Genomic DNA, 72,089 nt, shown 5'->3' on the forward strand with positions numbered 1-72,089 from the left:
GATCTTCTTCTCTGAATTAGACAGTTTGATTATTTGAATTTAGGAGTTGGGTGTTGGCTACAGTCCTTGCTGGTAAAAGTTTGATGTTTTTCTGTTACGCAAGATATAAACGTTTGATGTCTTGAATGTTAGTATAAATTGAAGATTATAAGTTCCTGCAAGTAATTGAAATGATGAACTAGCTTGGGTTTTGAACCTTCCTTAATTGTTATTGCCATAGTTGGGAGGTGGGAAAGGCGAGCCTTATCGTGGAGTCCGATGTTTAACTGTTGTGCAAGGAATTTGAGATCCTGTTATGGTTGTCTGGGTGTTCTAGTTTATTAAGGTTGGGGTTTGTTTAGCGGTTTCAGCAGGTTATAAGAGTTTGTTGTGTGTATTTGTTAGTTGCTACTGCTGTAATTTTATTATTTCTTGCTAGGTCGAATGTACTCTTTTCGTCTGTTTAGGTCTAAGGAGGTTTTTAACGTGACATTCTTTCATAATGTATAATCAATAAAATCAATTTTTGCTGAAAAAAGGTTCTTATTTCTTATTATTTAGTTTATATTATATATAAAATTTATATTAGATGTTAGAATATTAATTCTATTATATATTTATATATTCTAATATATCTTCTAATTTATTTATATATTTCATGTAGAATAAAATAATTTTATTTAGAATATATTATATTTAATATTATTATTTATTCTTTTTTTCGTCTCGAGTTGTTATAAAAATAATATATGAGAGTTAATGAGTAAATACATGTAAATACAATAATTTATGATTTAAAGAATTGCCAATGAAATCTCTATCAACCATATCGAACTTGAGATCTTAAAGTTGAAATAGAGCTCTTGTTGTTGATTCCAATAAAATATTATTTTAGTTCGTAGTAAAAATCCAAAATTAAAAAAAAGTAAAATTACATTTGAGCAGATCTAATCGCCACATAAACTTGCTAATTAATGTCTTTTTAATTAATTAAATACAATTAGACAAGGCACTGTTTCATGAAATACTACCATATCTTTACATGTTTTTTTTTCACCGACTATACAAAAAGTAAAGGCAAATATATCTTTGCTTAGATGAAATAAACTGTATTGAGAGAAACGCTTAAAGAATTAATAATAATATTAATAATTGATATAAACAAAAACTTGTATTAATTAGTAATTGGGAATTTGATGATGATTTCTTCACAGAGGAGCAATGTGACACAAATCCTTTCATGTGACTATGCATTCGTCTTCCCAATTCCATCAGAAAGCTCCGGCCGGTTCTCCACTGCTTGCACTGTATCACAACCGTGTATGTATATATATATACTTGGCAGCCAAAATCCCCACCGGAAAACATATATACATAGCCGAGATAGAGGCGGTATATATCACGTGGCAACCCCAGATTCTAACACATAACCGAGTCTATCGACTTCGTCCCATACTAATTTCGATGTTATTTCATCATATTCAGGTGCATATTCCTGTAAATATGGAAAACCATATTTAATGTCTCGAAATTGATTTTGATTTTGTTTAATTTTTAAATTCTATTTTCCGTTGAATAGGTTACCTCTAGTTGTCTGACCAATTGTTTGGCAGTTGGAGATGACACGATAATGCAACGTGATGCTGGAGAAATAAAGCCTTCATCGACGGCCTTATCTATGAAAGACAACAATGAGTTGTAATATCCATCAACATTCAATAGACCTACCTGCAACAAGGGATAATGTAAGATTTTATATTCAAAGAGTAAATTTTTAAGAGAAAATTAACTTATAAAATTATAAGAACAAAAATATATTATCAATAAAAAAATATCTAAATTATATAAAAATTTAAAATTTTCATGACGATTAACAAAAGAAACATTTACATTATAGATTATTGTTTCAAATTATAAAAATATTGGTTTGCCTGGTCGACCTAAAGACACCATACCATAACCTTCATTTGACCGACATTTATATAATAAACATTTCTCTCACTCAAATGGAGATCTTCCAATCAATTCATCAAAGCATGAAGCACGAGAATTCATTAGGTTATCAAATCATATGTTATCTTTCCATGTGAGTTCTATTCAAACACCACATGCATTGATTCTTAAGTATTTTTTGGTCCTTCCTAATCTTTGGGGATATATAAGATATTAATTTATGAAACGTACTCAAAGGAACAAGTCAAATCAAAGGACAAAATAAAGCATTTTAGGTTTAAAAGTTCTTTTTTTAATTGTCAAGGAAAGGCATTTCACAACTCCTATTGTGTTCTCAGTAATAAAAGCTATCGGTTAGTAATAAAAGCTATCGGTTAGGTTTAGCCCGTGTTTTTTAATAATTTAATGTGATTATAAAATATTATATATTTAAAATCTTTTTCGACCATCAATATAATTTACAGTTTTAATTGTTTAAACTCAGTTCTTCTAAAAAGAACATTATTTTATTTTACTATTGACATCACTCAGTAAATTTAGACCGTTAAGTGCAAACAATCATTGTCAATGATTACAGAAAAAACCTGAATATAGGGAATATGTTTCTTGCAGGTTTACGATGTATTCTAAGCTGAGCCCTAGTGATAACTTCAAGTAGTTCTTCCAGGGTGCCATATCCACCTGAGATTTGATAACACATTGCGTAAATTTACATGCAACTGTAGAGTAGCGTTTGATTGCGTGAATATACATGCAAATGTGAAGTAGGACAAGGATAGAAGAGGATTTTATGTTAAGGATGAACATGTAAAATTTTTGAAAGAAGAAAACATATTATGAGTAAAAAAATAAAAAAATAAATTTAAAATATATGAAAACTTAAAATTTTCAATACCCGGGAGAGCGATGAAGGCATCGGCCTGTCGTGCCATTTCAGCTTTTCTTTGATACATATCAGAGACAGCTCTGACTTCTCCAACAGTTTTACCAGTGATCTGCCAGTTTTTACACAAACTAATCAGTAACTTTGATTATAAACAAGATGGAGAATTGATTCATAGCTTCTGAATATTTTACCTCTCTAAGCATCAAGGTCTTTGGAATAACACTGCAAAATCCAGCAACCAATCAAACAAAAATCAGTTTCATTAATTCTAGGGACCAATATAAAATTTTTATATTATATAATTTAAAAAGTAAAAAAAATTAAAACATATGAGAATTTAATTTTTTTTAGAAAAACAATCCCCTTTACTCTCCTTTGGTCCATTGCTGTTTGATTTCAACTTGAGCCTTAATAGTTTTTTATTAGTAAAAAATGGTGGGGGACATCAATTCTTCTCTGGACCAGCATTTGATCCCATGATGTCTCTTTGTTGAAAATTTAGCATGGTTCATGAGTAAGTTATTTTAAAAAATATGAAATACTTAAAACCTATTTCAAAGTCCCAAAATAAACACCAAAATCATAATTTATTACCCATTTTTTGAGAAGAAAAAGAGGAGGAAATGATGATTATCGCCTTCTAAAACATGAAGAATAGAGATAGAAAGAGAACAAACCCTAGAACATGGCGCCCACCAACATGAACTGCCTGCGAAACAAGACCCATCAATCCCACGCTTCCACCTCCATACACCAAATCAATCCTTCTGTCCACCTTCAAAAACAACACACAACACAATATTTCATAAAATATATCAGTTCGAGTAATTTTAATTTATAAGACATATGTGTTATCAGTTACTAAAAAAGATTTTAAACAAACATTATATTATAGCCATTTAAATTATATTAAAAAAATTATCGAAAAATAAACCCCTACACGTGTCACAAGGAACAAAAATAAGCATTATATTATACCATTTTAACTCGGTTTGTTTCGAAATAATTACTTATGATGTTTCAAATCATATGTTTCCAATGAAGCCTTTTAGGGCACTCTTTTCTCCTTTATTAGATTAGAAAGGATGTAACACCCCAATTTAGGGGCTAAAATTAAGAAATTATAAAGTGGCGGATTTAATTGATATTTTGAAAGAAACATTGGGGATTAAATTGTAAAGTTTTAAAGTTGATAGACCGTTTTATAAAGTTCAGGAAATTCAGTGGCTAAACCCATGATTTAACCACTTCTTATATATGATGAATTATAAGCTCCTCCCCGTGCGCAGGTTTCATATTTTCCAGATTTCCCTTCTCCAACAACCCAACTTCCAACTCCGATCTACTCGCCGTCCGACCTCCAAACGACGAGCCGAAACCACCATCGTGTTTGTTGTCAATCGAGGAACAAAACCCCTCAAACCTTTCGTCGTTAATCATCGCCGTTCGTCGTGAATTTCAATCGGAGGTATCGTCGGTAATAACTCGGTTTTAGTAGGTTTCTCATCGATTCACGACGATCGGGTCATCTGTTTACGACACCTCCCGCACCATCGTGTTCGTTGCATCGTTCCGAGTTTGCCGGTGTCATCCTTGGTCTCTATCGACGGCGGCGCGTGAGGAGGTGAAGCGGTCAAAGTTTCCGATTTGTTGAAATCGAGCTCTCCGCCGTTCAAAATTGTGAACCGAGCTTTGTAAGTATCTCGAAATCGCTCAAAATAATTTTTAGAAATTTTTCTAGGATTTTAGCACTGTTCACACGCCCCCACGCGCCGCCACTGCGCGTGGGGAAGAAAAAAATGACCGGTTTGATCGGTTTTGGTGCATAGTTGACCGGTTTGACCGGTCACAACCCGACCCGACCCGTTGACCCGACCCGACCTGTTTACCCGACCCGTTGACCAGACCCGACCTGTTGACTCGACCCGGTGACCCGTTGACCTTTGACCCGTTGACCGTCGTTGACCACTGTTGACCAAAACTTTGACTGGCTTTGACCGGCCATTAAACGACCTTTGACTTCGACCGAGTATCCCTATCCTGACATTTTTCGACGTTCCAAATCTGATTCCGCTGTCCATTTTTCGAAATTCAAACCCGAAGGCCTCGAAATTTCCGGTCAAACCCGTTGACTTTGATTTTGACCAAAAATTCCAAATTTCCGAAAAGTCACATTTTATGCTTTCGACGTCCTGAATCTGAATCCGAAGTCCGTTTTGCCAAATTCGAACCTGGTAAGCCATCTTTCACTAATTTATCACCCGATTTGATCCGTTTATCGCAATTAAGCTCCGTTTCTGATATAATTTATGTTGATATGTATCTGAGGAATTATTTGAAGTTGAATTGAAGATCAAAGGCATTCGAATGGAATTTTTATGGTCGATCGGTATTGCACGGAAATCGAGGTAATACTTTACTACCTCTTTATGCTTTATGAAACATGTTGATATTGGTAAATGCATGAATAAGATAATGTTGGTCACTTTTGTGGAGTTGAATAATTTATTCACTCGATATGAATGTGGTAGAAATTCTGTAACTGAATACAGATCGAATGACTAAGATAAGAAATTGATAATTGTTAGAATTACATTACAAGTTTGTGATAGGTGATAAAGAAATCAGCTCTGGATTTGTAACTTATATTTTATATCATCAAGGGTTAAATGTTAAAGATACTTGGATGAAAAATTATGAGAATACTCCGATATGGTAAAATTACGAAATTACCCTTATGTTGGAAAATGATAAGAATTGCCCTGGAAGTTGGTTAATAACTCTGAAAAGACATATTGATCCGATATAACTACTGATGTGCATAAGAAATATTAGTTTTATTTGAAAATTATGTATAACCAGTTTTAATCCTATGAGAGTTTGTGAAGGAATCATTTCAAAATCAAAGAATGTTCGGGAAAGCAATTGATCATAGGATCTCTAAATTATAATTATTTTCATTAAATGCTAATATTGAAATTATCTGGTTAAGAAATTACGAAAATGCCCTTGAGAGATAAAATAGTCTGAATTGACCCTGCATGAGAGAGTACTTTGAGGATTTGTACTTAATTCGATTAAGTATGAATTTAATTGTTAAGATCCTGTCTTTGTACAGAACAATTTATAATATTCCTTTGTAAAATCTGAGAAGACACTTGACCCGAAAATTTTCGAATAAGGAGTAAATACTTGAAGAGTAATTTATCGGAGGTATTCTGCTGACAGAATTGTTCGAAAGGACTAAAGTAAATGATAAGATTGAATCAAATAATAAGACCGGATGGAAGGAAATGATTGAAATATTCTAGAATTATAAAATAACCAAATTACCCCTGGAATGGAAATGACTCAAGAATGTCACCAAGCTCAGGAATGAATGGATATACTCAAGCTTTGAAATGAATAGAAAAAAATGTTAAGCACCAAATGACCAAAATGCCCTTATGACCTAGAATAAGTAAATGTCTTGGATTAATTAAGAAATCCAAATAAACATGGATGTTGTGCAACCAGTAAAAGTTGTGGAACGCAGCTTAAGTGATTAACCAACGTTAGTACTATATCATTACCTGAATGATATAAGTATCACTTGAATGTTTGTTCATCTTCTCAAATTTGGATCGATGATAATTCTGGAAGTACTTGGCGCAGCTCAACTCTAGAGCGCATACAGTACTAATAAGTGGGTAGTCGTTAGTCAAATCAACCACGAATACCAGAATGACTTTATTATATGAATAAATTGAAATGAAATGAAGTACAACGTGTATTTGAAATTTAGAAACGTCTGAATTATTCTGGAAAACTTTAAAGTAATCGGGATAGACTTGCTTACCAAACGAACTAAGTAATATCAATGATTAAGGATTAAATAGGTGATTTGATGAGTTTGGAAACACTTTTGAACTTACATGATGAATTGTCATTATGGGTTATGAGTCATGGATCAAGTACGTCAGTATTTCCTGATATTGTTGAAACGTGGAAATGAAATAAAGACCGTTGGAAGATTTATTCAGTGATGATTATGAGGATGATCTATGGATCTGCACTATGGTATTAAAGAGTGAATACACTGGAAGGATAATGAATTGACTTGTTGACATGCATCAGTTTGAGAGTTGTGTAACTCGAGTTGTTTGATAATATGATCGATAGTCTTAGATTGTAAATGACTTGAATCTTCGATTCTATATTTCATCTAAAATCACTTCGGTCATGTTTGAAAAAAAAAACAAGTAACGCAGATGGAAAAGATTCTGAATATCTCATTTGGTTCAATTGAGCTGAAATCCTATGAATTTAAAGTATATTCCTGAATACCTCTGATTGTTTGGGTAATGGAATCACTCGCAGTAAATCTGAATTTAGAATTATTATGTATAAAGGTTCCTGAACGTTTTCCTAAAGCACACGAAAATATAGTGGGATTCTAATGTATCAACATTAAATGTCTGGCTAGATCGGTTAGTAATAGATTCTCCTCAATAGGACCTTGTTCCAGGAATTCGATCAAATTTCATAAGTTTCATGTTATCCAAAATGATAACTACAATGGCCTCTGGAAATACTTGGATTCTCTAATGTGTTCCCTACTTATTACTGAACTGTTTTATTGGTTTTAATATGTGGTACACCGAATTCATTGGTTATTTTTATGGATGCACCAATTTAATGTGACAATTTATGGAATATGGCTGCTATCTAATTTTTGTTTTGAAATGGTATATGATTACCATGTTTTTGGATTTATGGAATTTATGTCATGGTGCAATTGAATTTTGGAATTGAATTACGATGGAATAGCTCTGATCAAGCTAAATGGGCCTAATGTGACTCTTGAGGGCCCCAAGATGTTTCATTAGGTCGGTTTTCCTTTGTTGTGTGCTTAGGGTAAGCTATGGACTTATTGACTTGGGCTTAAGGATACAAGCTTCATAGCCTATCCTTAAGTCGGCTTTTTTTGCTATGTGCATAAAGTAAGCTATATGGAAAAATTTTGGGAACTATGTACCAGAAAAGGTTTAAACTATAATTTTTCAAAAGTTAAACCTTTTTTACGAAATTGTGAGATTTACTGACTATGATTTGTACCTATTATGATTTTATTATACTGTTGGAACACACTAGACATCCTATTCGATCTTCTGAAAATGTCATACTTTGAAAGGTTTCTTATGAACTGAGATTCATGGCTTCTACTCGATGAACTTCTAAGGGAACCCCAAATTATTCTGCAAGCTGGTATACGTATGATTCAATAAGGAAATTATATGGCTTTCCATTTATCTATATGTCATGTAGCATCATCTGGTAGTTCTGTATTACTGAGCTTTCCAAAGCTCACTCTATTACTCACCTTTTCAGGTTAAAACAATTGTACCAGTGCATCTATCGACTTCAGTAAGGGAGTTCTTCCGGCGTGGTTGCAGAGTATGGTACTTGTGATTAGGGGGCATGTAATTGTATTTTGATTTATATACGAGTTGGAAATATGTTTTATTTTTTAAATAGTGAAAATGATTTATAAGTTACATGTTCTGATAAAAAGTTTTAAAATTTCCGCTATTTTTACAGTGGATCGCTCCGGTGGCCCTAATGTGACTTCCCGAATCAGATCGGGCTACCCGTATCGGTCTGTGGGGGTTACATTTAGTGGTATCAGAGCTATGGTTTAAGTCAAAATTTTTCAAGATAGACCGGCCGGTCAAATGTCAAAATATGTCTGATCAATACATGCCCCTAGACTGCAATCATACCTCTCTGAGCCGGAACTCCAGGGCTGAGTCCCTATCTGTAACGAATAAACTGAAGTTTCTATCCGTTAAGGCTATACTTGTACAAAAAGGAATATCAGTAACATCTGTCTTAACGCAGTAAAGTACCTTAGTCATGTGAGAGTTATTCATTTGAGAAATTCTGACTCGACTCCAGAAATAAAATTGAGATATGTTGCTGCTCTACGAGCCTATTCACGTAACTAAGGCTGAATTGATTTCACAAGGATAAAGTTGTTTGATTACTTACTTGGACTGAGGGAGAATTCTGAAGAGATTGATTACTCGAGAAAATTTTCGTTCAGATTCTTTTATTGAAATGAGGAAGAGTTCTGATAAGAATGTATACTCAACTGGTTAAGGATTAGTGGAGAATCCGTATTTCTATAAAAAGCTACTCGAAGATATGGAAGTTGATGAAAGTTTCATTTCTACAATTATGTGACATGAATGAATTCGAGGACGAATTCTTTAAGGAGGGGAGAATTGTAACACCCCAATTTAGGGGCTAAAATTAAGAAATTATAAAGTGGCGAATTTAATTGATTTTGAAAGAACATTGGGGATTAAATTGTAAAGTTTTAAAGTTGGCAGACCGTTTTATAAAGTGCAGGAAATTCAGTGGCTAAACCCATGATTTAACCATTTCTTATATATGATGAATTATAAGCTCCTCCCCGTGCGCAGGTTTCATATTTTCCAGATTTCCCTTCTCCAACAACCCAACTTCCAACTCCGATCTACTCGCCATCCGACCTCCAAACGACGAGCCGAAACCACCATCGTGTTTGTTGTCAATCGAGGAACAAAACCCCTCAAACCTTTCATCGTGAATCATCGCCGTTCGTCGTGAATTTCAGTCGGAGGTATCGTCGGTAATAACTCGGTTTTAGTAGGTTTTTCATCGATTCACGATGATCGGGTCATCTGTTTACGACACCTCCCGCACCATCGTGTTCGTTGCATCGTTCCGAGTTTGCCGGTGTCATCCTTGGTCTTTGTTGACGGTGGTGCGTTAGGAGGTGAAGCGGTCAAAGTTTCCGATTTGTTGAAATCAAGCTCTCCGCCGTTCAAAATTGTGAACCGAGCTTTGTAAGTATCTCGAAATCGCTCAAAATAATTTTTAGAAATTTTTCCGGGATTTTAGCACTGTTCACGCGCCCCCACGCGCCGCCACTGCGCGTGGGGAAGAAAAAAATGACCGGTTTGACCGGTTTTGGTGCATAGTTGACCGGTCACAACCGGACCCGACCCGTTTACCCGACCCGACCCGTTTACCCGACCCATTTACTCGACCCGTTGACCCGACCCAACCCGTTGACTTGACCCGTTGACCGTTGACCCATTGACCGTCGTTGACCACTGTTGACCAAAACTTTGACTGGCTTTGACCGGGCATTAAACGACCTTTGACTTCGACCGAGTATACCTATCCTGAAATTTTTCGACGTTCCAAATCCGATTCCGCTGTCCGTTTTTTGAAATTTGAACCCGAAGGCCTCGAAATTGCCGGTCAAACCCGTTGACTTTGATTTTGACCGAAAATTCCAAATTTCTGAAAAGTCACATTTTATGCTTTCGACGTCCTGAATCTGAATCCGAAGTCCGTTGTGCCAAATTCTAACCCGGTAAGCCGTCTTTCACTGATTTATCACCCGAATTGATCCGTTTATCGCAATTAAGCTCCGTTTCTGATATAATTTATGTTGATATGTATCTGAGGAATTATTTGAAGTTGAATTGAAGATCAAAGGCATTCGAATGGAATTTTTATAGTCGATCGGTATTGCACGAAAATCGAGGTAATACTTTACTACCTCTTTATGCTTTATGGAACATGTTGATATTGGTAAATGCATGAATAAGATAATGTTGGTCACTTTTATGGAGTTGAATAATTTATTCACTCGATATGAATGTGGTAGAAATTCTGTAACTGAATACGGATCGAATGACTAAGATAAGAGATTGATAATTGTTAGAATTACATTACAAGTTTGTGATAGGTGATAAAGAAATCAGCTCTGGATTTGTAACTTATATTTTATATCAAGGGTTAAATGTTAAAGATACTTGGATGAAAAATTATGAGAATACTCCGATATGGTAAAATTACGAAATTACCCTTATGTTGGAAAATGATAAGAATTGCCCTGGAAGTTGGTTAATAATTCTGAAAAGACATATTGATCCGATATAACTACTGATGTGCATAAGAAATATTAGTTTTATTTGGAAATTATGGATAACCGGTTTTAATCCTATGAGAGTTTGTGAAGGAATCATTTCAAAATCAAAGAATGTTCGGGAAAGCAATTGATCATAGGATCTCTAAATTATAATTATTTTCGTTAAGTGCCAATATTGAAATTATCTGGTTAAGGAATTACGAAAATGCCCTTGAGAGATAAAATAGTCTGAATTGACCCTGCATGAGAGAGTACTTTGAGGATTTGTACTTAATTCGATTAAGTATGAATTTAATTGTTAAGATCCTGTCTTTGTACAGAAAAATTTATAATATTCCGTTTGTAAAATCTGAGAAGACACTTGACCCGAAAATTTTCGAATAAGGAGTAAATACTTGAAGAGTAATTTATCGGAGGCATTCTGCTGACAGAATTGTTCGAAAGGACTGAAGTAAATGATAAGATTGAATCAAATAATAAGACCGGATGGAAGGAAATGATTGAAATATTCTAGAATTATAAAATGACCAAATTACCCCTGGAATGGAAATGACTCAAGAATGTCACCAAGCTCAGGAATGAATGGATATACTCAGCTTTGAAATGAATAGAAAAATGTTAAGCACCAAAATGACCAAAATGCCCTTATGACCTAGAATAAGTAAATGTCTTGGATTAATTAAGAAATCCAAATAAACATGGATGTTGTGCAACCAGTAAAAGTTGTGGAACGCAACTAAAGTGATTAACCAACGTTAGTACTATATCATTACCTGAATGATATAAGTATCACTTGAATGTTTGTTCATCTTCTCAAATTTGGATCGATGATAATTCTGGAAGTACTTGGCACAGCTCAACTCTAGAGCGCATACAGTACTAATAAGTGGGTAGTCGTTAGTCAAATTAACCACGAATACCAGAATGACTTTATTATATGAATAAATTGAAATGAAATGAAGTACAACATGTATTTGAAATTCAGAAACGTCTGAATTATTCTGGAAAACTTTAAAGTAATCGGGATAGACTTGCTTACCAAACGAACTAAGTAACATCAATGACTAAGGATTAAATAGGTGATTTGATGAGTTTGGAAACACTGTTGAACTTACATGGTGAATTGTCATTGAGCCATGAATCAAGTACGTCAGTATTTCCTGATATTGTTGAAACGTGAAAATGAAATAAAGACCGTTGGAATATTTATTCAGTGATGATTATGGGGATGATCTATGGATCTGCACTATGATATTAAAGAGTGAATACACTGGAAGGATAATGAATTGACTTGTTGACATACATCAGTTTGAGAGTTGTGTAACTCGAGTTGTTTGATAATATGATCGATAGTCGTAGATTGTAAATGACTTGAATCTTCGATTCTATATTTCATCTAAAATCACTTCGGTCATGTTTGAAAAAAAAAACAAGTAACGCAGATGGAAAAGATTCTGAATATCTCATTTGGTTTAATTGGGCTGAAATCCTATGAATTTAAAGTATATTCCTGAATACCTCTGATTGTTTGGGTAATGGAATCACTCGCAGTAAATCTGAATTTAGAATTATTATGTATAAAGGTTCCTGAACGTTTTCCTAAAGCACACGAAAATATAGTGGGATTCTAATGTATCAACATTAAATGTCTGGCTAGATCGGTTAGTAATCGATTCTCCTCAATAGGACCTTGTTCCAAGAATTCGATCAAATTTCATAAGTTTCATGTTATCCAAAATGATAACTACATGGCCTCTGGAAATACTTGGATTCTAGTGTGTTCCCTACTTATTACTGAACTGTTTTATTGGTTTTAATATATGGTACACCGAATTCATTGGTTATTGTTTTGGATGCACCAATTTAATGTGACAATTTACGGAATATGGCTGCTATCTAATTTTTGTTTTGAAATGGTATATGATTACCATGTTTTTGGATTTATGGAATTTATGTCATGGTGCAATTGAATTTTGGAATTGAATTACGATGGAATAGCTCTGATCAAGCTAAATGGGCCTAATGGACTCTTGAGGGTCCCAAGATGTTTCATTAGGTCGGCTTTCCTTTGCTGTGCTTAGGGTAAGCTATATGAACTTATTGACTTGGGCTTAAGGATACAGCTTCATAGCCTATCCTTAAGTCGGCTTTCTTTTTGCTATAGCATAAAGTAAGCTATATGGAAATAATTTTGGGAACTACTGATGGTGTACCAGAAAGGGTTTAAACTATGATTTTCAAAAGTTAAACTCTTTACGAAATTGTGAGATTTAATGGACTATGATTTGTACCTATTATGATTTTATTACTGTTGGAACACACTAAACATCCTATTCGATCTCCTGAAAATGTCATACTTTGAAAGGTTTCTTATGAACTGAGATTCATGGGTTCTACTCGATGAACTTCTAAGGGAACCCCAAATTATTCTGCAAGCTGGTATACGTATGATTCAATAAGGAAATTATATGGCTTTCCATTTATCTATATGTCATGTAGCATCATCTGGTAGTTATGTATTACTGAGCTTTCTAAAGCTCACTCTATTACTCACCTTTTCAGGTTAAAACAATTGTACCAGTGCATCTATCGACTTCAGTAAGGGAGTTCTTCCGGCGTGGTTGCAGAGTATGGTACTTGTGATTAGGGGCATGTAATGTATTTTGATTTATATACGAGTTTGGAAATATGTTTTATTTTTTAAATAGTGATAAATGATTTTATAAGTTTACATGTTCTGATAAAAAGTTTTAAAATTTCCGCTATTTTACAGTGGATCGCTCCGGTGGCCCTAATGTGACTTCCCGAATCAGATCGGGCTACCCGCATCGGTCTGTGGGGGTTACAAAGGATTTTTAATAATGCCCAACTTTTCAAAAGAAAAAAAAAAGGTTAAGAAAACAATTATAGGTATGGTTGAGGGAAACAAACAGAGGCTCAAAGCCTGAAAGGGCTCATGACATAGTCTAGCATGTTTGTTTCCCTTGGGGAAAAGCAAGTAATTATAATAATTGCTGTATTAGCATTTCATTTTTGATATAAAACAAAGAGATCATGCAAGAAGGCTGCTCACCTGACAGTAAGGTAACAGCTGTCTCTCTCTCTCTCTCTCTATCATGCTAAACCCTAAACCTTCTCTGCCTGTACAGCTAATCCATCTCTACAAACCATAATCATAAGCGCACGTCGAAGCCTTGATTCTTTCAAGCAACACTCCCATGGCACCATTTAACAAACAGAAAATAATAATAATTCAGAGAAAAATAATAAAGAAATTCATTTCCAGGATGGGATTTTAAACAAAATCAACCATCAAGAAGATAACTGCACCAAGTTGAAACCAATGCGAAATCGAAAACCTAGAGCTGGAGATGTGAAACTTTTAAAAAAGGGTCTGAATTGAAATCGGAAACCTAAAGCAGAATTGAGAAAGTAGAAATGAAACAAAAAGAGAAGAAAAAGGAGTGAATTTTAAATACCAGTTCCTTGCCCAACTCGACGGCAGCTTCTTGATAACTAGCTTTCTTCCCTGAACTGCTTCCACAAAACACAAATCCTCTGAAATCTGGACTTAATCTCTTCCATTTTCTTTTGTTTTTCTCAAACAACAATGATGTTTGTTGCAGCAGCAGAAGGTTGAGAAATGAGAAGAAGGTGAGTAGAACTAGCTGGGGTGCAGGTTTAAATACACAGTGATAGTTTAAGGGAAATGGTTCCACCTGCAAGGGTAGTAACGTGATTGGATTTTTTTTTTATTTTTTCTATTATTCCGAATATTTTGGTTTATATTTTAATGGGAGAGATAGACAAGGCATTGCAATTTGATTAATTAAATGGAACACGGCAACTCCTTTAGACTAGGGTGATGTCCTTTCCGGCATATCTCACTTTCACATTTCCACACACTAGTTTTCTGCCACGTGGATTGACCATATCAGATAATCAGCCTTCCTAGTTTTGTCATTTTTTAGCCTCCTCTTTTAATTGATGGATCAACCTGTATATTAACTTATTTTAGATTTCATCATATAAATAGAAGAAAGTATTTAAAAAATAATTAAATCTAAAGATCACTAAATTCACAACTTAGCCTAATTTTCACGTAGGCAATTGGTTCAACATGATCGCTTTAGTAAAATTGATCATATTGATGTAGAATAAAATTGATCATATTGATGTAGAACTAGTGACTCATTCTAGCCTAATTTTCTTTAACAATTCAATTATACCAAACTTAGAAACATTACCATTTAAATTGAATCAAAGATTAAAAAAATTCACTTTAATACATACATTCTCACATTAAATATTATCTACTATTATTTTAATCTTTGACATGTTAGTAAAAAAATTAGTTAATTGAACTTATAGAAAGAATTAAGTAGTTAAAGAGATTATTGTTCTCTCTATCAGATTTGAGTTGGAACAGTTACACTTACAGGTTACATGTACATTATAGTAGATTTAAAAAATATGAACATATGTTATCTTGTAATCACTTAAAACTATTAAAAAAATAAATGAAAATTAATAAATTTTTGTATCTAAACATGAGTTTGTCAATCAGGGATGGATCGAGGGGGAACGGGTGAAGACAATCATCCCCTCGAAAATTTAAAATTATCATATATTTCATATTTTCTTTATGTATTTTCTCTTGAAAAATTACTTTTCTCCTCGAAATTTTATAAGTTCATCATTTCCTAGAATTTTAGAAGCTTGTTCTCCTAACATAAAATCATGCATCTATCCCTACAATCAATTGTTGTCTATATGAAACAAAAAAAAAGGAGTAGAGAGTAAAAACAATTATATTATTATAATTATATTATTATAATTATATTAGAGTAATTTTTTATTTTTTATTTTTCTCTCTTATATTTACAAGAGAATGGAAGTGGTGTGTGTTAAATACACAACTATTTGATTTTCTTTTGTTATAATTCTTTTGCATAGTTAAATGCAACATTACTTTAAGTTGTGCACGAACTAAACCACATCAGTGGTTAAGAGATTTGTTGTTATTCCTAGAGGTCTCAGGTTTAAACATCGTATGTGTATGAATATGAAAGTATAACACCCTAAACCCGATTGGGCCTAATGTGACACACTGGGCTACCGAGGCAACCCCTGATTTTCAAAACTTGTTCATTTTATTTTCAAACATATTGAATGGTATAATGGTAAAACATAAATAAATGATATAAAAATATTTTACAAAACTGGAGCTCCGTGACACATAATTTAAAACCAAATAATACTTCTTGAAGTTACAACTCAAATACATAAGTAAGGTTCTATGAATACACATGCCCACTAAAGCTACAGTGCAATACTCTGTCGGAGATGTTGGAAGTCATGTTGTGACGGTGCTCCACGAACGACCTAAGCTACTGACTTGTTAACGGAAAATATCCGAGGGCTGAGCTTACAAAACTCAACAATATAATCACTAATCTAGAGCAGAATAAGAATTCATAAACACAAGCATGTTGTAGGCATTGCACTAAGTAGTAGATACATTAATGATCTAGATCAAGTGCTACCTACTTAAGGCTTTACTGTTCTATCACTGAAGTAGGAGTTTCACGCTTCCCTTATTCCTCTGCTAAGGGCCTCGCCATGAGTACGCCTCTAAAGGGTTTTTAACCCTGATTCATGTAACTGTTACGCATTATCTAAATGTGACACTCATATTCCTGTGCATTATCTCAATACATACCTGAACATATTGTACATTATCTGAATGCAAACATGACTAATATCTGGTCTCACATAGCCATCAGACACTAGTTACTGAAGGAACCCAATGTCACATAGCATCGGTGCAATTCCCACTAAACATATTGAATGATCTCATGGTCCTCACATATACATCAGGTAGATCATTGAATGAGAACTCGGTGTCATATAGCATCCGTACAATTCCTGTCTATATTAACCATTGGCTAGGTCTCACATAGCCTTCAAACCAAGCTTTAACATATCTGATGTATTGATTGATGAAACTATACAAAAATGCCTAATGCCCAAAGGCTACAAAACACTGACATCGCTAATCCACTCATCGTGAATGTTCGGGCCTCGCGCCCTAGTTATCTCATGAAGTGCCTCACGCACTGCAATGCACCACTAGGGAAACTAAGGTAACTTGGCTATACCCTAGCACAACTGGACTCACTAAAGTGAGGTTATCCTCTCACTAATTGCTATCTCGCTCGTTCTCTCATCTGGAATGTAATGCAAAGACTGATTAGTCTGTTATTGTTTTTATTTATTAAGTTTCTCTATTCTGGTTGTTCATTAGTTAAGGCGTTTTAGTCATTCTCTACCTCTAGCGAAGTTTCTATGTATATAAGGGTTTTTACAAATATTAATGAGTTTTCTATTCATTAGTTGTACTATTCACTAGCTCGATACCCGAATCGATTTTAACTATGAGTAGCCACACTCTAGTCACTCTTGCTACACTTTACTTTAATTCACCCTCGAGTTAGAGGAACGACTGTACATCCACCACTAATTTTAGCCCCAAGGGCATTTTAGTTATTTTTTTGTACCTGAGATAGATGTCCAATTTTAAACGATATTAAACTCCTCACTCTTGAGTCTATTTGACATCTTGAAGTCACTCGACCACTTTAGGTATTGATAATGAGCCTTCGATATGTATACTCATCTTCGGTGTGGATACTAGTCCATCGGTATGGAGAATAGTTCTTCTGTATGGAGACCATTCTTTCGGTATAGAGACTAGCCAATCTCAAGACCGAGCATCCGATTTCATTAGCCAGCATCCATTATCAATATTACAACCTTCAGTATCGATACCAATTGGTCAATATCGATACTACTTCCCTCAATATCGATACTCCCAACCAATAACCCTAATATTTACCCTAATTTATCCAGTATAGATGTTATTCATCCCAATATCAAGACTTAAACTGTGAAATGGATATTTTAATTTTGAAAAACATCCACAATCACCTTAAAGTCCATATTTTGATTCTAAATCATGAACTGAAATTTTTAGGAGTTAACTAAGGTCTCTATGTGTCATAAAACACATTAATAACACCTAAAACGTCTTTTAATCTTGAAATCAAAATTAAACCTTAATATGTTCAACTACACAAATCTTAGTAAATACTTGAATTTATGAAAACATGATACTCCAAATGATTAGAAATACACTAGCTTGATGTTTGAATCTCAAAATTGAGCTCATTGCTTAGCCACACTCATTTCCTTGAAGATTTGGATGAAAACCCCCAATTTTCTTTAGCTAGGATTAAACCAAGACTTTGATATTTTAAAAAGATGTTGCAAGGGGAATTTAGAATGAAAATGAAACAAGAAAAAGGTTCAAGACCTTACCTTGAAGTTATGGATACTTAGAGAGGATGAAGGAAAAATATATGAAAAAGAAAAAATGAAGAAAAGATATGGGAAATAAAACCCCATGTCCTAAAACATATAAATCCCCAAATTTTAGCTTCAAAATCCAACAACGATCTAATTGCTCTTTTGGTCCCTCACATATTCACTAAAAATTAAAAATACCCTTTTATGGCTAATTAGGCCCAAAACCAACCCTATTACACCCAACAACTTAAATCATAAAATCAACGAGGTCCACTTACCTCTCGGGTAAACCTTAAACTACTAGCCTAGACTTTAGGATGACTCTCCCCTCCTTGAAAGAAATTTTGTCCTCAGAATTTACTCGGTCCAAACGATATTATCCTTAAGTCAAACACTTATGAACCTTGAAGTACCTAAAATTATATAAAAATGATTCTGAATGAACAAGTCCTAACAAACTGACATGTAGCTCAAAATTTGTAAAATCGATCTACAATTTTCTAAGGGTGCTACCAATGCCAAACTTCAAGTGAAAACCTTCGAGAAGTACAAAACTAAAAAAATCACGTTCTTACTATCTGACATTGTTCGCTCGGAACGTTCCACAAGGATGACGCTGCCATAAGATTCACTGCTATCGCTAAATCTGTTTTCTAGTTAACTTTACTCAATCAAGTTAACTTAGTGCATAACCCAGTAACCACTTTTACTTGTTGAACATAGTAAACTCATCATACCACACCATGAGATCTTACGACACTTGTTAACACTGTCTCTATACCGACTACTGAGGAGGTTACGATAATTCTTGACCATCGTCGATCTATATACTTTGCTGTATAACTTTAATTCAATGCTTATCCACAGAACTTGATTGTTTCTCATATAACTTATAACCTACATTCTCTATGCTCACCTGATCGAGCATCTAAGTGGGCCACAATTTAAAATCTATCACTTAACTAGCGAAACCAGCAACATTTGGCTTTCTTGGAGAGTGCACTACATAATGTTGTTATTTTCACAGTCGAACTCTGACTTAGAGATTCTTGGACTTTACATCTTGCGCTAGCAAACGCTTACCATCATTGAGCTAGTCGATGAGAGCTATCACTAGTCATACAACACTTAACAAACTTTATTTCATTTAATATGAAGCAGCCAAAGTCTACGATATTATACATAATATTATGTGTTGTATATATATTACACTCATGTACCAACACAAAGACATAACTAATGAGACTTGGCTCATTTAGTTGATTCACTTATTGATCGTGCACGAATACAAATTGACAAAATCCTAGAGGTATCTACACCTAGAGATGGGCAACTCACTACCTGACTTATGGTACCCTTAAAACTTAGGGTGGGAGATCTAGAACAGTTGCATCGGAATATGCACCCTACTTACTTACTCCTCGAGAGTACTTAGGGAATTTGTACCCACTTAGCAACTGAAGTGCCTTGGCACTAACTTAGATATTCCTAATCTTTCTAACAACATGGTGATCGACACACTAAAGAGAGAGACTTTGGTGTTCTTAACACTCTCATAGAGATTATTATCTTCAACCCTAAACTTAGGGTTTTAAAATTTTTCTGTAGGTTGATCAAACGAACACTCGAAGAATATCTAAAAAAACCGCGCTTACTCTGATAGGGATGACCTACTCAAGACTTGGGTCTCCACACTAAGATCAACTGCACAAATCCTTTTCTTACCTAATGCCCTGAACACCATAAGGAATTCATGCACTCATGCTTATTGAAGTAACATAAAACACTGAAACATTTGAAAACATACCTGATATCTCATCAGCGTCATCAACGTGCTGACCCTGCTTCTCTACGATCTGACAAGCAAAACCACACATTGTCAAACTAGAAATAGGTGGATCCACTCCTCTACTCTCCTGCCTGAGCATAAAACCAATACAATCTGAACTAGGGCAATCCCTTACCATATTTACCAAAGATTCACATCTATAACACTTCCTACAAAGCTTGAAGCAACATTCTCGATGATTCTTCCCATAATGTTCGCACACTGGATACCTAAAAAATCTATAAGAGCCTTTAGAGCTCACCAAAGACGGTGAAGCTGGAAGTCTCCTATGAGACCCTATATCTGACCTCTGACTCGACAAAATATAACAAAGCTGACGTCAATCTCCTCTGCTCTCATGGACCTTTGGTCCTCTCTACCACTGACTGGGATCAATCTACTGGTACATAAGTCTTCATACTTAGGCTACCTGATTCGTCCAAAAAACCATTCCTGATAGCTTGCACCCTCTCCACGGCCTTAGCCTGTCTTGTCAACTCTGAAAATACCTTAGGTGGGTCTACCGCCAACTGCTCATGCCCTCAAGGAACCTATTGCACCTCAAGGACTCAGTCACAACTAACTCTAGAGCGTAACGACTTAATTAGAGAAAATCTCTCTCATACTCGAACACTGAACGGTCTCCTTGAACTAGCTGAGAGAAATGCATCCTTAAACCATCTATGTATGCCTTGCTGATATACTTTCCTCTGAACTCCTCTAAGAATCGATCCAACGTAGGCACCTCTAGCTGTAGAGTCATCTCTACAGTATCCCACCAATCGATAGCATTACCTTCGAGCAAAGAAGTGACACACTCTAACTTACCATCTGGGATAAGATAGAGTCTTCATGGTTTTTTTCAACCACTGATAAACTGAAATCGGTTCATCATCGTCTAAACCATAAAAGTCGATTGTCTTATACCTCTTCAGTCTCTTTACTAAGGTCAATGACGGCACTAACACACTCTAGGTGGCTGGTTGAACAAGCACTACAACAAAATTGTTCTACAGCGGCGTTTTTAGTGACGTTTTGGGAGTAAACGCCACTAATTTTAAACATATTGCGGCATTTACATAGTAAATGCCACAAAATGATAACTTTAGCGGCATTTTTATAAAAACGCCGTGATAGAGTAGTACTTTAACGACGTTTTTAAATAAAAACCGTAATAGGTTCATCCAGACTCGTACTTTAGTGGTGTTTTTATATAAACGCCACTAAAGACTAGTACTTTAATGGCGTTTTTATACAAACAATGCAAAAGACTCTTACTTTAGCGGCATTTTTAAATAAACGCCGCTAAAAACTTGTACTTTATTGGCGTTTTTTCAATAAATACTGCTAAAGACTCGTACTTTAGTGGCTTTTTTATACAAACGTCGCTAAAGACCCGTATTTTAGTGGCATTTTTTAACAAACGCCGCTAAATAATTATACTTTAGTGGCGTTTTTATACAAACACCACCGTTTTCCCATTTTTAGTGGCGTTTATATTTCCAAACGTCGAAAATTTTAAAATCTCGCAGATCCCCTTTTCCATTTTTAGGTTTCTGTCGCTCATTTTTTAAGTTAACTTTTTCTAAAAAGTAGAGAAGCTCTCTCTCACTTTAAAGTTCTGCTAAAACCAAAAATGGCTCCTCATTTCATTCCCCCCCAAATCTACAAGCCCTAGAGAAGGTCGAAGAAAAAGAAGATTACCAAGACAATCGTCTTTTTGTTCAGAACACTATCGATGTGTCTAAGCTTTGTGCTTCAGAACTTGAAGTATTTGTCAAACGTTCTAGTTTCTTCTTATATATATTTCATGATTTTTTTTAGTTTTAGAATTGTGTAATTTGGGTTTCATTTTTGTTAAATTAGATTAGATTTAGCAGCTTCAAGAAAATTATGGAAAATTGAGGTTGCTTCGGTTCGTTTGTTTTTGCGTTGCCTTGTTTCACAGGTGTTAAAGATGCTGTGAAAACATGTATGGGTCACCGATCTAAGTTGCTAGCTTCAGCGGTCCCCTTCACCTTCCTTTAACAATTTATTCCCAACCATCGCATTGTCTTAGTGAATAAAGATGCAATTTTTTTTGCTGTTATGATTATGTTTGTGAGTCTCTCTAACTGTTAGTTAAGTGATTTTCCAATGAAGGGCTTCTGGCGGCCCTTTGCTGAAAGATTAAAGGCCTTTGTGCTTCACTGGTTTCACTAATAAAACCTTCTTTTCTTGTTGAGAAAATGACTCTTGTATTTAGGTTGATTCAAAAATTGAGTTTTTTTTCCTTTGGGCACAGGCTTGGGGGTGTTAGGAACTATTCAGTGTTAAGAAATGATCAGCTGATAATTAAAGGGGTTAACGATGTGATTGATGTTACCTCTGGTAAAGGTGGTGTTGGCAAGTCTACCACTATTGGTAATCTATTCTTTTTTCATGTTCATGGGTTAGGAATACCATTTTTCCAGGGATTTGTTTCACTCATGTTGGTTTATTTGCAATATTTGTAGTTAATTTGGTGGTTTCATTAGCTAACAGGTATGGATTGAAGGTTGGAGTGCTTGATGCATATGTGTATGGACCATCTGTTCCAACCATGATGAACATCCACCAAAAGCCAGAAGTTAATAAAGGTAATATTTCTATCTTCCAGGAGATGATCTTTCTTCAGTCAATGGAAAAAACAAAAAATCTTTCCAATTAAAGCAGGACTAACTTTTTCAAATGCCTAGTAACTCTTATAAACAATAAAATATTGTTAGAGATAGAATTTATGTAGAGAAGTATAATGCTTGATATTACTTGAGAACTGTCTGGGCTAATATTGGATTTGGTGGTTGATTTTAGATGTTATAATGTTGTTGCTTTTTTGTCAATGCAATCATGCATTATGGATCGAAATATATTTTAAACAAATATTGTACAAATATAGTGGGTACACATGCATAAGAAATTGATTATAAGATTACAAACCATACTTTAGCATTTCTAATATGCTTTGGCATATTCCTTTGAGAGCTTTTACGAATGGATGAGGGTTAAGAAATGAACAAAATATTTTAATGGTAGATAGATAATGGAGTCAACTTCGATCAACATTGTTTTCTTCAGCTTGTGTATGATAACTTGTCAACGGGTCACTATTGTGGGATGAGAGAGAGCTACTCTCATTGTCTTAAATTCCTTAAATATCAAAAAGTATCATTTTATAATATGATTTGTTATGACTATGTTAGTTCTGATGGTGCAAGTCAAAAGTTAACAATATTCACCTAAGAAATACTTTGATTTTGTGTCCCATTTGTTACTGTGCCGCAACTACATTAAGTTGTAAGATTTCAGATAGTAATTTCAACTAATGTTATGATTGAACAAGGTTCTCTATGTATTTGTCATGGACTGATCCATTCCATAAATGAAGCACCAACCATTCCTTGATCTTGTACTTGGATTGATATTTTGGCTCATTTTTTGTTTTTTAATTTTATTTATCATTTTGCAGTATGTACATTATCTTCAACGCAAGCATTCTTTTGGATCTTTTGATTTATTGGGACATACTGCTCCGGTACAAGCTGCAAGCCTGCTGCTTTCTGGTCCTTTTGTGGACTACTGGTTAATAGAGAAAAAGGTTTATGCCTATAACTACACTGCCATAACTATGGTACGATTCTTATAAGAGTTTACTAGAATATAGTTGGTTATGATACATCATTTTAACTTAAATTATTTTGGTATTTTATCAGAAATACTTCGTCTGTAAAGAGCTTACTGAGAACTTACTTCCATCCTTGCATTTGGTCATATAACTAGGATTAATGATTAAGAAAACATGGAAAATTTAACCATTATACTTACTTTTAATCTTGTCCTCTTCTGTTTTTGTAACTGGAGAACCATGAACATGAACTCTACATTCTGAAGTTCATGTTCTAGTGCAACTTGACATGGATTATAAATATATTTTGCATGCAGCTAATTATGACTGCTGTAAATAATATGTGATGCTCTCTTATTGCAGTTTTTCATAATCTTGTCTTGCACCATTACCATGGGGACCAACCTCAGCCAATTTATCTGCATCGGCAGGTTTACGGTCGTATTGTCCAAGTGCTTGGCCATATGAAGACTATTCTCGCCCTGATTTTAGGTTTTATTTTCTTTGGTAAAGAAGGTCTCAATCTACATGTAATTCTGGGTATGGCTGGAAGTGGAGTGTCATTTTTTAATTTCCTTGGCCTTTATTAAAAATGTCTTATTGGATTATTGCAATGAAGAACAATGTCAAACTACATTATATTTAATTTTAATGTTTATAAAATTTAATTTATTTTGTTGTTAAGTATTTTTTTGCATAACTTGTGCTTAATGAAAATGTATGGTTGTTGTTAATTAGATAAATATACATGATATTAAATTTAAGTGATGTAAATCAGAAATGAAATATGCAAAATCAATTAATCTTAGCTAAAGAGGTAATTAGCGGCGTTTGTATCCCAAAACGTTGTTATAGATCTGACCTTTTGCGGTGTTTTTAGATACAAACACCGCTATAGATCTAACCTTTTACGGTGTTTGTTAAAAAAACGCCGCTATATATCTCGAGATTTTGCGGCGTTTGTTCCAAAAACGCCACTATAGTTCTTGACCTATGGCGGCGTTTGTTCAAAAAACGCCGCTATATATCTCGACATTTTATGGCATTTGTTCCAAAAATGCCGCTATAGATCTTGACATATGGCGGCATTTTTGGTTCAAAAACGCCGCTAACTTTAGCGACGCTTCTTGCGGCGTTTTTCCTATCGTCGCAAGTGCTTTTAGGGACGCTTAAAAACGCCGCTATATGACTAAAAAAATGCTGCTAAAACTCTATTTTGCTGTAGTGAAATATGCGCTTTAAAAATGGCGTCCACTATCTCCCTAAGAGTAGAAATTAAACATCTAGAGAAGGTTGCCTCTGCGAGTCTTACGCATAACAAAATCCATCATCCTCAGCCCTAGACAGGAACTCCTTATTGACATTGTATGTATGAGAGGCTCTATTCTCTATCATATCCTTAAAACCATACTCAGAACTATCGACCATAGCAACACTCTACAACACATATTAAGAAATGATAGACCATCGGGATTCTAGACTTATACAAGTACTCTAAGTACCTAGGAGCATGTATTCAATGACACTTTATGAAAACTGACCACTAGGTCCTAAGACCGATTCAACATGATGCTCTGATACCACTAAATGTAATACCTTAAACTCGATTAGGCCTAAAGTGCCACACTAGGCTACCGAGGTAGCACCCTGATTTTTTAAACCTATTCATTTTTTTCAAACATACTAAACAATATCATGGAAAAACATAAATAAATGATATAAAACATTTTACAAAATCGGAGCTCCAAGACACATAATTTAAAACAAAATAATACATCTTGAAGTTACAACTCAAATACATAAGTAAGGTTCTATGAATACACATACCCACTAAAGCTATATTATAATACACCGTCGGAGATGCTGGAAGTCCTACTGCAACGGTGATCCACGAACTGCCCAAGCTATTGACCTTCCATCGAAAAACATCTGAAGGCTGAGCTTACAAAGCCCAGCATTATAATCACTAATCTAGAGCAGCATAAGAATTCATAAACACAATCATGATAAAGACATGGTAGTAATAAGTAGATATATGCATGATCTAGATCAATTGCTACATACTTAAAGCTTTATTGTTCTATCACTGAAGTAAGAGTCCCACAATTCCCTTAGTCCTCTACTAAGAGCCTCGTCGTGAGTACTCTTTTAAAGGGGTTCTAACCCTAATGTCTGTAACTGCTACGCATTATCTAAATACAACACCGACATTCTTATGCATTATCTGAATGCAGATATGAACATATTGTGCATTATCTAAATGTTAACCTGACTAGTATCTAGTCTCACATAGCCATCAGACACTAGGTACTGTGGGAACCCATTGTCACATATCATCGGTGCAATTTCCACTAAACATACTGAATAATCTCTTGGTCCTCATATATCTATCATGTAGATCATTGAAGGAGAACATGAAGTCACATAGCATCAGTACAATTCTCGTTTATCTGAACCACTGGCTCGGTCTCACATAACCTTGATGTACTAACTGATGCAACTATACAAACATGTCTAAGGCGCAAAGGTCACACAATACTGAGATCGCTATCCCACTCCTTGTAAGTATTTGGGCCTTGCACCCTAGTTAGCTCTTGAAGTGCCTCATGCACTGACAATGCCCCACTAGGGCAACTAAGGTAACTTGGCTATACCCTAGCATAGTTGGACTCACTAAAATAAGGTTATCCTCTCACTAAATGTTATATCAATCATTCTCTCTTATCTAGAACATTATGTGAAGGCTTATTAGTCTACTGTTGTTTTTGTTATTTATTAAGTTGCACTATTTTAGTCGTTCATTACTTGTGGGTGTTTTAGTCATTCTACGCCCTTGGCAAAGTTTTTATGCATTTTAGGGTTTTTACGACAATTACAGAGTTTGTTACTCATTAATTGTACTATTCAGTATACTGATACTCGACTCGGGTTCAACTCTGAGTAGTTACACTCTAGTCGATGTTGCTACATTTTCCTTTAGTTCACCCTCGAGCTAGAGGAACAGTTATACGTCCATCATTCACTGAAATTCTTGTAGTACACGATTCTTATATTTCATAATATAATTAATTTGTCATATCACTTCTGGGTATGTCCTCTGTAATGGTCCTTTATTCTTAGTTAATCGTTCTAAGGCCTATAAGGTAAATTGGTAATTTTAGCCCTCAAGGGCATTTTAGTCATTTTTTATACCTGAAATAAATGTCTGATCTTAAAAGATATTAAACTCTTCACTATTAAGTCTAGTTGACATCATGGAGTCACTCAACCACTTTGGGTATTGATATAGAGCATTCGGTATGGATACTTAATCTTTGGTATGTACACTGGTCCTTCGGTATGGAGACCAACTCTTTGGTATAGAGACCAGTCATGTGGTATGGAGACCAACTGGTCTCGATACCGAGTATCTGGTATCAATACTATAATCATTAGGATCGATACGAAGGGTCAATCTCGATTTTACTTTCCTAAGTATCGATACTCCCTGCCATAAACCTTAATTTTTACCCCAGTTCATCCAATATCGATATTGTTCATCCTATTATCTATACTTAAACTCTGACATGGATATTTTGGGTTTAGAAAACACTTAAAAATACCCTAAAGTCCATAGTTTGATTATAAATCATGAACTGAAGTTTTTAGGAGTTAATTAAGGTCCCTAGGTGTCATAAAACACATTAATGACACCTAAAATATATCTTTCAATCTTGAAATCAAAATTAAAACCTAATCTGATCAATTACACAAATATTAGAAAATACTAGAAATTTGGAAAACTTGATACTGCAAAAGATTATAAATACAATACCTTGATGTTTGAATCCCAAAATTGAGTTCCTTACTTAGCCACACTATTTTCTTTAGAGATTTGGATGAAAACCCACACTTTTCGTTAGCTAAGATTAAACCAAGACTAAAATGATGTTGCAATGCGAATTTGATAATGAAAATGAAACAAGAAAAAGACTCAAGACCTTACCTTGGAGCTATGACTACTTAGAGAAAATAAAAGAAGAAGATATAAAGAAAAAGAAAAAGAAATGAAGAGAAAAGATGAGAAATGAAGTCCCACATCCCAAAACATATAAAACTCTCAAATTTTAGCTTCAAAGTCCAACAATGGTCAAATTGTTCTTTTGGTCCCTCACATCTTGAATACTAATTAAAAAATCCCTTTTGATGGCTAATTGGACCCAAAACCAACCTAATTACAGCCAACAACTTAAATCATAAAATCCACAAGGTCCACTTACCTTTCAGGTAAACCTGAAACTACTGCCTAAAATTTGGGGTGTTATAGAACATTTGTTGTCAAGTGATTAAAAAGCCTTTAAATAGATACCATCTTTTATCTACTATATTTATTGTTTTAGAAAAATATTTTAAGTTGTGTATTTGTAACTTGTTTATTGAAGATAAGTGGTGAAGATGATGTGCCCCACTTTTTTTAGTTATGTGAGGGATTTTTGTATGCAAAGTCTATTTCCCCCCTATTCTTCAATGTTTGAGAGGATTAAAAGTTTTATGGTAATGTGCTATGTAAGTAAAATATATTATTGAAAATTTTAAATCATGTTAAAAAACTATAACTTTAAAAATTAAAATTTTATGTATATTACTTTTAACCATTTTTTATAAAAAAATGTTACTTTTTAAGAAAACGAGCCTCATTAAAAACCCTTTCTAAGACTTATAAAGGGAAAATAGTGTCCTCAGACCTTGTATTACCATAAGAAGTATTATTGGATATAAAAGACGTAATAATATCGATACAAAAGTGAGTCAAAATACATGGCATTTTCAAAACAGAGAGCCCACTTAGCCAAATTAGATGCCACAATATTACAAACTCTAAAAACAAAACACACTTTGAATTTAAATTATCATTCAAAATTCTACGAGTTTCCCAAAGATGATAACCCAACGTGGACAAGTCCTGCTTCAGTCGAGACATCTTGTTGACTACAAGCATTGAGTTTGATTCAAATATTACATGCGTCCACTGATGCCCACTCACCAAAGAAAGTGCTATATTTAGAGCATAAATCTCTAAAAGCCCAGATTCGACACAACCTGGTGACGATGCAGCCATGCTACCAGCACCTGGCTAACAAAACCTTAGACAATAACCCCTACAGTTGTTATACGCCCAGTAGACTCAAAGGAAACATCAAGATTAATCTTCACATAACCTGGAGGGGACGTAATTTCCACGTAACATGATTAACACATGAAGATGCACTTGGAGAAGACCACAATGTAATTCCCCAAATCTTGGTGTAAGATTTTGGGCTAACCCGAGAGGGCCTTGGATGAATCATTTAGCTTGTAGGAAGCTTTGAATCAATTATGAGTGAATTGGGCTTGGCTTGAGCCCAATTGGCTTTAAAAAGGACATTTTTTGAATTGTGACAAAAACTTGAAGGACTGAGAAAATAATTATACCAATTTTAGTTTCAAAGGCTAAATAACTATTAAGAATGATGATCTCACATCTGCATCATCCTCATATCTCTTTTTATTCATCCATGTCTTCTTCTTCCATTCAAACTCTCATTTGGCTTCCATTGTGTTTCAAGAAAGGTAACAATTTGGAGGCCTATCAAGTTTGGTCTGAGATTTTAAAGGTAAGAATCATAATCTCCACTTCTAGAGCTTTAATTAAAACCCTCAATTCCATCATGGTTTTAAATGTGGATTTTAGTTGGGGTCTAGAAACACATAATAAATTGGCTCATTTTTTATGAACCCAAGCCTTAGGAAGTGTTTTTAACTCATTTATAGGCTCCCAAACACGTTAGTAATAGACGTGTTTGACTATTGCATAGTGAGATAAGTTGGACAAAACTCTAAAGCAAAGGGAAAGGAAAAACTCACATCTGGTTAAACTTTATGTGTTTCCAGCAACTCAGAATCCAAGGTAACACACTTTTAACTCAACTCTACCACATGCAGATCATTATGATCCCTCTTAATATTGATAAACATATACAATGTTTGGAACCCTCAGAAAGACTATTGGGTGAAATGGGGAGTCATTTTAGTGCCCAAAAAGGGGTATTTTAGGCTTGAGTATTGGTACTAGAAGAACATACCGATATTATTCATCACTGGTTCAAACAGGGGGTTTTAGGCTAGAAGTATTGATACTGGGGGTTAGGTATCAAACTCTCGGTAGGAGTTTCTATCCAGGTATACTAAACAAATTTTAGTAGCCAATTTTGGTATCGGTACTCATAGGAGTACGATACTAGGGGTAGAGTATTTATACTCCTAGTAGGGGTATCAATAATGAGACATTTTTCAAAACATATAAGCTTAATTTGGTATCAATGCTCAGGACAATATCGATACCCTAGTACAAAAGTATCGATACTCGGTTCAGGAATATCGATATTAGTCTTCTTTCTCAATTCATAATAGTCAGTTAGTATAGATACCTAGGGGTTAGTATCGATATCCACATGACAATACTGATACTGAGGGGCTTAATATTAGTACCCATGAACAATTTTAGATAAGAATTCCATTTGGTTAAGGGTTAGATTTGAGGGCTCAACATTACTATATCACAAAGGAATAAACTACGAGTGATAACTGTAATTAAATGATGTACAACTAGAAACAATAATTGCTAGGATAACATAAAACTAGTCCTATTTAATGCTAGAGAAACATCTAGGACACCCTAGTTTCTTTAGAAGAATACGATCGTCTCAGTTGAATATATTCTAATTAGTACCTAGGCTCGACGGAGTAAGTTGGCTAGGTGTATGTTTCTGATGCATTTTTGGATCACACCCTAGATACCTGAGGGTATTTTAGGAAGGCTATAGGTGTGTGTACTCGGAGATGTAGAACCCTCATCCATACCATGATGTCTACCTCAATATTCATGTCAGCATTCCTATATCTTCATACCTATGCCACTAGCATTCTCATGTAGTGAATAAATGTAGTACATTACAATTATTAGTGTGACACTAAGCTCGTAAGCTCAGAATTCAGAATGTGTTTTCCTAGGAGACCAATCGAGGAGCATTATCGTCGCCATTAATTCCAGATCAACCAAGGCATCAGAGTACATCTTGAGTTATTTTTAGAGGGTATGTACTATTTATATATCCATTTGTATTCATTCATAACTCTTTATTGTTAAACTTTGTACTATTATTATTTTGGATATTTTGGGAGCTTCCCTGTATTTAAACTTGATTATTACATTTTTATTTTATATCTTTTTGGATGGTTTTAAAAGGATGCTTTTTAGTTGTTTAAAAAGGAAATTTTTTTTAACCACTTTGGTTGTCTCGTGTGACATTTTAATCTTTTGATCTTTGGGTAGGACTGGATTAGTGTGTTACACGCAAAGTCTTCCCTCTCCCTGACTCCTTCTTCCTAGCAAATAGGTAGTCATGCTCAATAGAGGCAACATTGGCGGCCAGTATCCATGGAGGTTGAATTTGTTATCATGCACCTTTGAATTCCTCCCATTCCAAAGCAATACATGAAAGCAAGCAAGGCAGTTGGATCCAAATTAGTAATCACCAAGTCTAATCAATCCAATGGAGAAATAAGCTGACTAGACAAGAATGTACCCAACATACCTATGCAAATTAAAGGTTCTTGGGCATAAGAGCAATCCCATAAAATATGAACTATCGTCTCTTATTCCAAGCCGCACATTGGACTAAGGCCATCACTTAAGCCAGCTTCACATAATCACTTACCAACCGGTAACCCACCATGTTGCACTTTTCAAGCAAAGATCTTAATCTTAGGGAGGATCTATAGCTTAGAAACTATTTTCCAAATTCTGAAAACAGACGTCGGAGATTGATTGGGTCGTTGAAGCCATCGATAATCTGAACGAACATAGTATAGACCAGAATCATGATTATCCCATATGATCACATCCCTTTAGATTAGAGCAATGGAGGTCAACAAAATTAAGTTAGAGTAAATGGCGTTAAAAAATGTGGTGTACCATGGACTCGTTCCAACTAGACATTTCACCGTACATGAAATTTCATTCATGTAACTACTGCGTGGAAATAGATGAATCTTCTGTAAGGGAAACTAACTTCTACCTACCCTATTTATACTTAGTCATGTGGACGTAGCTATCTCGTCTAACTCTCCTATACAATGCACCAGAAAAAGCCTAAATGGTTTTGTGAATACCTTTCCACGTATTAAATAATAATTTCAGTTATAATTAAAAGGTTAAATGAGATATTAACCATTGATCTATTGTTTCACGTCATTCTCTTGACCGCAAATAATGATGAACAGATTAAAATGTAATTTCCTTTTAAATGATTATTTTATATTTTTTAAAAGTTTAATGAATGAAATTATGCAAAACTCATAGTTTAGAGACTAGTAATATAATTGACCCAAATATTCATAAAGATAATGATTATTTTTCTCCCGGTTCCAAGACTTCGTCATGACTAATCTGGACCCACCCGCATCACACACCTGATGTTGGTGGGTGAGTCTCTGACGGGAATTTTTTTTTTTTGCATATATAAAGACTCAAACTTAAGATCTATTTAAGTGATATCAAATTGCTTACCACTTGAATCGACATGTTGGTATTGATATTTTTTGTATAAGAACTTGTACTTTCATTTACTATTTCTAAAATAATTATTTTTCACTTACGTATAAACTAACCACAATCAAGACCGCTTAAAGGGTAAATTTTAGTTTGATTATCATTTTTTCAAATTTTATCAATGAGGATTATTTTACATATAACTATGTCATAAAGTTACTTATCATAATATAAAATGAAAAAGTTGACATGGTAGCTAATAAAATTAGTATAACTTCATATTTAATTTTTATTACTTGTACATTTTATCACATGTATTATTAGTAACATGTGACATGATAAATATCACCCCTGAATGTACAGAAAAATAAACAGAAGAAGATTTGAGGTCGAAGGGGATCAAATTTAAGTACCTAGGGAAAGAGGTTATATATATAAACAAAACAAATTGATCAAATGAGAATTCAAACATAAACGTAAATCAATTAAAGAGTATGAGTATCTAAATACTGAAACAAATATAACCCTTTAATTTTAACTAAATATAATTTATATAAAATTTAGAATGTGGTTAACACAATATTTAATGTAAAATAAGTTTAATCTAAATTTAATACTTTTTATTTATTTTTATAATTTCATATATAATTATTAAATTAAGTTTCTTTACTTAATTGATAATGTAATTTTTTATTAAAAATAAAATGATTATTTTAATTATTTGTTATTGGATTATGTAGTTCAAAATGTGTAATTAAAGTTATAATATTAACATGATTAAAATAGTGGTAGTGAATATGAAATAAATATCAAAGAACCAAAAAATATTTAAGATTAGAATTACAAATTTATCTTGTGATTTGAGTTGTGCTGGTGAGTTTAGGGTTAATTAAATGAATATAAATTTTAATTTTTTACTATAATTTCATATATTTAATCATGAGTTATAAAATATATAAATACTAAATTAATTTAAAATATAAAAGTTTAAACTTACTTTTTTTATAGAAGCAACTAATTTTATTCTAAATAAGAAATATCTCAAATTACAATAAATATTTACAATCACAATCGTAAAATAAGTACATCACTAAGAAAATTTCATATAATTATTGAAACAAAACTAGAAACTTAGGATAATAAAGATCATATAAGGAAAGATTAAAAATCTAACCAAGAAACTCGAACAAAGAGATACAACATATATGATCGCATCAGAAAATGAACCCCAAAAAGGGTCAATCTATTGAAAGACCACCGACAAACCACAAATCAGACTTGAGCGACATGAAAAGTAGGGGTGATCATTTTTTGGTTTTATCCGAATTTACCGATCATACCGAATTAGTTCGGTTAATTCGATCGGTTACCGAATTAATTCGATTGGGGAACGATTAAGATTTTTTTAATATTCTATTAATAGATAATTTAGTTCAAAATCAGTTAATTAACTGAATTAACCAAAATTATTAAATATTAAATATATTATATATATTAATACTATTTAAAGATCAAACCCATTAAGAATTAAGATCCAATTATTTTTTGACCACACTAGACTCCTTAAATTATTAATACCTAATTAAATTTTAACCCAAATAAAAAAATACTTCTATTATATTAAAATTAATCTAATTTAAAAAATTATAAAAAAATCAGCTAATCTCCTGAAATAGTCGAACTTTGTTCGGTTCGGTTAATATTTTCATAAAAAAGTTCAGTTCAGTTAACGGTTAAAGAAAAAAGTTTAGTTAAATCGATTAATGGAAGTTCGGTTCATTTGATGGCTGAATTAATCGTTTGAACACCCTTAGTGAAAAGTTATCGACGAACGCAAATCGAGTATCCAAATCCAATCAAAGTTTCCAAAGTAGGGAAGACCAACAAGGTATCAGTTAAGTACCATCTTGATTAATCATGACGATGTCAAATCAACCTTTAGAAAAAAAATAAATGAAAAACAGGCTAAACGACTGAAAAACATGCCAAAAGACAAAAGAAAACATGTCATAAAAGCAAATGAAAATGTGTCATAAACCTATTAAAAGTTTTAAAAAAAGAAAATAAAGATATAATATAAGAAAAGAAAAAGAAAATAAATAATACCGATGGTTAACAACCAACACTAAAGTTGGTGCTACTGTTGATCAACAAAGACATAAAAAAGATAAATGGCACACCAATAAGAGAAAACTATGTTTCTTTTTCCACACTTGTTTATTTATTTTAAACTTACTTTTATTTTAAATCTTGCATTTTAAGATATATAAAATATATTTATAATAAATAATGTATTATATTTATTTTTATAGTTTAGGTGCTTCGATAATTTCTAATTGACCTAAGTTTGAGTTCTTATACTGCAAGATAACATTTATCTTATCATCCCTTTAAACATGTGACATGTGTTATACCATCGCTATTGGACACCAAATATAACTCCCTAGACTCGGCCTAGACGATAGATCTAAATCCAGGAAGTCACATGTCGTATACAGAGATCATTTTCAAATTCAAAATGCACTTAAAATCCATTTTAGTAAATAAAATAAAAATTATGGTAGAATATGAAAATACATAATGGTAAATATATATATACATATCACCAGAAGTTCATATAGAAGCATGGTCAGGACAAAATATTGGTATACATATATACAAAGACGATAGTAAAACACGTGTCACCAAAATACAACAGAGATGGCTAGAGAATATACAATGGTACAAAAATGGAGAATGGTCGAATCTCCTGATAGCAACTCTGCTAGCATACTGTAGGGTAATATTTCAAAAGTTAAAAATTAAATAATAAACTAAAAATTCCAGTGTGCTTCTTGCAGTGTATAAAATATTTCGGTAAAATTATTTTATAAGAACATGCTCTTTAAAACATGATCACTACCCCCATCCAAACACCATAATATGTAGGTTTGCCTGAACCATACACCCACTTGTACGCCCGGTATGGATGTTATGCTAATAGCATAAGGGTCTGCCTTAAGGTCTTAGCATGTGCACAAAGCAGAGGTGCCACGATAAGGTCTTATAAGTTAGAGACTAGGCCTGAAATATTTCTTCCAATCATACCCCTAATGATAGTAAATATGTATGAATTCAGTAAATTACTTTAATAAAAAATAAAACATGTCATTTTTCATAATCAGATACAGAAATATGGTAATCATAGATCATGCCATAATATACGGTAAATCAAATATTGAAAGTCAGAGTATCTGGTAAAACAGATCTCATGCAACCAAAATATTGAAATTTTAAAAATAGTTCAAACATATTATTTAAAATAGTAATGTAACACCAATAAGAACACACATGTACTGATTTGAGAAGTCTGGTATGGCAAGCTACTCTCGGGTCTGCCTATCACGATTGATGACAGTACTAGACTGTTTGCTAGTTGTGAGTATTATAAATGAGTGCGGATATATGTGCAAGTATACACAATCGAACAAGTAATACAGTGATAAGTTGAGTATCGTCTCCACAGGGAATTGGGGAAATCAAATGGGTTTGTCAAGGCACTTTACTTTTTCACCTAAGTAAAGTTAGTGATGGTATGTACAAATGAAAATGTCGTGGCAAAATGGAATGACTAATGTCAAAATGGAATGGTGGTAGTGTGGTCGCAATTGAATATGCCGTGGCAAGTTGGATGAAATGTCGTGGCAATTTCAATTATGATAAGTACAAAAAAATGGAAATGTCAAGGCAAGATAAAATGTAAATACTAGATTTAAAATATAGAACTTCAGTTTTCTCATACATCAAGCAGCTATGGGAATGAGTGATAGGATTCACTAGGAAAATCTAAGTCTATTTCTCTAAATGGTCTTCCTTCTATGCCTAGTCTGCCCGACAGAGTCTTGTGATATGCCCTATGCTATCTCTAGTATGGGACTCAACAGATTAAAGATGCCCTGGTAAAACCAATTGGCGTAAACCCCTGCACTGGTCCAGATAACATGATATGTCTCAGCAATACCTTTTTGCGGCAACATTAACATCTAAGCTATCATTCTTACACAACTTCTTTTAGTCGAATGAAATCCTAACCTTATCTCTAAGGTGGATTAGGCCTAGTTACTACCTAGAAACCCTTGTTTTTGTAGTTCCTCCCCAGTTTATCTCAAATACTAAGGATATGTTGCCAAGGCATTCTCTCGAACTCTCAAGACCTCCTAAGGAAAGGCTACTCTCGTTGCTCCTAATACCTTAAGGCATTAAGTGTCATAAACAAAATAGATTGAAACATATATAACCAACCATTCATTGAAATAAAACTTAAACATCCAAGTGAACTCCCACAAAATAGGTTTAGTTCATGGTGGGGTTCGAAATAAATAGGCACAAACCAAGTTTCATTCGTTCCTTACAACCCAATAACAAAATATGGAAGCAAAGAACTAAGGGTAGGAGAGAAAGCCTTCGACGTGCACTGCCCAATGCTTTCCTCAGCCACCAAAAATTGCTCCCAGCAAACTGGCTCCTCTCGGACGTTCAGGACGCCACTCCCTCAGGCTTGTCAAGGAGAAATGCCACGACAAGTAGGATTGGCGGAGAAAGATGAGACATTATCTCTCTAACTTTTTAAGCTCAAATCAAGGTGGAACCAAAGTCCTTAAAAATATGGATTCATACTCTATTTATAGGGGAAAAATAATCCTAGGACTTGGTATTGACTTTCTTAGCAAACCCTAAAACCATGGTTAAGTTACTTAAGAGTCAAGCAGAACAGGCTATAATCTAGCCTGGGTAGCTGGCTGAGTGACCGGTATAATCCCGTTGCAGACCTGCAGGGTCAGGCGGCGTCATCAGCAGGACAGACGGTTGCAGTGTCGATCCCTCTAGGCGGATTTTCGAGGTGGATTCCTCGGGCAGAGCTCTCAGAAAGTCAGATACATCTAGTTTCAAAAATATCTTCTCGTACTTTAAGCACTATCGAAATGCCAGTTGAACTTGGGAATTTCATTTTGCTCAACAATCTCTTTATGTCATGACATTTTCTTTCCTCTTCTCCTTGCTTTCAATTCTTGCACATCGTCAAACAAGCACCTTTCCCAAAAGGTAGCACTACTTTAAAAATAAAATGTCGCGGCAAACTGAATTCCACTACATGCAACTAAATGCTTCTAAATACATCTATATGGTCCTAAATGAGCTATTAGACACTCAATAACTTAAGTAAAAAGGTCCCAAAATATAACCTTTTTACGGAGTTATCACAACCCCAAACTTAAGCTATTGCTTGTCCTCAAGCAATGGATAATATTAAGCAAAACAAAAATACCATGACAAGTTTAGAAGCAAAATAGTTTATGCGATAAAATTTAAGCCCTCATCATATATGGCTTCAACATGCTAGACTAGGTCGAGAAATCTAATACTGTCCCCTAGGGCAAGATTCTTTGTGTGGGTGCGTGCGTGTTTGTATCCAATCCATGCTTAACAAACTTAAAAATTTTCTAAGCAAGCTTTCTTAATTTTCCATGTCATTTAGAAATTTTTACTCCCAACTTACTTTCTTTTCTTTACTTCTGCTACGAGGGGAGTCATCCTATTACTATACCATCCCACACTCTAGGTGAAAGGGAGCATACCTTCCACCCCGAGCTAGTCAGGTAGAGTCACCCCGTGACTACTTTCATTCACTCATATGCCCTGGCATAGCGGAGTGTCCCTCTACAGATATGTCGAGGCATTTATCCACAACTTTATCATCATTTTCCAAACATTTTTTTAAGCAGGAGTTTTCATCATTCAAAGTTTTATGCCACGACATTTAAGAATTCTCTTATAAAAAATTTCTAAGTTTCTCAAGCATGGAAAACATACAATCGTGTTTTCAAAGATTTCAAAGAAGCAAGTCCTAGAGTTGGTTCTATCATCCTCAACAGTCACGTATATTCTATCCTAGCCATCAAGAATTCATCATCATCGGTCATCCTTAACTAATTCCAGAAAACTATTCAAACCTTTACTAATGTCATGGCATATTTATTTTACTACTACTATCATGCAATAATGCGAGAACCCTACTTCCCCCAAACTTGAGAGAAGCATTATCCCCAATGCTTGCTAAGACTAAGGAAAATAAACTACATGCTATGAATGCAATGCAAAGTACCTTGGCTTAAATGGGTGGTGGTACAGTGGTCGCGCGGTGAGTGCGTTTTCTCAGTTTGGCAGGGTTGGAGTGTTCGGAATCAGAAGCGGGTGCGACCGGAGGAGTACTGGGACCTTCTGGGACAGTTGAGAGCTGGGCTCCTCACGCTTAGATGCCTTCTTCAGGCTACGTTGGCTCCTATGCAATGGAGCTTGTTTTGGCATCTCGGATTGGGACTCCTCGGTTAACTCGGTCGGTTACGTTACTTCGGGGTTCTCTTCTTCCATTTGTGCTTCAGGTTGCAGCATATCAGGATGTTTCGCCTCCAGGGGTTCAACAAATTGTAGGGATTCTGGGCAATGAGCGAGTTAGAGGTTGGATTCTCGATCCATATTGGGTGACACAGTATGGACGGGATCAGGGTCTGCGGGATCTTCGGCTTCAGCGAGCTCATCTGCTTCAGTGGGCTGGGGATTTTCTGCACTGTGCGATTGATGAGCATCGGTAGTGGCATGACAAGGTACTTTTGCAGATGCCTCAGCATCCTCATTTGGTGGCACTAGTGTTGCAGGGAAGTCTGGAACAGTAAAGTTTGTATGCGGGAGAAACTCTAAGAAGGCATTGGTGAAAAATTCATCTCGACTCTTAGCGTAGGAAAAATATTTCATCAGTTTGTCGGACAGCTGCCTGATGTGCTCTTGAGTGCGCTGGATTGCCTGCTCCAGGGCATCTGAGTTTGCCCTGGCATATGGAGATGGTGAAACACGAGATATGGTCACCTCATTTTCCTTTCTTTTTGCGTCCTTCAGCCCCAACAACAAAGGGATTTTTGCCGTGGTCTTTTCAGCAATACCTGGTAAAGTCTCGTCAAACTGTTCCTCAGGTACCTTCTTTTTATGACATAAAGCAGTGATGCGATTCAGAAATACCAGGGCACTTGCAGATCGCTTCAGGCATAAATGGGCTTGTTCTACAATGATTTTCCCTACATCAATGGGGCGCCCGAATATGATGGAGTGCAGTAAAAGCATCCGCTAGCAAGACACGGTGGTGTTGTGGGAAGTAGGAAAAAGCTTATGCTTCATAAAATGGTTCCACAACTTCACTTGAGGGAGAAGTTTCCCCCGGTCCACGGTCCTGCGACTCAACTGTTGGCCGTTCTATTGGATTTCGGGAAGACAGAGGTCTTCCTGAATGCCTTGGTATGTTCGTTTTCTGCGTCTTGTGTGAAGATGGTATGGCGGTTTTCCAGAACCTGCAATTTAAAATATCGAGTAAAAGAAATCGAATAGAAATGCCGTGAACCATTACAACGTGCTAGTTTGGCTCGGAGATGTTTGAGTAAACCTCATTCACTATCGATGCGTTGACAGTGGCGGGATTCTTGGTAAATTTATGCCACTTGTGTTTGTTAACCACGTCTAGTACTTCACTTCCAAAGGCAGCGTCCTCCTTCTCGGAGAAGATAACCCCCAACTTGAAGAAGACTCATCTATTTTTAATGGTTTGGAACTAGTCTTCGACTGTATCATCCATAAATTGTGGTGGTGCAGAAGAAGATGGTCGGGCACGCACCATCGTTACAAGAGAAAGCAAGGACAAAATGAGAAAGCTTGAAGCTTTGGGCAGTTATGGCAGTTTTGGTCGATGAGGGAAGAAGAAAATGAAAGAGAATAGAGTAAAAAGTTAATGTGAAAAAAGAAGAATATGATAAGAAAAAAAGATAGATTTTCTTGTGGGGGATAATAAATGAAATGGTGGGGTATAGGCTGGAAGAAAACAAAAGAAAGGGTAAAAAATTGAAACCCTAAAGTAAATGTAACTTTAAAAAACTTTGAAAAGTTCCCCCTTTTACTATTCACATTTCCGCCCAAAGTGCACAAGCTTCCACCATACACCTCACGTGCTAGTCATGTGGGGTATCCCTTGCAATAAAAATAAAATAAAAATAATTAATTAACAAGAAGAAATACTAAAATAATGGCAAAGTAAAAAATTATTTATGCACAGGAGTAAAATTAAAATGTCATGGCATCCTTAAGATGCCGGGCCAGTATCAACGTCATGCAAGAGAAGCGCAGACTTGTCACGCAATGGTGGGACTCCCTGGTAGGCCTTCAGGAGCTGGTCAATGACTTTAAAGATGAACCCATCATCTATGTTCTTGATATCAACAACGCCGTACGGGTAAACATGGTGGACTTCAAATGGTCTCGACCACCGTAACTTTAATTTGACTGGGAAGAGTTTGAGCCTAGAGCTAAACAGCAGTACTTTCTGGCCCACATGAAAATGCCATGGCAAAAGCATTTTGTCATGTCACTTCTTATTCTTTTCCTTGTAGAGCTTGGCATTTTCATATGCTTGTTCTCTAAACTCCTCCATTTCGTTCAGATCGAGCAACCGTTTTCCCCAGCAAGTTGTGCGTCGAAGTTTAGTTTCTTTATTGCCCAGTATGCCTTGTGTTCTAGCTCAACTGGGAGGTGGTAGGCTTTTCCATATACCATCTTGAAGGGAGATATTCCCAGAGGTGTTTTGAATGCAGTCCTGTAGGCTCAGAGTGCTTCATCAAGTTTTGGGGACCAGTCTTTCCTTCGAGGGTTTACTACCTTCTCAAGGATTTTCTTGACTTCTCGGTTAGACACTTCATCTTGCCCATTTGTTTACGAGTGATATGCCATGGAAATCTTATGTCGCACTCCATATTTCTGCAATGCCTTGGCAATTAGCTTGTTATCAAAGTGGGTGACTTCATCACTTATAATGGCCCTTGGTACTCCAAATCGAGTGACAATGTTTTTGTGAAGAAACTTGAGCACCGTCTTTGAGTCATTCCTCGGTGTGGCAATTGCTTCAACCCACTTAGACACATAGTCTACCGCGAGCAAGATGTATAAATCTCCAAAGGAAGATGGGAATCGTCCCAAGAAATCAATGCCCTAAACGTCGAATAGCTCTATCTCTAAAATATTTTGCAGCGGCATTTCATGTCGTCTGGAAATGTTTCCAGTGCGCTGGCATCTTTCACGTGCTTTGCAAAATTTGTGGGCATCCTTAAATAGTGATGGGCAATAGAAGCCTTATTGGAGGACCGTTGTAGCAGTCCTCTCACCTCCAAAATGCCCTCCACAGGGTGCTATGTGGCAATGGTGTAAGATATCGCTTTGCAGTAGTCCTCTTTTTCCCCTGGCTGTTCAGCTCATAAGGAAAAACACCACTAACAAGAAAATTAACAAGATCAACGTACCACAGAATTGTCGTGGCATATAAAATTTTCTCGTCAGGGAATTCTTCTTTAATATCAAAGATGTCATGGCATTCTGTAATGTTCTCTAGCCTAGATATATGGTCTGCAACCTAGTTTTCAGTATCTTTCCTATCAATAACCTCTAAGTCGAACTCTTACAGCAGTAATATCCACCTAATAAGTCTAGGCTTGACATCTTTCTTGTTCACTAAGCATTTTATAGAAGAATGGTCAGTGTGAACTATGACTTTGGTGTCTATCAAGTATGGCATAAACTTGTCAAATGTAAATACCACGACTAGAAATTCTTTCTTAGTGGTAGTGTAGTTTAATTGTGCCTCATTCAAGGTACGACTAGCATAATATATAACATGAAAGATTTTACCTTTATGCTGCCCAAGCATAGATCCTACGACAAAATCACTTGCATCACACATTAATTCAAATGGTGCCGTCCAATCTGGGGGAACTACGATCGGTGCAGAGATAACTCTCTTCTTCAGCTCATCGAATGCGCCATGGAATTTCTGATCGAACACGAAGGGTTAGTTTTGTTGCAGCAAGGTGGACAAGAGCTTGGATATTGTGGGGAAGTCCTTGATGAATCGTCTATAAAATCCAGCATGTCCAAGGAAACTTCGAATGCCCTTGACAAAAGTTGGTGGTGGTAGCTTCTCGATCACCTCGATCTTGGCCTTGTCTACCTCAATGCCCTTTGCAGAAATGTTTTGGCTTAGAACAATGCCCTTGGTCACCATGAAGTGGCATTTTTCCCAGTTCAGCACAATATCAGCTCCTTTTAGTCGAATGAAATCCTAACCTTATCTCTAAGGTGGATTAGGCTAGGTACTACCTAGAACCCTTTGTTTATGTAGTTCCTCCCTAGTTTCTCTCGAATACTAAGGATATGTTGCCAAGGTATTCTCTCGAACCCTCAAGACTTCCTAAGAAAAGGCTACTCTCGTAGCTCCTACAACCTTAAGGCATTAAGTCTAAAAAATAAAACAGATTGAAACATAGATAACCAACCATTCATTGAAATAAAACTTAAACATCCAAGTGAACTCCCACCAAATAGGTTTAGTTCATGGTGGGGGGAAATAAACAAGCACAAAGCAAGTTTCATCCATTCATTACAACCCAATAACAAATTATGAAAGCAAAGAACTAAGGGGAGGAGAGAAAGCCTTCGACGTGCACTACCCAATGCTTTCCTCAGCCACCAAGAACTATTCCCAGCGAACTGGCTCCTCTCGAACGCTCAGGACACCACTCCCTCAGGCTTGTCAAGGAGAAATGCCACGACAAGTAGGATTGGCGGAGAAAGATGAGACATTCTCTCTTTATCTTTGTAAGCTCAAATCTGGGTGGAACCAAAGTCCTCAACAATGTGGCTTCATTCTCTATTTATAACGAAAAACTAATCCTAGAACTTGGTGTTGACTATCCTAGAAAACCCCAAAATCATGGTTAAGTTACTTGGGAGTCAGGCAGAATAAGCTATGATACAGCCTGAGTAGCTGGCTGAGTGACCGACATAATCCCGTTGTAGGTACCCAATGAGAAACAGGATCTGCAAGATCAGGCGGTGTCATCAGCAGGACTGGCGGTTGCAGTGTCGATCCCTCCAGGCGGATCTTCGAGGTGGATTCCTTGGGAAGAGCTCTTGGAAGGTCGGAGACAACTGGCTTTAAAAATATCTTATCGTACTTTATGCCCTATCGAAATGCCAGTCGAACTTGGCAATTTCATTTTGCTCAGCAATCTACTTATGTCACAGTATTTTCTTTCCTCTTCTCCTTGTTTTCAATTCCTACACATCATCAAACAAGCACCTTTCCCATAAGGCAGCACTGCTTTAACAATAAAATGTCGCGGCAAACTTAATTCCACCACATGCAACTAAATGCTTCTAAATGCATCTACATGGTCCTAAATGAGCTATTAGACACTCAATAACTTAAGTGAAAAGGTCCCAAAATGTGAACCTTTTACGGAGTTATCATAAACCCTACAAATCAAAAAAAAAAACTATCTCAAAATCCTAACATAAGATAAATAATAAACTTTAATTAAACAATTTGTTAATCTACCGTACATTAAGTATCGGATTTGGTCAACCCTCGGTCAGGTGAATCATGGGTACCTTCACAAAAATATGATATCAGATTATTTCCTTAATTAGATCCCAAATAAATAAACAAAAATGCTAAAAATATTATGCATTTTTTATTAACAAACTCAATTTGGGGTTTTTGGGTTAGAATTTATCAAAACATACCACAAAATCCTACTCAAAACATCAAGAGGTAGGTTTTCAGAAAAAGTCAACGCTGGTTAACGGTCAAAAGGTGGTCAAACAATACTGTCAGTGGCGCTACATGGTGCGGTCAGTGATATGGTGCAACGTAGTGTAGTGCATATTAGCTTGACTCAGTACGATTAGATCGGTTCGGTTCAACTCAAATCGTCTAGACCGATTCAATTGGGTCGGATCAGATTTGGGTTTGAGCGAACGGGACACGATTTGAGTCAGATTAGACGGTTCGAGTAGGTGGATCAAATTGGGTAGATAGGTCAAGGGGTCAGGTAGTTGGGTCGAATTGGGTTAATGGTGAGGTCAGTGGGTCGATTTGACCCGCTTCTATAAACCCACCAAGCGGTGGCCCTTCCCCACGTATAGTGGGGATGCAGATGGGCTTATGTGCGGTCGAACAAATTGTAAAATTATTTAGAAGCATTTTAAGGCACTTACTAACCTCAGTTCACACTTATGAACAACGGAGAGCCCAACTATGCTTCATCGGGAACTTGTTATTGTTCACCCCTCCTCACGTTGGTGACAACGGAAATAAAGAGACCATTGTTGGACTCGGGATGACACAATGACTTCAATGGTATAGCCGGTGTCAACAACGGAGCTTCAGTCAGAAGTAAAACAACGTTAAGTATCTTTGTCTTATGTTTTCCAAAAGTGGAAGGTTGAAGAGAAAGTAGATTGGTTTTCCAGAAATGGAAATTTGGCAATTTAGGGAAGGTTTTATACCCATCAAAATAAAATGGTATAATTATTTCATAAGTCATTGGCTTTTGAAACTTTCTGATTTGGGTATGAATTTAGCTAAAGTTTCATTTTGGTCTCCAAATTTTGCCAAAATTTTAATTTAGTCCTTAGAATAAAGTAAGAAAAAATAACCCCAAAAATTGGGTGTGACAACTCTCCCCTTTAAAACAAATTTCGTATTCAAAATTTACCTAGTCTGAATAGATAAGGAAACTGAGTCTTCATCGACTCCAACGTTTCCCAGGTAGCGTCTGCGAAACTGTGGTTGCTCCATTAAACTTTAACCATTGGAATCCACTTGTTCCAAAGAACTCTCTCATTCCAATATAAAATATGAACATATTCCTCCTCATAAGAAAAATTAGTCTCAAGTTCACCTCCTTAATTTGATTGACATGACTTGGGTCCATACGGTATCGCCTTAGCATATAAACATGAAAAACATCATGGATACAATTAAGCTAGTGAGGCAAATCAAGCTGATAAGCAATAAATCTGACTCTTTTCAGGGTACGATAGACCTAATGAATCTCAGAATCAACTTACCCTTACGTCCAAATATTAGTACATTCATCCACTGAGAAACCTTTAGAAAAGCATGATCCCTGACCTCAAACTCGATATCCTTCCTCATCTGATCAACTTATGACTTTTGTATATCAAAGGCCTCTCTCATGTGTTCATAGATTAATCTGGCAGTATCTTTAGTCTCCTGGACCAACTATTGTCCCAAAATCGTCCTATCATGCAACTCAGTCCAACATATAGGAGCACGACATTTACATCCTCATAGAGCCTCATACGGTGCCATGCAAATGCTAGCCTAATAGTTGTTATTGTAAGCAAACTCTACTAGAGGTATAAAGTCCTCCCAACTACCATAAAAATTAATCACACAACCCCGTAACATGTCTTCTAGAACATGTATTACCCTCTCAGACTGACCATTAGTCTGTGGATGAAGCGTTATACAAAAGTTTAGACGAGTAACCAGAGCCTCATACAGAGCCTCCTGGAATCTAGAAGTAAACATTGGATCTCAATAAAAAATAATAGACAACAATACACCGTGATTTCTGATAATCTCGGAGATATACAACTTAGCCAGCTTATTCAGAGGATAATTAACTCACACCATAATAAAATGAGTTAACTTAGTAAGTCTATCGACAATCACCCAAACTGAATCCCATTTGGAATGAGTCAGAGGTAATTCATTCATGAAATCCATCGAAATTCGCTCTAATTTCCACTCTGGAATTTTGATAGGCTGGAATAGACCAGACAAATTTTGATGTTCTGCCTTGACCTGCTGATAAGTCAGACACCTCACCACAAAAGTAGAAATATTATTCTGCATACAAACCCAAAAGTAACGCTTATTAAGGTTCTTGAACATCTTGCCTCCACTATGGTGTATAGCATAAGGGTTACTATCGGCTTCCTGAAGAATAGTATGTCTTAACTCATCTTCCCTAGGAATATAGTAATGACCATGGAAACACAAAATACCATCTTGGTCAAGAGTATAATCCAAACTAGAACCCTGCTCAACATGCTTGATAAAAAAAACAATAAGCTATCCATAAGTTACTTAGCCTTAATCACAATGGCTATGGTCAGTTTAACTTGTAACTCTACCAACAAACTGCCACCATCATATAAACTCAACCTGGAAAATAGTACTCTCAGATCAGACACCGCCTTACATCTCAAGGCATTAGCCACCACATTGGGCTTACCGGGGTGATACTCTTTTTCACAATCATAATCCTTCAGAAGCTCCAATCAGTGAAGCTGCCTCAGATTCAGCTCCTTCTGTGTAAGAATATACTTCAAGCTCTTGTGATCAGTATAAATATAACACTTCTCTCCATAAAGATAATGTCTCTAAATCTTCAAAGCAAAGACCATTGCAGCTAAGTCCATATCATGAGTGGGGTAGTTGTGCTCATGCGGCTTTAACTGATGAGACGCGTACGATAAAATTTTTCCCTCCTGCATTAGAACACATCCCAGCCAAGAATGAGAAGTATCGTTGTATACTAAAAAATCCTTCCCAAACTCGGGCTGAATCAACACTTGGGACTCACCCACAACAATCTTCAGCTTTTCAAAGCTAGCTTGTTGATCCTTAAACTAGAAAAATAGAACGTCCTTTCTTAACAACTTTGTCAGAGGAGCTGCAATGATAGAGAAACCTTCCATAAAGCAGCGGTAATAACCAAGTAAACTCAAGAAACTGCAGATCTCTGATACATTTTTGGGTTGTTTCTAGTTCAGAATCGCCTCCACTTTCCTCATGTCTAATTGAATACCCTCAACAGATACGATATGTCCAAGAAAAGCTACCTCACTAAGCCAGAACTCTCACTTACTCAACTTGGCATATAACTTATGCCCATTCAAATTCTGCATAACGATCCTCAAATGCTCGTCGTGCTCTGTTTTAGTTCAAGAATATACCAATATGTCATCATTGAACACGACAACAAATTAGTTTATATAGGATCAGAACAACTTATTCACCATATCCATAAAGGCAACAGGGGCATTAGTTAACCCAAATGGCATCACGAGGAACTCATAATGCCCATATCGAGTACATAAAGTAATCTTTGGGACGTTAGAATCTTTAACCTTGAGTTGGTAATAACCAGACCTCAAGTATATCTTCAAAATGATGTTATCCCCTTAAAATTGGTCAAACATGTTATCAAACCTAGGCAGGGGATATTTTTTTTTTACTGTGAGCTTGTTCAACTTTTGGTAGTCAATATAGAGTCTCAACGTCCCATCTTTTCTCTTAACAAAAAGAACGGGAGCTCCCTACGGTGAAACACTAGAATGAATGAATCCCTTGTCTAACAACTTCTGATGTTGAACTTTCAGTTCTTTATGCTCCTTAGGGGTCATACGGTAAGGAGCCATGGAAAATGACATCAATCTAAAATATACTTCAATCTTAAACTCAACGTCCCTATCTAATGCTAAACCATGTAACTACGCGAAAAAAACATCAAGATATTCTTTAACATTTCATATCCCCTTTATGCTAGATCGAGAACCCCTAGTATCCAAAATATAAGTAAGAAATGCCTTAGAACCCTTCTTAAACATCATTTCAGCCACCAAAGCATATACAACATTTGTTAGGAATCCACGACATTCCTCAGTCATCACTATCTTTCGACCATCTGGAGTCTTCAAACTAACTCTCTTTGTCTCACAATTGAGATTACCTCGATGCTTGTCCAACCAATCCATTCTGAGTATCATGTTGAACTCATCTAATATTAACTCCATCAGGTCGGCAGAGAAGCTCTCCCCACAAATCTCTATAGATCAACCTCTATAAATTTTATCCAAGTCTATAGACTGACCTATATGACTCTGAACTGTCACAAAACTCCCAATATTCTCAACTGGGATACTAAGACCCCCAGATACAGTGCGATATATATAGGAATAGGTAGAACGAGAATTAAATAAAGCAATGTATGGAACTGAACAAATAATGAAGGTACTTGTAATTAGATCAGGGTCATCGTGATCCTGACGTAGTTTGGTTGTATATACCAATCTAAGATGTCTGGCCACAGTCTGATCTGTACCCATACTTTGAGAAGGTCAACCCCTACTAACAGACCCAGATGCTCTCTACTGACTATAAACCCCAACTGGAGTATAAATTATACTTTGAGTACGAGCAAGTGTTTAGATTGATGTCTGAGCATTAGGAGCTGGCTCTGGAAAATCCCTCAAGAAATAATCTCCAGATCCAAATCTAAAACATGTACCCTTTTTCTTATTGCACTCTCCAAAGTAACGTCTCCCATAATGCTCACAAATGGACAGAGGCAGTGCTCTAGAAGAACTACCCTAACTAGAAACTAGAATTGTCAGAGTGGCTGACACTACAGGCCTAAAACTCCTACCACCTCTCTGAGAAGACTCGCCCCTACCTCTCTTGTTGAAACGTGCAGAAACATTACTAGAAGGTCTCCTGAATGGGTCTCTATCTCTATCTCGATTTCTGTCCCTCATACGCTCCATATCCACTCGCTCCAACTCCTCTGTAGTCTTGGCTATCTCTACCAAGGTATCAAAGTCCCTCACCTTGTGGGTAGTAATCAGATCCCTGATCTCATACCTCAATCTATTTTTAAACCTCAAGCACCGATCCACCTTACCCTCCACTAACCCCAGAGCATAACGACTCAGTCTAATAAGCTCAATCTCATAGTCCATAACTGACATATCACGATGCTCTAAGCTCTTAAACTCATGACGTCACTCCTATAAGTATCTCTCTCTAATATAGAGACTCTGAAAATGACCCTTAAAAAGGTACCAAGTTAATAGATCCCTCAGAATACTTCTAGAAATTGAATTCCATAATCTCACCATTTCAATCCTAAGCAAAGCTAGTGCTCCCTTCAACTTCTTCTCATACTTCAGCTCCATCTCATCCATAATCCTCTCGATATCCTCCAACCAGTACTCGACATCTATCGGAGGTCCCTAAGTCATGCCCTCAAATAGAACCACTTTAGCAGCCACTAGAGATATAGATATATCCATAACAGAAATATTAGTGAGAGCTTTAGCTTCCCTCTTAAACATGCGATAAACAGCTTTGTCGATGGCACCCTAATCCATCTCAGTATATTCATCCTCAATAATGGGAGGGTATTTCACCGGTGTAACTAGATCCTCTACAGAAGTGAAGGGATGGACATGCGGAGCAGGAGGGTCACTAGCTGGCATTGTATCCTCAAAAGAAACAGAAGGTTAAGTCGCTCGCCCACGACCACAAACACGGTCACGACCATGGCCTAGCCTATGACCTCAATAACTCATCGAATTAGATCTAATAGGCTATACAAAAAAAATTTAAACCTAAGTTAGAATGGCATCGAAAATCTCAAATCCATTTAAAACTCGTAAAGTAATGTGACACAGTATTTCTAAATATTAGAAAATATCTTTTAAAAAGTACTGTATATGGACTCATCCACAGTTTGAGTGTTTAAAATTGAAAGCTCTGATACCACCAAATGTAACCCCTAGACTCGACCTAGACAATAGACTCAAATCCATGTGGTCGCATGTCGTATACAAAGATCATTTTCATATTCAAAACGTAATTAAAATTCATTTCACTAAATAAAATAAAAATAATGGAAAAATATAAAATATACATAACGATAAACATATATATATATATATATATATATATGCACACACACACGCATATTACCAGAAGTCCATATGGAAGCATGATGAGAACAAAATACTAGAATACATATATACACAGACGACAATAAAACACCTGTCACCAAAATATAACAGAGATGGCATAGAGAATATACAGTGATACAAAAATGGAGAATGGTCGAACCTCTTGATGCCAAGTCAGCTGGCCTACTGTCAAGTTATATCTAAAAAGTTAAAAATTAAATAATGATCTAAAAAGCCCAGTGTTCTCCTTTCGGTGTATAAAATATTTCAGTAAAATTATTTTATAACATCATGCTCATTAAAACATGAACGCTACCCCCATCCAAACACCAGAATATGTAGGTTCCCTTAAACCATACACCCACTTGTACCCAGTAAGGACCTTATGCTAATAGCATAAGGGCCTGCGGTAAGGTCTTAGCCTGTGTACAAAGAAGAGGTGCATGTGGTAAGGTCTCACAAGTTAAAGACTAGGCCTGAAATACTTCCTCCAATCATACCCCTAATGATAGTAAATATGCATGAATTTAGTAAGTTAATTTAATAAAACATCAAAACATTCCATTTTTTAGGATCAGATACGGAAATACACTAACAAGAGATCATGTCTGAATATACGGTAAATCATATATCGAAAGTCAGAGTATCTGGTAAAATAGATTTCATGCAGTTAAAATATTTAAATTTTTAAAACATTTCACACAGGTGATTTAAAACAGTACTATAACACCAATAAGAACACACTTGTACCAATCTGAGAAGTCTAGGATGGTAGCCTATTCTCAGGTCTGTCTATCATGATCAGCGATAACACTAGACCCTATAAATCAAAAAAACTATCTCAAAATCCTAACATAAGATAAATAATAAGCAGACCCTCGGTCAGGTGAATCATGGGCACCTTTACGAAAATATGATCTCAGATTAATTCCATAAATAGATCCCAAATAAATAAATTGAAATGCTAAAAATATTAAGTATTTTTTATTAACATACTCGATTTAGGGATTTTGAGCCAAAATTTGACAAAACAGACTGCAAAATCGGACTCAGTACGTCGAAAAACGTCAAAAGGGAGATTTTTGGAAAAAGTCAACTCTAGTCAATAGTCAACGGTCAAACGAAACGATCAGCGGTGACATGTTGTGTGGTCGGTGGTGCGATACTGTGTAGCATAGCTCAGCTTGGATCAATATGGCTTGGCTAGATCAATTCGGGTTGTGTCGGTTCAGTTGGGTTGGATTAGATTTGGGTTTGGGCTAACGGTGCATGAGTGGGATAGGTTGATCAGATCGGGCAGACAGACTAACGGGTCAGTCGGTTCGGTCAGATCAGGTTAGCGGGTCAGTTTGACCGGCTTCTAGAAACCCACCAAGTGCTGGCCCTTCCCCACGCGTAGCGGCATTGCGTGGGGGAGTGTGCGGGCTTATCCGCGGTCAAAAAATACGAAACAAATTCTAAAAATTATTTAGAAGTGTGTTAAGGCACTTACCAACCACAGTTCACATTTGTGAACGACGGAGAGCCGAATTACACTTCATCGGAAACTTGTTATCGTTCAACTAACGATTCCATTCAACCATAAGTCATTTTGTAACAAAATAAAATGTTTGAAGTATTCTAAAAATAGAATAAGAATTAAAATAACTATTCAATCAAACGTTAGATATATTTTTTTAAGTGTTATTCCAAAATATAATATGATTTATCTTTGAGCACTAACGACTTCAGTGGTTAAAGAGATAATTCATGATTGTTATCTCTAGAAATCTCAAGTTTAATCGCCAGATTTATTGTCAAATATTGAGACTATTAACAACATATAATATCACTAGATTAATAAAAATAAATAAATTTAATTAATTATTTTAATGTTGCTCCTAAAACGCGTTTAATTAGAAAAACATACAGCTCACGTGTAAACCCCAAAATTATGGGTGCCTTTGCCAACTTCAAAAAGAAGCTTCCAGAAAAGAATTCCTGACTATTTAAGTTAATTAATTTGGTCAACTTTTATGAACATCAAATTAAATGTCAATAAATATAATTATTAGTGTCAATGAAGGTGTGATTCCTTATTCAAAACTACACATTTACAGCTTCAGGGAACGACAGAAATAGACCTTTAAATTTGGAGGTTTCCAACTTATATTAAAAATTTTAGAGATTATAATTCATTTTTAGTAAATGAATTACGTATAAAACAAAAAGGATACAACACCCAAGTGGCTCAACAAAGAAAATCTAGGAGATCTCATTGAGTAAACTTTTCATTTTAATTCAAAAATAAATTCTAAACTAGGTTTTTATAAGGTTCATGAGATTAGAAAACAATGTTTAGGTGGATACACAATCGTGAGCAAAGCTGGATTAATTGCTTGCAAATGTTCTACTTGCAATGCATTTATTTGTTTCCTTTTATATGCTATAAAATCAATCCCATGCTTCTTATGTCAATTTTAATAACATTAAGTTTGATTTATCAAACTTACAAAGTTGATGAAAATAAAACAACAACAACAACAAAACCCTATTCTCATATGCAATAGAGTAAGGGGGAGGTAGGATAGTAGGCTGCCCCCAACGCCAGGTTGAGAGCAGCTTCCGTGGAAGACCTCCGGCAGTAAGAAAATTAAAAATAAAGATAAAATACAATTCATATATAAATAAATAAATACATAGTAGAACAGTCTTCATAATGCAGTCTTCATATGCGCGTCTGTACTGGGAAGTAATCCCTGCAAATAAATTCCTGCGTAAAAATCTAGTTCTATGAACCGAGTATAAGATGTTGATGGTACCATGTGTGTTATATTGTGTAAGGGTAGTTCATCTCTTCTGATTTGGACGAAGAGTATGTTAGAACTAAACCATAATAAATATGAAATCAAACCAGGATCTAATCATGTCAAATCATCAAGAATAAAATGCTAGTAACGAGGAGATAAAATTCTCTTACTATAAACTTTCTAATGAGGATAAGAGAAAAGATGATAGGATTTTTTTGGGGATAAACCAAAATAAACTTTATTGATACATAAAATAACCTTAAATTAAAAAATATATATCCTTAAACTGAAGTAACTAAAATGATATTTAAAACAAACGAGCATTTTTTAAAGTTACAAACTCTCACTAAATTTGAATATCCTTAAGTGATATTACACCTACATGAGTAGTGTGCTCATGAAAGACCTACGGTAGCAATTCATGTGATAAAACTTTGTATATATGTTCCAATAAGTCGGAATCCATAAACCAGATGATCTCTTACTTGCTAGACCTCCTGTATGTGAACATGTAACATTATTGTTCTTAAATGTATCATATGAATCAATTTGGTTGCTATCCAACGATCCATATCCAAATTACTTAAATAACTACATACATCCTAAAATCATGATAACTCTGAATGCTTATAAACCTGAGTATACATTAAACTCCTCGTTTATTTTTGAAGAACAAGGAACCTTTAATATTTCTTTAGTTTCAAAACTATTCTGAGGGCACTAATCAAGATTAAACTTGTTTCCTTTAGTAATAAGGGGTGACATTTGGTTTACTTATGTTGAACGTATAATTTATACAATTGTCAACCAAATTCATCTCAAAACATAACGAGATAAACACTTGATGAAATTTGTTATACAATTAACGAGAGTCATACTTAAACTCATAAATGGTTTTCCTAATTTGTATATCATTAATTTTATATCACTAGACACAATTTTCTAATTACACCTTATAAAATATCTTATCAATATTACAATTTCAAAATCCAACTTATGTAACTCAATATTAAATATGAACAACTAGTATCATGATTATCCTGAAAGAGTCTTTCAATGAATCCGAAGAAGAAGTCTCTATAAAATTAATACCTTCTTTCTGAGTATATCCTTTAGATACAAGACATACCCTATACTTGTCAATATCACCATTTGCATCCATCTTTTTTTAAATATCCATTTTTAATCAATCAACTTTGTACCTTCGGGTAATGATACAAGTTCTCAAACTTTATTATCTTGCATAGAACTTATACTCTTCTTACATGACATTAATCCATTTTTGAAAGTTAGAACATCTATGACATGGTGAAAGATGTTTAGAATATTCTTTATCATTCCAGTAACATCCTTATTTCTTGGAGAAATACAACAAAATAATTTAAATATAATTTCTCTCATCTCATGGATCTTCTTAATGACACTTGTTCTTTTAGGTTGTTGAGTTTGTTCTGTTGTTATCTTAAATGGGAGTTGTTCAATATTAACTTGTTGAGGTTCTAAATTCACTTATTGATTAACGACATGTATAAATATATTAATATCATTAAAAATGATAAAAGAAATTGAGTTATAATTTTGTTTCCCATAAAAAATAATTCTTTAAACCTCATTTCTCCCTCCAAACTCAACATTCTCAAAAGTAATGTTATAGATCTCATCTTAAAAATATTTCTAATTATAATATCATAAAACTTATAACCCCTGGATCGCTTAGAATAACCAAAGTAGTTGGTTAATGTTTTAGAATTCAATTTCTCATTATATATCCATCTCAAAAGAGAATAACCATTTGTAATATGTTATTGTATATTTTGAGTTGGACCCCTAACAACTACATTCTGATTTTATTTTTTGGCCCTTATCTTTATATGCACTATTCAAATGAGTACTTTTAATCTCCTTATTCTTCAATCTTTCTTCCTCTTGCACATAACGATAAATGAGCTCATTTAAAGTTTATTTCTCCCTTTGAGTTGATTAAACTCTATAGGAAGCGATACTGAAATCACAAGAACAAGTAATTCTTCAAAAAAAAACTTGATCTTAAGTGCCTTAAGTATTGAAGAAATATGAAACATATCTATAATGTACTCCCTCACATTTCCTTGGCTCCTATACTTTATAAACATCAAATAAGTAAGATGATGTCATTTAAAACTTATTGTTTTTAGAAAAATATTTCTCAATTTCGTCAAGAAAACCATTGGCCTAAGTAATCTTTTCAGATTATGTGCCCCTAAAGGCTTCTAAAATGTTGAGCTTTATGATCACTAGACTCATGAAATTTGAACAAATTTCACCTCTCAAACTCCCTTATACCAATTAAGTATATTATCCCCCCATTAGAGATGGAAATTGTTCTTTCCTTCGTGCAAAGTCTATGTTCATACAACCAAAACCTTATGTAAGTGCATTTTTTCATTCCTTGAGATTCGTTTTGCTAAGCATGAATATATAATATATATAAGCATATATTTTGGGAGCAATAACTAAATAAATGAGCTAAATATAGAAAAAATATAAATAAAACCAAGCTCCCATTAAAATTCACAAGTAGACAAAAAAATAATAATGGCTAATTCTCATCACAAGAAACCAAACACTACATAAATATCAAGTCTTTGGACAATAATATTAACAGTAAACGATACTCTTCTTGCAGTAATCAAACATTGACAATAAGCTTTGTCAAACAGTAGACTGATCTTTGGACTAATTTAATGCTCACATAAATTACCTTACAATTGTCACATATTATTACCACATGTGTCGCTTAAAACCCGACCAAATATTAACTTTCATTTAGGTCAATTAATAAACGCATGAATTACAAGAAAAACATAATTATCTTGATATTTCAAACAAATCAGTCTACACAAAAGAGTTCGCTTTGGCAGTATTTTGTTTCAACTAATCTATCAAAAATATTAGACCTAGCTAAAACATAGATTAATTTGTTTCAATATCAATATATATATATATATATATATATATATATATATATATATATATATATATATATATATATCCTGATAACCAACAATCAAAAAAAAAATTTTGATCAAACCAGATTGAATATATACATATATTGTATTAACACTATAAATAATAAAACCATATAAATATTATTAGTCAATCAATTTCTCTTAACTTTATCTTTCAATTAAATTAAAGGATATTAAAATAATAATAAATTTGAATATACTTGAACATTATTTCAAGATATCAGATGCTCCATTAATATTTTATCTTTAGACAAAATATTCACCTTAAGTTATATCTGATATAGTAACCAAACACTGATAATAAGAACATGTCAAGCAAAAATCTTCCTTTGGGTCAATTTATTACTCACACATCAAACCGAATAATTATCGCATGCTTATTAACAAAGTTTTACATGTGATTATTTCAATTATTAATCTTCTTTCGGGCCGATCAATACTAACATATCCTAAGTTACATGTACATAACATTTATAAAGTATTTTCCATAATTGATGTCACTTTAATGACTTATTACTTTGATTAAGTTGTCTCAAAATAAATATCAGTATTCAAATTTAATATTTCATTAATAATCAAAGGTTAAAACTGAAAATTGCTGATTGCACTACAGTGTATGAAAGAACCCAGAATAAGGTTACATAAATTGTGCTATCAAAAGTCGAAAACTCAAGTCTTTTATTATTTCTAAAGAATTCCTTAAACATGAAATTAATTCATGGCTTCATAAAATACCAAATTAAAACTAAATTCGAAACAATCAACATTTAAACAAAAATTAAAGTCAATCCAAATAGAATATAAATTATATTCCAAATATATATTCTCTAATTCATAACATTAGCAACATACATATTTATATTTGATAACATTAGCAACAAAAACCATAGTCTGTATGGATCGACCCTGCTTCTCCATACTACCTTTTCCTTTCTACTTAAGAAGCCGAAATTATTTTGATAGCAAAAACGACGGTTATCAGAGGTGTATCTCTAAACTGGTATCTTTTGAGCTATAAAATATATAGAGTCCTCTTACTCTGAAGGGTTTGATTATTAGAGGTATTATGAAGGTAGTCTAGATGAGGTATTACATATGTCTCATATTGATTGATGAATTATTATGAAGTAACTTGACTTGAGAAGAATGTGTAGTTATGTTTACGATTTTTAATGAGCATTTGTTGGAAATCGTCATTATAATTTCTTTCTAGTTTTTATGTGTCCATGCACATGTTATTCCATGATTGACACAATTTAGCATATTTTTTATTACTTGTTATAAGATGTTTTGATTAAATGTAATCATCCTTATGATTTCTTGATTTCTTTTCTTATAAGATTTTTGCTTAGTATCTTAAAATAAAAAAATATATGGAAACATCTAAATACTTTCGAGATGGAGATATCTAAGCAATTTGTGAGTAATAATAGAGAGACTCCTATTATCAGAATGGAGACATCTCAACTCTTTTGACTAATGTTAGAGAGAGATTGTAAGAGTCTCTTTAGTTAGAGAGAAGAGAAAATGTATCTCCACGATTTTGGCCACTAGAGGAGGTAACTCAACCTTAGAGGCAATGTAGAAGAAGAATAGACATCTCCATACTTCTAGAGGAATACTACTAGTTAAGCTAAGGCATTTTCATCTTGTTATAAGTGATGAGGGAATCCCTATCCCTAGGGAAAAAGTATCTTAACACTCATTAAAACACAACGAAGGAACTCCTATTGCTAAAGTAGAGGCAACTTAACCCATGGACAAATTCCATAAGTCGTAAGCTTGGGGTGGAGGCAACTCTACTATCTTATAGAAAGACTGTTGGATTAAATAATACATCTTGATGCATATACAGGATAGACTAAGTAATCTCGGTGTTACTTACCTATAACAGATACATCTTAACTCTTTTGGTTGAATAATAAAGAAATACTAAATTGGAAACCCTTTCAATTAGAGTATAGTAGAGGTGACTCTACAAATGAGTCATCTTAGCTCTAATGCATATTGAAAGAAGAGCAGAGTCATCTTTACGTTATTGGATGAATATTAAAGGTTTTATTGAGCCATCTCAATGCTATGGTTACATAGTTGAGGATATAAATCTTCTTGGAGAGATAAGATGAGATAAATGCCCTTGGAAAATATAGTTCATAAGAAGAGGATATATGATTTTCATACTTGCATGTATTAGAGGTACTTTAACATTACCCAATATTTTAAAAGGTGATTTTCATTAAACCTATGTGAGGATATGTCTAGAGAACCATCAAGGGATTAATTCCTATTGTTGAAGACTATATTCCAATTATTAGAATTACTTAGTGAGATATATTCTATATAAGCCTTCAATACCATTGTAGGTTAGATGTTGATTACCAAGGTAAGATCCCTTGTATAACTTATAAATTTCCTTCTTGGAGTCTATGATGAGCTTTGTTAGGACTACCTTTAGTTCTATGGTAACATCGTATAGTGATGAAAATTTATGACAATAATATTCATTAGAACTGATTTGCTCTAATAATGTATTTTCACCAGATGTTAAACATCGCATGTCAATTGATGATTCTCTATACAAGTCTGTCATCACACACTACATAAACCTTATTTCATTGCTCACTCCTTCGTAAAAATTGGTCCAACACCTTTTTGTTGACTACCTCATTGACTGCCCTTGAGGTACACACACTGCTTGATCTCCTTCCTTTTCTTCTTATGATCACCATAATAGTGTGTGGTATTCAGTTGAGAGTCATTATTCAAAGAGGAAAATGGATTTAAAATTTTAGATTCTCCCACATGATAAAGGAACTTAGATAATTAAATACTAAGGGGTGTATAGTTGTGTATACACTAAATGATCCCCTATATTGTCGATTAACCATGTGAACTTGCTAATGGTGATATGATCGATCATGTTATCTCTCTACAAGCTCAAGAAAGGGGAGTTTCCATCACCTTTGTTCACCCTTAAATAGTCTCATGCAATTTTCAGGAACAAATATTTGTATAGATTGTTCACTACCATTTGTAGAGTGGTCAAGATAACTTACACCTTAGCTCATTAGATGCCTTCATGATTTCCATGAAGTTTTTATATTGAGAAAATTGCTAGGTAATTTTCTTGGGCAAGTTGAAGTGTGGGAGGTAGAAAAATCGTAATACATGAGGCATGAGAAGACTCTATTGTTCTATAGCCCAATCCATTTCGGAGTTGTCTACAACTTAGAGATCACTTATCTTCCTTTACATGATCACTAATGATCCATTGGTGCTATATGATATAACCTCTAATGCTCTATTGGCTCCACATGTTGTGGTATATATTCATTGTTTCCCCATCTATTGTCAGGCTCTAGGGTTGGGAGCTTTGTATCTAATATTTTTTATGAGCAGCGACATGTCCTTACTAACTTCTCTCTTGGCATTAGAGACTCCTTCTTCCTCCTCTCTTCGACACTTACTCCATTGACATTGAGAAATTAATAACTCTTAGAGAGTTTCTTGGATCAACTCTTATTACTATTGGTTTTGTTATTATAACTACAACCGGATCACCTGAGAGGCTTGAGATTGTGTGTAGAAGTTTCACAATTTATTTTGTTAGTTGTGAAATTCCAAGAGGTCGATCCAGTGAGTACGCAAATTGTTGATATAATTATTGGGGTACTATTTACTAATACAATCATAGACACCTTAGTAAGTTTGGTCGTATGCAGATTATTATTGTGGCCAAAAAATTTGGGACATAATAGGGATTTTAGAAAGATGATTGTGAGATAGGTTGGTTTCTTCACTCTTAGGGGTTCATTTTGAAAGATTCTTTTGGTCATGAGGTGCTTAATGCTCACTTCACTAATTATTGATGGTAAAATATAGGTTGATATGGTTGTAGATGGTCCACCTTTTCTTATTTGAGTACAGAGGTGTAGTCAATGGTTTTATTTAAAGTGCAGAGAGATGATTAGTTGAAGAAGAATATGAAGAGTCGAGAAGGTTTTGTTTCCTTTTCCAGTCTTACATATGGGTTTATATATTAAGCAATTGTGTTGGTATTAGGCTAAGGCTATGATGACTATTAATAAGCTGATAGAGCAAGTACATTAATTTAACATTTTATCAATAGGTTTGCTCCGGATAGATCTCTTAAACAAAAGTCAGATATGTAACATCCCAATATCAGGGCTAGTGACTAAAATGAAAGTTTTAAAATTTTAAGGTATGATTTTGAAAAATTAAAAAGTTCAGGGACTTAATTAGGAATATTTTGTGAAGGATTGCTTAGTAGATATTTAATTAAGTAAGGGTAAATTAGTCATTTCAAAGGAAGGATTTTTATTATTCCTTTATAAGGACATGAAATACGTGTAAATAGGATAAAAATGAAAGAAAAGTCTGGAGACTTGGTTCTCTTATTCTCCCTTATTGCCGTGAGCTCTATTTCGAAGGCGAGTCTTGGTAAACTGATTATTTCTTAAGTTTTAAGCTTAGTTTTGATTCCTAGAGTGTTAAGAAAGCTTAATAAGAAATTAAAGTATGTTGAAACTCCAAGATAGATAAGTTATGAAGGATTAAATATGAAGAGTTTTTAAGTGAATTGATGAGGAAGAAGTTATAAATGGATTTTTAAGTCAAATTTGACTTGTCAATGATCTAATTGAGAAATTAGAAGTAATAGAAGTGAATTAAAACATGTTGAATAATTTGCAAGATTTTTAAATTCAAGGGTTCTAATGAGATATTGGATAATTTGATAAGTTAAAGTTCTATAAGATGGTTTGAGTAGGTATAATTGAGTTTAATTAATCAAAAGAAGTTAGTAGAGTGGAAGTTAGACAAGTTATGGAAAATTTTCGGGTGAAACAAGTGAGTTCTAGGCCTAGGGTATCAGTATTGTTTATCCAGTATTAATACTTCAAAGCTAAAAAGAGTATAAATTGAGCTTAGGGTATTGATACTGAAGGAACAATATAGATACCATATGATATAATTGGATGAAATCTTTTAAGAAGTATCGATACCTAAAGGGGTGGTATCAGTACTGGTTGAAGGGGTATCGGTACCATTCTTGATTAACAGAATCGAAAATGGGTATCAATACCGTGGAAGGGTATCGATACTACAAGCTTGAGGGTATCGGTACTGTAACAGTAGTACCGATACTACTTAAGTTAGGATTAAGAAAGTAATGTTTTGGTTAGCTTATATTCGTAAGAATATTCTCAAGTAATTTGAATATCGATAATTATTGGATTGTTTATTCGTGTAGATATCGATCGAGAGTAAAGTCCGGACGAGTCGACCAGGTAGTAGTCATCAAGAAAGAGATAAAAGATCGATATTGACTAGTGAGGGCCAGGTGAGTGCATCTTATTTTGATATAATATTATATGGAAATTAGACTTGAGATAAGTCTATTTCCTATAATCATAGTGCATGAAGTCCTGAATATAGATGTGTGAATAACATGATTTGTATGTATGCATGATTATATGTGTTGATATGTTCTTGTATGTGCTATATGATTTATGAAAATATACGTTTATTAGAAGACATAAGAAAATAAAATATAAACCATATGATAACGAATTATGAGACTCTATGAGAATAATATATATACATTAGGGGACATGAACATAAATGTTGATACTAATCTATAAGATAAGTGATATGGGGAATATTTATACTTAAAGGAAATTATGATATAGGAGTTATAGAGTAAAGAACTATAAAGCTCTATGAGAAGGTTATAGGAGTCATGTGAACTTGAATTAAATAAATAGATTAACTTAGTATATAAATAATGTGAGATAAGTGATATAATTTATATGTTATTGTATAGGTTACATGACATGTTAGTGTAATAAACCACATGAACTGGTATAAATGATTTATGTAAGTAAATGGAAAAGTGAGACAAGATAAGTAGTATTTACATGTAGTATAAGCTCTATGAAAAAAACTTAGGTGTAATTATTATGTGATATAAGTATATGGTATTACTATGTGAATTATATGAAAGAGTATACATGAGTCCATGTGTAAGCTTATATGGTATTGATAAGACATATGAGATGATATGTCTATGTGATAGCATGAGAAAGTGAAATAAGTACAATGACATTGAACTATGTGAAAATAATTATATATGATATGCAATATATGACAAGGAGCTATGAGAATATACAAGAATGATATATGATCTATGTGATAAGAAGTTAAGAGACTACATGTGTATATGGTGATAAAAGTAAATGATAATGCCCATGTTATGTGATGTGAGAGTTATAGGTATAGTTGGTATGCCAAGAGTCGAGGGTTGCATAGGTCCTTCAGGACATATACATAGGTCATTCGGGACATACATGAGGTCCTTCGGGACAAATTTCACATGCCACTCAGTGGACCCTTATACGAGCTATGGTGATAGCATATGTTCACAACCTCAAAGTACTCACATACCTTAAGTTCTCAGATATATACATGAGCTAATAAAGAGATAATATAAATAAACTTGGTATGGTGTTATGTGTTTCCTTATGAAATGATATGTTTATTATATGATGTATATGTTGTTATGATATAAAAGGTATTATGTGAATAATGTGAAATTATGTCTATTGTTTGATTAAATGAATAATATGATAGTTAAGAATGTTAAGTACAAGAATATATGACTAAGAAATATGAATGAATATAATAATGATAACAAAATGAGGTTAATCATGATACTGACAAGATATGTAGATGTATACAATTGATTATATGTAAATGTGAGATTATTTTGTGATATATCATTGATATGAAATTATCATGCATTGTTAATTAGTTAGAGTTTCATTATATATTTTATTATGCCTCATTAAGTCAATGAGTTAGTGTGTGAGTGCTTCACACGTAGATTCCGAGATGATGAAAAGTGATCGAAGACAGGCAAGACATGTTAGCTTCTCTTTTCCAAGAATCATATCATAAAAGAATTGAATCATATGTATTTTATCATATTGATTGTAGTTGGCATGTAAATAAAGATTTATTAGATTACGCTCTGATCAGTTTTGTAAAACTATATGATGATATTCAATATAAAAAATTCAATTTTTAATGGCAATTTGAATTATCAATTATTTAGAAAAAGAAAACGTTTTGAAAAGTCAATACGACACTTCGAAGACGTATCTGCGTCAGGTACGGGTTGAGGGTGTTACATTTAATGGTTTCAGAGCTAAGGTTTAACCGATTCTAGGCTTAAACCGAAGTCAAATGAGTTTTAAAATGTGTACATACCAACATGAAGTGAAAATTTTCTGATCTGATAGTGTAAGGAGTATGTTGTTTTGCTAATAGGATTAAATAGTTATGTTATATTAGATGTTTGAACTTGAGAATTTTTGAAGTAAAGTGAGAGGAGATATACCTGAAGGTAGTAGCAATTCCCCTGCCATGGCCAGGCAGGGTGAAGAGTGAATACCTTAGGAAGTGTGCATGTAAAAATAGAAAATGGATTAGAAACACTCGAATTCAAAATTGAAATTAAGGAATGTCCTATTGTTACAGATCTTTAGTTAAATTATGTGAAGGTATTGTTGGTAAGTCTCCACTTTTTTGAAGTGGAGAAGTTATATGAAGAAGTTCAGTTACTAGGTGGACATGTTAAAGTATAGTGAACAAATGTTATTATGAGAATGATAGAAGATTTAGTGATGTGGTTGTTATTTTTATAAAAGTTCAAGAATAAGTATCTTGGTGACAAGTTTATAAGTTATATTAATTCAGAGTTTACGAGTTTGAAATAAGGGAATAGTAAAGTGTATGGATAAGATTACAGTTTTATAAGTTGAGTGAATTGTTGTTAAGTTAATTTAAATGAAAATGATGTATGCAAGTGGTTTCTGGATGACTTGTACTTAGATTAAAAGAGTGTTATTGGTGTTGAAATTTTTTCCCTTTTCAAGAAGTGGTTTGTAGAGGACTTAGCGTGTGAGTGTTCCACACGTAGGTTCCGAGAGGATGAAAAGTGATCGAAGACAGGCAAGACATGTTAGCTTCTCCTTTCCAAGAATCAGATCAGAAAAAAATTGAATCATATGTATTTTATCATATTAATTGTAGTTGGCATGTAAATAAAGATTTATTAGATTACGCTCTGATCAGTTTTGTAAAACTATATGATGATATTCAATATAAAGTATTCAGTTTTTAATGGCAATTTGAATTATCAATTATTTAGAAAAAGAAAACGTTTTGAAAAGTCAATGTGATACTTCGGACTCGTATCCGGGTCAGGTATAGGCTGGGGGTGTTACAAGATGTCACCTCAAGATTCGTGACACCTAAAAGAGATAAAGTTGTAGAGGCCTCAAGGAACTTAAGAGGATAAGGATATCAGAAGGCTTTGAGGTATTCTATAGGACTCAATGCCTGATTAGGCATATAAATGGCAGCGAGGATGCGACTTTCGAAAATGATTTGTAGGAGGTATAATAGCAGAGGTGACATATTAAATTTAATAAGTTAAGAAAAAATAAAATATATTTAATAAGTTAAGACAAAAATAAAATATATTTTTAAATTTTAAGATATATAAAATATTATTAATTTTGAGTAAAGCATTTACATACTAAGATACAAGATATATATCATTTGTTGCCCAATATATACCAAATGGATAGCTTGGTTTAATGGTTTGGCTCTTATTATTTCATCCAAGTGATTTTGGGTTCGAATTCGCCCTGTCACCTCTATTTTGGTTTTATTTATTTTCTTTCAAGAGGGTGACACGTGTCACCCTTTTATTGGAGAAAAATAAATCTATTAAATTAAAAATAATTTAATATAAATTTAGTCTACCAATCGAATGATGACACGTGTCATGACATGGCACCTCATGATTTGAGGATTAAATTTTTAATTTATAAAATTAAGACCCAATTGAAAGAATATATAAATAACAAGGACCAACTGTGTAATTCTACCAGAATATTTTAACTATCACATCAACTCCTCCGTTAAATGTTAATTACAATTGGCTTGATTGAAGCATTTAAATAATTAGTGGGCTAATTGATCAAATCAAAACATAGGTAGTCAAAATGATATTGACCATAATTGAGTTGTCAGTTATGTAGTTTACCCTTAAATATATTAAAATAATTATATATTTTTTTATTAATTTAAAATGGATATAAAATAATATATATTTAAAATTAATTTAATTAATTTATGCGAACGTTGTGTTCAAATATAAGATATCTTAACTAAAGGTATCGATTGATTTATATAATCATAAAAACCAATAATTAAATATTTAAGTATGAAATAAAAGAGGATGTGACGGTTGATCGTAAAAGCAGCCAATGATCAGCAAGTTTTGTTGCCAGCAAACAAACAAAAATTTAAAACAGTCGGCATTGCTAATTCTTTGTCATGAAAGGTGCTCTTCCGAGTTATTTTTCTTATTCTTCCTTCTTGAATTCGTTTTGCTGACAAATGTCAACTGCAGGCGATGAATGACACCCTAAGATTGGATTGGGAAAGGACTACGATCGTGGAATGAGTATCATTAACGAAGCCAAGAGAAAGCAAAAGCATCTTAGCTGAGTCATCATCCAAGTTATGGAAGAGAAAAGACAGGTGGTGTTGATGTAAGAGCAGAGGGCCCACGATGAGACACACGTGTCGGACAAACCACCTGTAAAATAACTGACGACCGAGGAAATTGGATGGAAGGAGCATGGGACGGGGTCTTTGCTGTCGAAAGTGGCCAAATTGGGCGAATATGGTACCCGGGAAAATAATTTGGGGTATAGGACACCCAAACATTTAATTTAAGATCCACAATAAATTGAACAGTTCTTATGGAACTCGTCACGTTATGGGATATAATTTTTTAATAGATCGTGTCAGGTGGATCTCATAGTGGTCAGAGTGACGAGTCCTAATAAAAAATTAATTTTTTATATCAAAATATTTTAAAAGAAAATTAAAAAAATTATATTTTAATGGTCATGGAACTCATCACACCGGAGTGACGAGTTCCAACAGGTATAAATTTAAATTTTTTGATCGTTTGATTGACCGTTGTTCAACGATCGATGTTTTTTTTTAATTTTAAGGGAACTCGTCACGCCGGTGTGACAAGTTCCAACGATTATTTTCAGTTTGAAAAAACTATTATTTAGGTAGAGTAGTATAAATAGAGGTTTGGGTTGAATTGATTTTTCACTTATAATCAAACATTCTACTAAGATAAAAAACTTTTTTGTTGAAATGACCTCAAGAAAAAAAATGTTACGTCTTGATGAAGTTCATATTTCGTCAATCCAGTTGACAACGGTAAGTTTGATTTGTTTTATTTCATTTTAGTTTTGACAAAAGTATAGTATTAATAATATTTATTTATGTAATTGTATTAAATAATTTAATTTCAAATTGTAGCGAGAAGAATGAACCATTCGTCATCGAGGAATGATGAATGAAGAGCCACATGAGCGGATGGTGATATATCTTTCACAATCTGAATTATATGGAGCGACGTTTCTTCGCGGATTAAAGGTGATGTCGGCACTGATGTCGACGTTGATTAAGCATTGGAGATCCGAAACGCATACGTTTCATTTACCTTGTGGTAAAGTGACGATAACTTTAGAAGATGTCGCGTATCAACTTGGCGTTTCGATTAATGATATGCCATTAGTGCTTCGCAACACTTATAGTAGATGTACAATCAACGAAGCAAGAGGTGATATATGCAGCTCGAGCATATCTTTTGATGTTGATTGGAGGGATCTTGCTACCGGATAAATCGGGTAATTTAGTGCACACCCAATATCTTCCGATAATGGAGGATTTTATTGTATGTCGTTAATATAGTTGGGGTTCTGCAATTTTGGCGTTTTGTATCGTGAACTATGTAAGGCGACCGTAATCGTTAGAGGAAAAAAAAGCGGATGTAGCGGATTGTTTAGTTTTGCTTCAATCATGGGTGTGGTATCGTCTCCTGTTTATGACGCCTATTACATCCGGTCCTATAGAGTTTCCTCTCGCCGCAAGGTAAATTCATATATTTAAAGTTTTGATATTTTATAATATTTATTTAAATATTTTGAAAATGACAATAAATAACGTAATTTGTTTTAGATGGCGACACCAAATAATCGATACAAAGTTATCGGGTGCAACCAAAGTAGATATTCGGATGAGAATTGATATCGCCGATAGGCATACGGTAAATTTTTGTATTTTTTGCATTAACTTTTAAATTGTAATATTAATTATTTAATTATACTAACATAATACTTTTGACAGTTTAATTGGATGTCTTATTATGAGTCGGATATCCAACGGTGTCTACCGCCAATGTTCTTTGAAGGAGCAGACACATGGTGTGCCATAACACCATTGCTCCATTTCGCAATTGTTGAGATTCATGCTGCCGATAGAGTATTGCGACAATTTAGGTTTCACCAACCGATAGAAATGTCAATATATAACATTAACAATTTGCATGAAGTAGATGCACGTGGGAAGCATACCGAAGATTAGTCGAGGAAGCATGCTACATTCATATATGAATGACAAAATAGACATTTACGATTGCCTAATCATTTCGAGGTACAATCCAAATATTTTGATTTCAATGTTTCTCCCTACCTCCAAAATTATGAAGCAAATGGGAAACTATACTTGACAACGCCGGAGGAGCGGACGAGTGGGAAATAATGAAGGAAAAATAAAGAAAAAAAAAATCATCATCTTCGTCAACATCTTCATCTTATGCTTCCGCCAATTATTTTCCATTACAAGAAAGTTATGGTGGATATGGTGCATATCAACCATCGATGGAGAGTCGAGCAGCGTGGGAAGGAAGTGGGTGGGATCAAGTGCCACCTTCACAACAATTTTCCTTAGAATCGGAAGAAAAAGGTCCATTGGGTCATCTTCTTCATCAAGGATAATCTCAATTTGAGGCGATGAAGTCAATGATTGCGTCAAATACCTTGTGTACTCTATCGTTTTCACCCGAAGATGTATATCAAAGTGGTGGAGTAGTGTTCGGAACACCGAAACCAGAAGAAGAGGAAAATGAAGAAGGTGGACGACCACGACAAAATCGACGAGCACCATATCATTACCATTCTGCCACGCCTCAACATCGGCAAAAATTACGCAAATATAAGTAATAAATTTGTTTATTTAAGTTTTTGTAGTCAATATTTAATTGTATCAAAAATTAATTTTTAAATAATAATTATTTTATTTTTTTAAATTATAATTAAATAAAGTGTACTTTTTCAAAATTATAAAAAAAACTTTATAATTGTTTAAATTTCATTGATATTTACTGTAATTAATAAATTTGAAAAAATATTAAAATTTTTAAAATTTCGAAGTTAAAATGATTAAGAGTAAATTCACAATTAAAAAAATTAATGAAGTTTTAAATTTAAAATTTAAATTGTCAATTACAAATTTGTCTTCTCGATTTTCAATTGAAAAACCAATTTTACTAATGGTTTGGAACCAGGGGTTTTACATTACATAATATTTTGTAACACCTATTTTACCGTCCAACGCGATATTTTGGAAGATGTGGACAATGTTTTCTATTATGACATCCACGTCTGCAGTGGCCATAAAGTTTGGGTTAAACTGGCTCTCTTTGAGGATAATCCATATCGGTATGAATTCAGTTAGATTCAGGTCGACCCCGTAACTTCCTACGCAATCAAGGATTTGGCAACCATTCCTAAAAAATTGTGCATGTAGGCCAGTATGCTTCATTTGGGAGGTACTTGAAGTCACAATTGTAAATGTTGCACATACTGTGCAAGCTATAGCAATCATCAGCATATAAGTATGAGTCAACATTGATATACATACATGCAGCAACAACGTGAGCGCATGGAACCTAAAATCTTGAAATCGACCACAATCACACCATCTTCTATTCAGATTGCCAATGTATGTTGTAGAATTACCTCCCTCTTGTGGTTGAACTAGTTCTTGGACAATGAAATCATAATCAAGTCTGGCAAAATTTTGGACAAACATTGATGTCACATGTGTTTGATTCTTTTGCATTGCCTTATCTAAATCTGGAGCCCAATTTCTCCCATCACTGATCATGACATCAATTTGTGCACTTTTGTCTGTCCATACTATACCCAACCTAAAGTAAGTCTCCTTAACAATACTTGCTATCGGGAGATGTCGAGCCCTTTTCAGCACAGAGTTGATACATTCACCAAGATTGGTAGTCATATGGCCGTAACGTCGACCCTCAACATCATATGCTTGTGACCATCTCTCCCTTGGTATTTCAGCTGCGAGCTCATACACATCATCTCCGTATCTTCTCAAATTTTCAAGCCGTGCATGGAAGTTTGGTTGGAGTAAAGCATACCCTAAAAAGTTGCAACTTAAATGTTATTGAAAAAACATTAATGAAGCAGAAATAATTAATGACAAATGCTAAGGTACTTACCCATGTTGATAATCTCCTTTTTGATATTTTTCAGCTTAAACCTCTTCATTGCATTCAATGCGATACGACGTATACAATATGCAAGATATGCGTGTAGTGGCGTCCATCTATTTTCGGGTCTACCAATTGTGCTTAACAACCCAGGTGACCGATCTAAGATCATGCAAACCACTTCTATAGTGACAACAAGGGAACGCAAGTTGGAGAGAAATAAATTTCAAGTTTCCTCTGATTCATTTTTAACAATGGAGAAGGCAATGGGGAAAATATTTATGTCTCAATCTTGTGTAGCGACTATCATCAAGACGTGTTTGTAGAGCCCATATAGAAAAGTGTCATTGACTTGAATCATTTGTTTACAAAATCTAAACCCTTTGACAGGTGGCTTAAATGCCCAGAACAAGCCACCAAATATTCTCTTCCCGAGGATAACGTCTCCCTCAAGTATGACTGCAGGATGAGTATAGTACCTAACAATGGTTCCAGGGATGAAAAATTACATTGCTTGCAGCAGACGTGGTAGCTTATTATATGTCTGATCTCAATCACCATACAACAAGGTCATTGATATTCGTTTAGCCATCCATGCCTTGTAATAAGTCAGAATATAACCAAATGTATTTCGAATGGATTCCACTAACACATAAACGGGCACTCTTGGATTTATTTTTCCACCAACAGCTTCACATAAGAGCATATGACATCTGAATCTAAATGTTTGTGGTCTTGTGCCAAGGAGGTTATTGTACATGTGTGCTCTACATTAAACCTTGTGACATTCCACAATATCTTCCATTGTAGGTATGATACTCGTATCCTCCATTTACAACCAGCATCATGGTGTATACACCTTACAAAATAAGTTTTTGATCTGACTCCGCGACATAGAATTGAATATGAGCTTTGATACAATACTCCTTGATTGCTAGTTGTGCCTATTTTTTTATTTCAAACTGAGACCCAATAGCCAACTCAAATGACTACTCGTTTAAAGAACCCCAGTGGACAGCACATAACTCTGGCATATCAAATATTTCAGGATTCCGCATAGCATCATAGTTAATGTCATGCATTGCAACTGCATGATAATACCGAGACAAATCATGATGATTGAATTCAAGTTGAGGGTATGTCCTTACCCAAACATTTGGAGCATTCTGCAATCCTTGACATCGTGAAACATCTACCTTCCATACATCTGTCTCAAAATCCAAACCTTGTCCCTCTGAAGCAGCCTCAACAATATCGGACTCATCAACTAATATTGTGTCGTCGTCATCTACCAACGAAACAATGTCTTCATCATCCTTGCTAAATTCAATAAGGCTTTCACCGAATCGTGCAACAAGGTTCTCATCACCATAACTTCCATGTGGTTGAGAGGGTCATGATTCTTCTGTTCTTCGAGTTGGTACCGATGACGTCAGAATATCAGTTGCATTAGTCTTTCGACGTACATCTCCACCATATTATTATCTGATGATTGATGAAGTCCAACCATAACAGCAACCTCGTCATCATCATCAAGCTAAACTTTTCCTTATGTAATTGGATTTGAGGAGATTAGGTGCCAATAACTTAAACATGAAACAAAAGCTCCAAGTTTTCTCTCAATTTTTTACTTCATTTGGCGATGAGATACAAATACAGGAAACATTATATTGATCGGCCTGTCTGATTTAAACACAACATCAATATCAGTTTGTAGAATTTCGTCATTATAATGGACAACTGTGAAGAATTTGTTGCTCATTGTTTGAAATGTTTTTGGTTAGATAAAAGGAGTTTTTTGTGTAGGAGATTGAAGATGAAAGGAGTGTGTAATGTAAGAGATTGAAGATGATGTGCACAACTTAAAGGCAAGACATATTTTTTTCCGTTAGAACTTGTCACATCGGCGTGACAAGTTCCCTTGAAATTTTTAAAAAAAAAATTTGACTGTTGAATAACGATCAATCCAACGGTCAAAAAATTCAAAATTATACCCGTTGGAACTCGTCACTCTGGCGTGACGAGTTCCATGGCCATTAAAATATAATTTTTTTAATTTTCTTTTAAAATTTTTTGATATAAAAAATTATTTTTTATTGGCGTGACGAGTCCCTCGAGAAATATTTTTTATTCTGGCTGTGGGGCCCACCTGACAAGGCCCATTAAAAAATTATATCCCATGGAACTCGTCACGCAAGCGTGACGAGTTCCATGGGGACTGTTCAATTTGTCGTAGATTCCAAATTAAATGTTTGGGTGCCCTATTGGGCCAAATTATTTTCCTGGGTACCATATTTGCCCAATTTGGCTGTCGAATGCTATGGCTGTTGGTTTTGAGTCAAAATCTAACAATGCCTTTGAGGATGGTTGGATTGACACTTACTACACAGTTGGTTTCGGTGGGATTTTGCTTTAGCATAGGTTTATACATTACTTTTTATTTATCAAGCGTAGTTGATTATAAAGTAGTATTTGTTTATATACTTTCAATTATTTGACAATAAATGTTTAATCACTCTTGTTGCAATCGTTGATACTAGTTCCCGAGACCTCTAGAAATAACAAGCATCCCTTCACTAAGGTAAATTAGTTCATGATATACATTACTTTTTTCTTTTCTTTTCATACAAAACTATTTAATTTATTCTTTAATGCAATAAATGTAGTGTTTTCTTTTCCGTAATGCAATATCGCATATCTTAAAGTTTTCAGAGAGTACCTTCAGCATTCTAGAAAAATACTTATGAAAAAGTAACTTCAAACATTTAATGTTGTTGAAAAATTGCGATATTTTGATATGACATTTTAGAATAAAATCTATTGTCAATCATATCCACCAAATTTACTGACCTATAAGTAGTTATAATGACATTACATTTGGCACCAGCTCTAAGTGTAATTATAAATACCAAGAAAGGGATGGACAATTCTCTTCTTCAAT

General features: G+C 34.5%; 1 pseudogene; it reads right to left on the minus strand.

Moving 5' to 3' along the window:
- Positions 1-1,077: 1,077 nt before the first annotated feature.
- LOC120214469 lies at positions 1,078-14,441 on the minus strand (annotated as a pseudogene).
- Between the last annotated feature and the right edge of the window lie 57,648 nt (positions 14,442-72,089).

Source organism: Hibiscus syriacus, unplaced genomic scaffold (assembly GCF_006381635.1).
Source record: "Hibiscus syriacus cultivar Baekdansim isolate YM2019G1 unplaced genomic scaffold, ASM638163v2 tig00110065_pilon, whole genome shotgun sequence".
Classification (NCBI taxonomy): domain Eukaryota; kingdom Viridiplantae; phylum Streptophyta; class Magnoliopsida; order Malvales; family Malvaceae; genus Hibiscus; species Hibiscus syriacus.